General features: G+C 41.8%; 2 protein-coding genes across 2 annotated transcripts in view; one reads left to right on the top strand and one right to left on the bottom strand.

The window, feature by feature from the left end:
- The first annotated feature begins 16,025 nt into the window (after window positions 1-16,025).
- On the top strand, window positions 16,026-44,947 carry LOC143942173 (Fc receptor-like B). The gene is made up of 8 exons (XM_077463431.1): window positions 16,026-16,113; window positions 16,933-16,953; window positions 23,971-24,237; window positions 24,321-24,590; window positions 33,253-33,534; window positions 33,680-33,961; window positions 38,869-39,577; window positions 43,701-44,947. The coding sequence occupies exons 1-7, from the start codon at window positions 16,026-16,028 to the stop codon at window positions 39,252-39,254; spliced, it is 1,596 nt and encodes a 531-aa protein (XP_077319557.1). The 3' UTR covers window positions 39,255-39,577; window positions 43,701-44,947.
- A 14,681-nt stretch (window positions 44,948-59,628) lies between these two features.
- Window positions 59,629-72,089, bottom strand: part of LOC143942172 (Fc receptor-like B) — a 14,496-nt gene continuing 2,035 nt past the window's right edge. Inside the window, exons 3-4 of the mRNA XM_077463430.1 lie at window positions 62,633-62,923; window positions 59,629-59,786 (exon numbers count right to left, since the gene is read on the bottom strand). Of these exons, the coding sequence (XP_077319556.1) occupies window positions 59,695-59,786; window positions 62,633-62,923 (383 nt within the window). The 3' untranslated portion in view covers window positions 59,629-59,694. The remainder of the gene's footprint in view (window positions 59,787-62,632; window positions 62,924-72,089) is intronic.

The following is a 72,089-nucleotide window of genomic DNA, read 5'->3' as shown; positions in this document are numbered from 1 at the left end:
TACGATGAAACGTACGTCGGGTGGCAGATGTGCTGACGAATTTATAATTCTTTTTATAAATGATGGTATGTTTGATTTATTAGAGGGGTAGATCAACTTTTTTTTCACTGCTATTGCAATCAATTAATCACTCATAGGTGTTTATATTTCATTTTACTTACAGTATTTATGTATGTGCGTGGCTTTTTTCTTTTGCTATCTTATTGTGTTTACGTGTATCTTGTAAAACTGGGCTGCAGCAATCTTTAGTTGTACTAGTGTAGATTTAGGTTTAGCCTGGTATTTTTTTTTCTTTTTGGTCAAATGGATTTGTAAAATCGGTCAGCCAGTCTTGTGATTTATGCTCCTCTTGAGAAATTGACACACTTATCTCCCAGTTCAGCTTCAATGCTTCCCGTGTCATCTGTCCTCCTATTATTGGAATAAGTTAGAACATATTACTGGAAAATTGAACAACATCATTGCTTCTGTCCAATGAGAAGGAATTTTTAGTAGTTTTTAATAGTTAACAATTGCTCAAATAAAGTTTTTTTCTTATCTAAAAATCACATGACTTCTATCTCTGGTTCTCTCTTCAGATTACACGGTGCAGAATATTATACGCCTGGTGATCTCTGGATTTGTATTATCTGCTGCCGTATGTTTCATCTACTTCCACAACAAGTGGTAGAGAAGAAGATCATCTAGGAATCTGAGGACCTCAATGAAACATCTAAGTGAACATGGAAAAGAACTTCATCTTTTTATATTAAACTTATATTGACATAAAACTCAATCTGATTAATCTGAAAAAATAATGAGTGATTAAACTAATGTGCTTATAAAGTGAATACAGTGAGTGTTGGAAGCAGAAGTGGTCACTGAGATCACACATGGAGGAGAGAATAATAGGAAGGAAATAAAATGTTTTCTTAAAATAAAAATGCAGAAAAACTCAAAGCACAAATGTCACACTTTACTGATCACGTTGTTTATTATTAGTTCTGAAAACTAAAGAATATGTGAAGTGGGTTTTCTATGTATTGGTGCAGATTTACTAAAACTGGGGAGTACAAAATCTGGTGCAGTTGTCCATGGTAGCCAATCAGCTTCTAACTTCAGCTCGTTCAATTAAACTTTGTAAAAAAAAAAAAAAAACAGGAAGCTGCTCCAGATTTTGAACTTTCTAGTTTTAGTAAATCAACCCTAGTGTCTTGTTTTATTAATGGTCATGTAATGTAGAATTATTATATGTTAACATTGTATATTCTTATTTTTAGCCAGCAGATAACATTGTAGACTAATGTTCATGTTTCTCCAATCTTCTTACCTCTTTTTGTAAAAACCTTGTAGCCTTGTACCTACATTATATTATGTTATGCCTGTTACTGTATTATGCTTTTTTAAGTTTCTGGTTGGCTCATGCAAGGGTTAATGTAATTGTATGACATGTCTTCCCCTCTATGTGTGTGGTACCTCCCTTCTTCAGGGCCTATATATACAAGGGGAGCCGGCCTGGTGGTGCAGTTTGGTGTGGAAGACCAGAATCATACAGTGAGGATCTGTGTATTATGTAAACCGTTCTACCGGCAGCATCAAACTTTCATGTGACCTGCTTTTGGGCACCCATGTAAATGGATTTTATACATCAGAAGTTTCCTAATTTTAAAGTATGGGTAGCACCACTATAGAAACAGCACAGCCAAATCAAAGTACAGTCGAATGTAATGTAAAGTGAAATCATTTATGTAAAGGAATCATTCTGTAAAAATGTGCAACCTTAACTATATTCTCTAAATCAATCCAGTAAACTGGGTTCTTGTTTAAAGAAGAAGTTGCCTCATGTTTTTTACTTGAGGTGGGGAGAAGGGCATTAAAGTGATGTATAGTCATGCAGGGCTGTCTTTAAGTCGGGCAAAAGGGTCAGTTGCCCTGGGCCCAGTCATTGTTGTGGGGCCTGAATCAGCTGCCCCATACTTTCCAACTGCCCTGGTTTACATTCCCTTGCCCTGTGAAGTCTTAATCCCATGCTGTGTCTGGATATCTCAGTGTGAAGTGCTGTCACTTATGCTGCCCAGCTCTGCCTTATAGCAGTGTACAGATGACTCATGTGCAGACAATATCAGCATTCACATTTAAATAACAGGAATTAATATGTAAATTGAGAAGGCATTGATATGTAAATGCCTAACATCAATAATACTGACATATAATTAAACACACATAGGTTGGACTTGATAGACTTGTGTCTATTTTCAACCTCACCTACTAATTAACTATGTAACATTGGTGTTCACTATCAATGCCCCTATTACATTAGTGATAAGTGTAAATCCCCTTTACATTGGTGGCCTGTGTAAAAACTCCTTTTTATATCAGTAGTCTGTAAAAAATCCTAACTTGCATTTGGGAGATGTGAAGGGAAATACTATTAAGTATTTAATTATTCTCAAAAGGGTGCTTGTTTCTATTCCTTTTGGTACATCTACCCTAGTAATCTAAGTTTACAATTCTTATCAGTACATCTACCCCAAAGGATTGCCTATAGGTTTTATCCTAAATGTACAATTTTTATTGGTAAATCTACCCCAAAACAGCACCTGTTTATATTCTTATTGTGACATCATCACCAATAGATTGCCCCTTGTGTGTAACCTGAATTTACGATTCTTATTGGAACATTTAACCCAGAGAAGTGCCTAATGGTGTCACCTGAGTCTACTATTCAGAGACATAGGAATGGAATCCAAACCTTGCCATAATGACAACATAGGACTCCAAACAAGTGTCCTTACCATCATGTAATCCAGCTACACCAGTACACCTGGTTACAAGGCCAGCAGTACCCACCCTAAAATGTCATATGAGTTTTGTTTAGCATATCATATCAGATGAGGCAGAACTGAGATCTTATTGGCTATCACAGATTATTCCTCTTTCTACATTCTCACAAAATTGGTGTTAAGTCTGGTGAAATGTTCATAAATAACATTCATGAAGTGAGAAGACACTCATAACTTCTTCTACTCAGGATGACCGTCACAACTTTCAGGTCTCGGCTACCATGTCCGTCTTTCTCACCATTGTGTTTCTATGTAAGTAGAATTTATTTTTTATTTTTAATACTTAGTATTCTATTATTTTATTGTAAGTATCAAAGTATTGGTGTCTTTACTTTGAGATTGTGTACAACATAAAATAACTCATTACTATGAACCTGTTAGAGGCTCGATGTAAAGCACACTTATTATATTAGTTTTATCTGCTGTGGACAAAGTATGATGACCCCTCTTACTTCTTCTTCTTCTTCCACCGTATTCACCATCCAATGGGCACTGTATGAGCTGTCTAGTTCCATGAGAAATACTGTACATCATGTTACAGTTGTTAAATATTATCCATTCTCCCAGTAATGGTGGATTGCACATTATAGAAAGGAGCTACAGGAGGCATCTAAGTAGAGAATTTCTTGGCTTGTGCTGTTATTATCATTGATTGTAAGCTGTGTTCATGGTCTTGTCATGCAGGCTGGAAGGTTCACATTAATCTAAATAAGTCAGAATCAGGAATGTGATTTCAGAAGAGCTTTGTTTTAGTTGTAAGAGTCAATGATGAAGATAACTGGATGTCATCTGTAAGGAGGAAAATGTCCAAGGTCAGGGTAATGCTAGGGTTGGGTCCCGGGGTACATGTCCTGGTTCTACTGCTGAGTTCCCCTTGCCTCATGTCATTCAAATATTGTATTAAGTTATATCCTCTATCCAATTAGATCCCAGAATTGTATCTACCCGGGGTGGGTAGAGAGTCTGATCACTTCATGAGGGATTTAAATTAAGGTGTTTAGTTTAGTAAAGGGGAATCTGGTGGATACATAGTTTGGTTATGATGGCTGGCTGACTGAACCTGCAGAAGCAGGAATCAGGAACGGTCTGGTTACTGATTGAAATAAGTTAATAAAAGTGGTGGTGTTTGGGAGTGGCTTGAGGCGACATAAGGCATAAAAGAAATGTCTTGGTAAGGTGGTTATGATGGATGCATAGAAGAATCTGATGGGTAAATGAACTTGTCCAATCGTTGTGTAAGGGGGCGTATGGGGTGAATATAAGGACAATTGATGGCTTCACATTGGAGGAGTGGTAACGTTAAGTCTGGATGCTTAATCCAACCTCTCCAAACCATAGCTTGTCACATAAGGGAGAGCGTCAGTTCCGATCTTCTGGTGATCTAAGAAAATTGTGATTCTAAAATTTTTGCTATAAAGAAAATGTATAATTTCTAACTCTAAATGAAAAAGAAGAAAGATTATTGAAATGCATTAGATATTCTTTAATGACATGTAATGTACATAACATTTTCTAAAACGTGCATTTTGGCTTTTCAGCTTTGAACTTGGGGAAATCTGGTGAGTATAGGGCTGAATATATACTTTAAACACATGAATACTACAAAAAAGATTTTTTTTTATTTATTTTTTATTTTTTACAATTTTGGTCTAAACGTTGACTGAGAAAGAAGGGGTTTGGATCATTGATTATAATATTGTTAATAGCTTTGCATTAATGCAGTGGCAGAAGACTATTCAAAAAGTGCGGGTTAACTACATTTGCATACAACCGAGATTAAATTGTCATTACATTTACTTAAATGTATCACACAAATGCTTCCTGGAAAGACCCCTGGTGGTGTGATTTGAATTGAATTGAATTGATCACCACCAGCTACCAAGCACCTGAAGCTGATGTAACTGTATAATTTATTTTTTAAATGTCAGATCCCTTCAACACTGCCTATGCTGAGTGGCTATCCTGTTATGCTGACTGACTATCCTCTTCCTCCCCAATAATCCTACTGATAGCTTGGAAGAACATTTTTGGTTCTGGGCACCGCCACCAGTGGCTAAGGCCCAATTTTTCAGCCCCTGTTTAACAGGGGCATGTAATTATAATTTTTGATGCAATACTTTGCAGCAGGGCTCATTCCTGCTCTCCAACTAGAATTTGTGTGAGGTGTTGCAGTGTTGGGACACCAGTGCCTAAGGCCCATTTTTTCTGCCCCTGTTTAACAGGGGCGTGTAATTACAATTTTTGATGCAATACTTTGCAGCAGGGCTCATTCCTGTGCTCCATCTAGAGTGTATCTGTGAGGGGTTGCAGTGTTGTGGCACCAGCACCAGTGCCTAAGGCCCAATTTTTCTGTCCCTGTTCAACAGGTGCATGTAAGTACAATTCTTGATATAATATTTCACAGCAGGGCCTGTTCCAGCGCCCACCAAGAGTAACTGTGAGGACTTACATTGTTATGGCACCAGTATCACCACCACTACCAAAGGCCCAATTTTTCTACCACTGTTCAACAATGGCATGTAGTTACAATTCTTGATACATAGTTCACAGCAGGGCTCTCCAGTACCCACCAAGAGTCACTTTGGGGGCTTACAGTGTTGTGGCAACACCAACACCTTAGGCCCAAATTTCTGCAGAGCATATAGGGCAGGCCCCTACTTTCAAACATCCAACTTACAAACATCTCCTAAGGAAACAACAGGACGTGAGATGAAAAATGACAGACGGAAAAAAATGTTACAGGGGTGATAACCCTTCCCCATGTTTTCCAAAAAGCTTAAAAATAGATTTTTTGACTTGAGCTACACTTTAAAAATGTACCAGTTCAAAATTACTAACAGATTCTACTTAACAACAAACCTACACAGTCCCTGTCTTGTTTGCACCGCCTGTATACTGCTGTTCTGAGTATATAGGGCCTTGGGACGCCATGTCTTTCCTTTTTTTTATTTGAGTACGGGGTTCCCCTTAATATCCGTACAAGACCCAAAAGGGCTGGTAATGGGCAGGGGGGCTACCCATGTCATTTTTCTCAATGATTTTCATCCATATTGCTGGAACTAGACATTACATTAAAACCGCAAGCAGTTTTAAATTACTTTTTTTCTAAATGTCATTTTGTGCAGGGACTGTTCTAAACATTGAAAACACATACCACTTCACAGGCATACTATAGACACCCCCCAGGCATCATACGGCATCATACGGCGCAACGGACTCAAGGCTTTCTGATCTTTTATACACTGTAAGTGCAATTTTACTTTTTTTATCTCTAGTAATAAAGGGTTTTACACTATTTGGAGTTCTATCTTTCTTTTATGGCTTTAATGTCTCCACCCCGAGTCCTTTTGGATCTATAAGAAAGACCCCTGGGAGTATTTACTTTACAACCCTTATTTGGAGCGGTGATGCAGGGAGAACACTAAGGACCCCGCCAGGCTGGAAGACGTGCTCATATCTAAAGGCCTTCTGTGACCCTCTGTAGTGGGGGGGTCATGTCCTTCTGGTAAGCGGCAAATTTAATTGTGTTTCGGTGGTGGCTCAAGCACTATTGCAATGGACCCAGCAATGGATCTTCTTTGATTTTTTATGTTTTATTTGTGGAGGACTTTTGTTCACAGTTTTCTATAAAAAAGTAGCCTGCTGTGATTTATACACTTGGACTTATTGCTCATACACTGGGTGTGTGTTTTGTGTAGAGTTTTTTTAGTGCCTATGTTATTGTAGGCATATGTTATGTGACTCTACACCGCAAGGAATGAGTGATTTGCATTTATAATCTATATATGTATTTTGTTATTTATGACACAAGTGTACACTAATTTACGTGTAGAATATTAACTGTTCACGATTTTTCAATTGTTGCACAATTTGATGTTTATATAAGTTAGCGCGGCTTAGTATATTTTTCATCATATTTAAAGGAATATTTCACTTTCTTTTCACTTTAAGCATCATTAAAATCACTGCTCCCAAAAAAACGGATGTTTTTAAAACTTTTTTTCTCAGTGATACATGTCCCCTGGGGCAGGCCGGATCCCCAAACCCTTTTTAGGACAATAACTTGCATATTAACCTTTAAAATGAGCACTTTTGATTTCAAAAGTTCTAGTCCCATAGACTTTAACCACTTAACCACTTGCCGACCGCCGCACGACGATATACGTCGGCAGAATGGCACGGGCAGGCATATGGGCGTATATATAAGTCCCTGCCTGCCCGCGGGTGGGGGGCCCGATCGGGCCCCCCCCCCGGTGCCTGCGGCGGTCGGCATTCCGTCGAGAGCGATCCGGGATGAGGGGGCGGCCATTCATTCATGGCCACCCCCTCGCGATCGCTCTCGACGAATGGAAATCCCCGGTGACATCACTTCCTCTCCTGTAATGTAAACACAGGAGAGGAAGTGATGTATTCTCTCCTCCGTGTCGGTATTTTTCGTTCCGACACGGAGGAGAGCGGATCAGTAAGTTGCACCAACACTCTACACACACAGTAGAACATGCCAGGCACACTCACACCCCCCCCTTTACCCCCCGATCACCCCCCCAATTACCCCTGCCCCCCAGTCACAGTGACACCAATGTCATTTTTTTTTTTTTTTTGCATTGGTGTCATTTGTGACTGTAATAACTGTTAGGGCAGTTAGAGTTAGCCCCCTTTAGTTCTAATGTACCCCCCTAACCCCCCCAATAAAGGTTTAACCCCGTGATCACCCCCCGTCGCCAGTGTCACTAAGGCTGGGTTCACATTGCAGCGGTTTATGAGAACGAATGTGATTCGCACCGCACTGCAGTGCAAATCACATCCGATCTCTGTGCGATTCGAGTTCAGCCATTCGCCGCACCCGCCGCACCCGCCACACCCGCCGCACCCGCCGCAAATTCGCACGGGACCCTTTTTTTGGCCCGCAGCAGAATCGGATCGCATGGGTGTTCACACCATGTGATCCGAGTTTGCAGATCGCACTGCGATATGCGAACTGATCTGGGGGTGTCAGTAACATTTCACTGACACTCCCAGCAGTTCGCATAGGGCAGTGTGAACTGCCGCCGGGAGGCATGCGATGCGGGAACCCGCCGCGGATTCGCGGCGTTTCCGCATCGCTCCAGTGTGAACCCAGCCTAATAAGCGATCATTTTTCTGATCGCCGTATTAGTGTCACAGGTGACGCTAGTTAGGCAGGTAGGTATTTAGGTTCGCCGCAGCTTTTTATAGCGCCAGGGACCCCCATATACTACCGCATAAAGCCCCCTGATTGCCCCCTAGTTAACCCTTTCACCTGTGATCACCATATAACTGTTACAGGTGACGCTGGTTGGTTAGTTATTTTTTTATAGTTTCAGGGCACCCGCCATTTATTACCTAATAAAGGTTTAACCCCCTGATCACCCGGCGGGTGTCATTTGTGACTAATAACTGTTAGGGCAGTTAGGGTTAGCCCCCTTTAGTTCTAAGGTACCCCCCTAACCCCCCCAATAAAGGTTTAACCCCGTGATCACCCCCCGTCGCCAGTGTCACTAAGGCTGGGTTCACATTGCAGCGGTTTGAGAACGGATGTGATTCGCACCGCACTGCAGTGCAAATCACATCCGATCTCTGTGCGATTCGAGTTCAGCCATTCGCCGCACCCGCCGCACCCGCCGCAAATTCGCACGGGACCCTTTTTTTGGCCCGCAGCAGAATCGGATCGCATGGGTGTTCACACCATGCGATCCGAGTTTGCAGATCGCACTGCGATATGCGAACTGATCTGGGGGTGTCAGTAACATTTCACTGACACTCCCAGCAGTTCGCATAGGGCAGTGTGAACTGCCGCCGGGAGGCATGCGATGCGGGAACCCGCCGCGCATTCGTGGCGTTCCCGCATCGCTCCAGTGTGAACCCAGCCTAATAAGCGATCGTTTTTCTGATCGCTGTATTAGTGTCACAGGTGACGCTAGTTAGGCAGGTAGGTATTTAGGTTCGCCGCAGCTTTTTATAGCGCCAGGGACCCCCATATACTACCGCATAAAGCCCCCTGATTGCCCCCTAGTTAACCCTTTCACCAGTGATCACCATATAACTGTTACAGGTGACGCTGGTTGGTTAGTTATTTTTTTATAGTTTCAGGGCACCCGCCATTTATTACCTAGTCTCACTAGTGTACCCCTAAATTTAGGGGTGTCTACTTTCCAAAATGGGGTCATTTGGGGGGGGTTTGTGCCATCTTGGCATTTTATGGCCTTCAAAACTGTAACGCCCTTAGAAAGCCTGAAGGCGGTGCTTGGTTTTCGGGGCCCCGTACGCGGCTAGGCTCCCAAAAAGTCCCACATATGTGGTATCCCCGTACTCAGGAGAAGCAGCAGAATTTATTTTGGGGTGTCATTTCACATATGCCCATGGCATGCGTGAGCAATATATCATTTAGTGACAACTTTGTGAAAAAAAAAAAAAAAAGTTTGTAATTTTCCCGCAACTTGTGGCAAAATATAAAATATTCCATGGACTCAACATGCCTCTCAGCAAATAGCTTGGGGTGTCTACTTTCTAAAATGGGGTCATTTGTGGGGGTTTTGTGCCATCTTGGCATTTTATGGCCTTCAAAACTGTAATAGGTAGTGAGAAGTGAACTCAAAAATTTACGCCCTTAGAAAGCCTGAAGGCGGTGCTTGGTTTTCGGGGCCCCGTACGCGGCTAGGCTCCCAAAAAGTCCCACATATGTGGTATCCCCGTACTCAGGAGAAGCAGCAGAATTTATTTTGGGGTGTCATTTCACATATGCCCATGGCATGTGTGAGCAATATATAATTTAGTGACAACTTTGTGAAAAAAAAAAAAAAAAAAAAAAGTTTGTAATTTTCACGCAACTTGTGGCAAAATATAAAATATTCCATGAACTCAACATGCCTCTCAGCAAATAGCTTGGGGTGTCTACTTTCTAAAATGGGGTCATTTGTGGGGGTTTTGTGCCATCTTGGCATTTTATGGCCTTCAAAACTGTGATAGGTAGTGAGAAGTGAACTCAAAAATTTACGCCCTTAGAAAGCCTGAAGGCGGTGCTTGGTTTTCGGGGCCCCGTACGCGGCTAGGCTCCCAAAAAGTCCCACATATGTGGTATCCCCGTACTCAGGAGAAGCAGCAGAATTTATTTTGGGGTGTCATTTCACATACGCCCATAGCATGTGTGAGCAATATATCATTTAGTGACAACTTTGTGTAAAAAAAAAAAAAAAAATTTTTTTTGTCATTATTCAATCGCTTGAGGCAAAAAAATTAAATATTCAATGGGCTCAACATGCCTCTTATCAATTTCCTTAGGGGGTCTACTTTCCAAAATGGGGTCATTTGGGGGGGTTTTGTACTGCCCTGCCATTTTAGCACCTCAAGAAATGAGATAGGCAGTCGTAAACTAAAAGCTGCGTAAATTCCAGAAAACGTACCTTAGTTTGTAGATGTGACAACTTTTGCGCAAACCAATAAATATACAATTATTGACTTTTTTTTTACCAAAGACATGTGGCTGAATACATTTTGGCCTAAATGTATGACTAAAATTGAGTTTATTGGATTTTTCTAATAACAAAAAGTAGAAAATATCATTTTTTTTCAAAATTTGCGGTCTTTTTACGTTTATATCGCAAAAAATAAAAATCGCAGAGGCAATCAAATACCATCAAAAGAAAGCTCTATTTGTGGGAAGAAAAGGACGCAAATTTTGTTTGGGTACAACATTGCATGACCGCGCAATTACCAGTTAAAGCAGCGCAGTGCCAAAGTGTAAAAAGACCTCTGGTCATTTACCAGCAAAATGGTCCGGTCTGAAAGTGGTTAAGGACCGCCGTATTGCCAATGTACGTCATTGCAATGGCACGTACAGGCACAAGCACGTACATGTACTTGTCTTCCGATCGGACCCCCTCCCGCTGGATACGGCGGTCCGTTTCGCTTCAGGAGCGATCCGGGATGAGGGGATGGCCGTTGGTTTCTGGCCATCCCCTCTCGATCGCTCCTGGCGAATGAGAAGCTTCCTCCCACTGTGTATTGTATACACAGACAGGGAGGAAGTGATGTCATTCTCCTAGGGGCGGTCTTTTTGACCGGACTACGAGGAGAAGACTAAAAGTAAGTGCACCAAACACTACTCTAACACATAGGTACACATAGGTACACAAATCCCCACCCCCGATCACCCCCCCGATCCCCCCAGTCACAGTGTCACTGATTGCAGTGATCATTTATTTACTGATCACTGCATTCAGTGTCAGTTGTAAAAGTAAAAACTGTCAGGGCAGTTAGTGTTAGGTCCAGGGTAGCCCCCTACCACCCTCCAATAAAGATTTAACCCCCTGATTGCCCCTAGAGTTAACCCTTTCACCCCCTTTTGCCAGTGTCACTAAGCGATCATTTTTCTGATCGCTGCATTAGTGTCGCTAGTGTCGCTAGGTAGCTAGTTATTTTTTAGGTTCACCGCCAGGTTTTTATAGCGCTAGGTACCCCGATATACTACCCAATAATGGTTTTAACCCCCTGATTGCCCCTAGTTAACCCTTTCACCCCCTTTTGCCAATGTCACTAAGCGATCATTTTTCTGATCGCTGCATTAGTGTCGCTAGTGTCGCTAGTTATTTTTTTACGTTCACCGCCAGGTTTTTATAGTGCTAGGTACCCTGATATACTACCCAATAATGGTTTTAACCCCCTGATTGCCCCTAGTTAACCCTTTCACCCCCTTTTGCCAGTGTCACTAAGCGATCATTTTTCTGATCGCTGCATTAGTGTCGCTAGTGTCGCTAGGTAGCTAGTTATTTTTTTAGGTTCAATGCCAGGTTTTTATAGCGCTAGGTACCCCGATATACTACCCAATAATGGTTTTAACCCCCTGATTGCCCCTAGTTAACCCTTTCACCCCCTTTTGCCAGTATCACTAAGCGATAGTTTTTCTGATCGCTGCATTAGTGTCACTGATGTCGCTAGGTAGCTAGTTATTTTTTTAGGTTCACCGCCAGGTTTTTATAGCGCTAGGTACCCCGATATACTACCCAATAATGGTTTTAACCCCCTGATTGCCCCTAGTTAACCCTTTCACCCCCTTTTGCCAGTGTCACTAAGCGATCATTTTTCTGATTGCTGCATTAGTGTCACTAGTGTCGCTAGGTAGCTAGTTATTTTTTTAGGTTCACCGCCAGGTTTTTATAGCGCTAGGTACCCCCATATACTACCCAATAATGGTTTTAACCCCCTGATTGCCCCTAGTTAACCCTTTCACCAGCGATCACAGTATAAGTGTCACTGGTGACGCTGGTTAGCCAGTTAGTTATTAAGGTTCCCCGTCAGGTTTTTATATCGCGCCAGGGACCCCCATATACTACCTAATAAAAATTTGAACCCCCTGATTGCCCATAGTTAACCCCTTCACCAGTGATCACCGTATAAGTGTTACGGGTGACTCTGGTTAGTTTGCATTTTATAGCATCAGGGCACCCACCATTTATTACCCAATAAAGGTTTAACCCCCTGATCACCCGGCGGGTGATATCAATTAGGTTTTAGGCTCAGGGTCTGCGTCGCCCCAGGCAGCGCTAGGTTAGTGCCAGTACCGCTAACACCCATGTGCAAAGCATAAACCTCCCGTAGTGGTATAGAATCTGAACAGATCAGTATCTGATCTGATCAGATCTATACTAGCATCCCCAGCAGTTTAGGGTTCCAAAAAAACTTTGGGTGTCTACTTTACAAAATGGGGTCATTTGGGGGGGTTTTGTGCTATTTTGGCATTTTATGGCCTTCGAAACTGTGATAGGTAGTGAGGAGTGAAAATTTGCACCCTTAGAAACCCTGAAGGCAATGATTGGTTTTCGGGGTGCCGTACGCAGCTAGACTCCCAAAAAGTCCCACATATGTGGTATCCCCATACTCAGGAGAAGCAGCAGAATATATTTTGGGGTGCAATTCCACATATAACTATGGCATGTGTGAGCAATATATCATTTAGTGACAACTTTTTGTAAACTTTTTTTTTGTGTCATTATTCAATCACTTGGGACAAAAAAAAAAATATTCAATGGGCTCAACATGCCCCTCAGCAATTTCCTTGGGGTATCTACTTTCCAAAATGGGGTAATTTGGGGGGGGGGGGTTTGTGTTATTTTGGCATTTTATGGCCTTCGAAACTGTGATGGGTAGTGAGGAGTGAAATCAAAAATTTGCACCCTTAGAAATCCTGAAGGCAGTGATTGGATTTCGGGGTGCCGTACGCGGCTAGACTCCGAAAAAGTCCCACATATGTGGTATCTCCGTACTCAGGAGAAGCAGCAGAATTTATTTTGGGGTACAGTTCCACAAATAACTATGGCATGTGTGAGCAATATATCATTTAGTGACAACTTTTTGTAAACTTTTTTTTTTTTTTGTGTCATTATTCAATCACTTGGGACAAAAAAAAATATTCAATGGGCTCAACATGCCCCTCAGCAATTTTCTTGGGGTGTCTACTTTCCAAAATGGGGTCATTTGGGGGGGGGGTTGTACTGCCCTGCCATTTTAGCACCTCAAGAAATGAGATAGGCAGTCATAAATTAAAAGCTGTGTAAATTCCAGAAAATGTACTCTAGTTTGTAGACGCTATAACTTTTGCGCAAACCAATAAATATACGCTTATTTACTTTTTTTACTAAAGACATGTGGCTGAATAAATCTTGCCCTAAATGTATGACTAAAATTGAGTTTATTAGATTTTTCTTATAACAAAAAGTAGAAAATATATTTTTTTTTCTCAAAATTTTCGGTCTTTTTCCATTTATATCGCAAAAAATATAAATCGCAAAAGCAATCAAATACCATCAAAAGAAATCTCTATTTGTAGGAAGAAAAGGACACAAATTTCGTTTGGGTACAACATTGCATGACCGCGCAATTAAAAGTTAAAGCAGTGCAGTGCCAAATTGTAAAAAGACCTCTGGTCCTTAGGCTGAAAATTGGTCTGGGGCTGAAGTGGTTAATGGCACATTTTAAAAATGAATTTGAAGACATGTTCAGGTATGAATAGACCACACCGCAGGTTGAGCAGAAGACGCGATCCTTCAACAGGTGTGTGGGTTTCTAGAGTTCAACTTGACCTCTGGCCTGAAGGTGCCATCAACCTACATTGAAGCTGAGTCTAAGTTAAAGCGGAGCTCCACCCTAAAGTGGAGCTTCTGCTCATTGGAACCCTCCCCCCCTCCGGCGCCACAGTTGGCACCTTTCAGGGGGGGGGTGCAGGTACCTGTACAGTACAGGTATCTGCGCCCACTTCCGGCATAGATATCTGCAGAATACACGCCCCTTTCCGCAGAATCTACACCCCTTTCCGCTGTCTGCTGGGAAACACACGGATCCCAGAGACAGCGGGGAACCATCCTTATTGCACAGCGCGACTCGTGCATGCGCAGTAGGGAACCGGGAAATGAAGCCGCAAGGCTCCAATTCCTGATTCCCATACCCAAGATGGTGGCGGCCGGACCCGAGAGACGATCGAGAGATCAGCTTCGGGTGCCGACATCGCGGGCGCGCTGGGCGGGTAAGTGTCTTTATTTTAAAAGTCAGCAGCTGCAGTATTTGTAGCTGCTGGCTTTTAAAAAAAAAAAAAATGGCGGAACTCCCGCTGTAACATACAATGGCTTATCATACTTCCTGTGGCCCCTGGAGGGCAACTGCTAACAAAATTTCTGTGTACAGCTCTTAATAGCTGAAGCTAAAATTGTTCAGTGACTCCTCCCTTATCAGACACATCCAGATGCGGTTCCATTCAAAATGACTTGTATCAAAAAGCCTCTATCCATCCAAAGGGACTTAGGGTGAAGTAAAGAAATCTGCCATGATTGAGTCTCCCCAAGTCGCGGATTTCCTTAATTCAACCGAAGTCCCTTTGGATGGATAGAGGCCCTGGCTGGGTTTTGAGCCACAAGCCATATCGACCTTCTGTAATAGGAGGTCAACACAAGCTGGTAAGCAAGCATTGTGTAAGGTGAAGGCATTCTCTAAGGATCACGTACTCTTTCCTGTGACGGGCGGTGTATTTATTTCTGAAGAACAATTTTATCACATTTGGACTTCCTTTCTTTCATTTTTTTATTACAATTTTCTTGCTCTCTTTTTTTTGGTTTAGCGCAACTCTTTAATGGAAAATATCCAAAGTGAGCCTTAACCCTTTAACTGTCAATGAGAGCAATTGCTGAACTTATTCCTGCAATAAAATGAAACAATTTAGACTGACAAGATGTGATCAAATGGACCAAAAATGTAAAAAATGCCTAAACATCACCCTCCCCAAATATACCCTCTAAATACATTTTCAGTAAAATTCAGCTTTCACTTAAGCAGACAAATTAACATAATTGACAGTCTTTGCTTAGAAAATTTTAGGAAAATGTGTAACTTTGCTGAAAAACTATGTTTGCAAAAGTAACTCAACTCATCCCTACCAGCTGGGGTATTAAAAAATTTGATTGTATAAATATGAAGTTAGTAAATGTAGTCAGGCGGTTTGGCTTAGTTGACAGTGGAGCATTTTTTTATTTATCTTTGGGGTCCGGCGGTGGGGGCGGGCGGCAGAATTGACAACATTTTTTTTACATTTTAACATTTTTTCTATTGCCTGCAATGGTATTGTATTGCTGCCAATTTAAATGTCATTTCATGCGATTTTTTTTCTTTCGAAATGTAATTTCTATACACGGCACAGATGCGCCACTTTACAGGCAGACTAAGGGGACCCCGAAGACACTATATTTAAAGGATTTTTTCTTTGTTTTATTGTTGCACTTTAAGCATCATTAAAATAATTTCTCCTCATTAAAATTTGCATTGATACATGTCCCCCAGGGCAGTACCCAGGCCCCCATGCCCCTTTTTATGGCCAATTACATGCATATACTCTTTGAAAATGGGGACTTTTGATTTTTAAGTTCGGGTCTCATAGACTTTAATAGGGTTTGCTGTTCAGGTCAGAACTTTTTTCTGTTCGGGAGTTTTGGTGTGAACCGAACAAGGGGGTGTTCAGCCCAACTCTACCGGGTACAAGGCCAGCATTGTCCTCCCTAAAATGTATTATGAGTTTTTTTTTAGACTTTCATATAAAATAAACCAGAAATGACATCTGATGACTATAGTTATTCCACGTACTTCGTTCTCATGAAATTTGTTTTTAACTGGTAAAATGTCTATAAATAAAGCTCAGGAAGTTAGAAGATGGTCAAAACCTCTGATTCTCAGAAAGACCGTCACAACTTCCAAGTCCCAGCTACCATGTCTGTCTTCCTCGCCATCGTGTTCCTGTGTAAGTAGATGTTTTTGATTATTTACATTATCTGAGTATTGGTTGAGTGTCTTTTCTTTGAGATTATGTGGAATACACAAATCATCTCATTTCTTTGAACCTGTTAGAGTCTCTACATAAGATACACTTATTATATTTGCATCTGTTGACTAGTGCTGCTTTATAAGTATTGATTGTAAGCTCTGTTCGTGGTCTTGTCACACAGGCTGGAAGGGTCCCAATCATAGGGGTATGTGTCCTCATTCTTCTTCCTCATTCTTAGATCCCAGCCTTGTATCTTATACAGCTTTTGAGGGGTGGGGGTCTGATTCCCTCCATAGGGGTGCTGAATGAGGGTGCCTGGTTTGGGGACAAGGTGAATACATAAGCTATAAGTCGATGATAAAAAAAGAGCTTCATATAAGTGATGGTGGTGGGTTGGATGGTGGATGCATAAGGCATAAAAGACGAGTCTTGGTAAGAAGGTTACGATGGAAGAATGGAAGGATCTGAAGGGTAATATGCCCGATCACTGTTATAAGGGGGCTTATGGGGTGGGTATGAGGGCAGTTGATGCCTACACTATTGTGGAGTGGCTACATAAGGTCTGATTGCTTAATCCAACCTCACCAAACCATGCTTTAGTTTTTTAAATTGTATTTGTGAAGAAAGAGTGACAGTTCCAATCTTGTTTTGACTTGAGAAAATCGGGATCATAACAATATCCTTGTTAGAATTGTATACATTTTCACTGAAATTGGAAGAGAACAAAATGACAAAAACACATAATGACATGTACTGTACATAATATTTTCTAAATCGTGTATTTTTTATTTTCAGCTTTAAACATGGGAAAATCTGGTGAGTACAGAACTAAAACTGATACCATAAATATGACTAATAATATAAAAAAATATCCATGTGAGCCTAAAATTTTCTGAGAAATCTTTGTGAAGGGGTTTGGGTCATTGATTACCATTTTCTAGAAGTCTTTTCAAAATCAGCGCGGGTTAGCCAAAATTTGCACACAATTATAATTAAACTTTTGTTTGAATATATCACAGAAATGCTTGTTGGGAAGGTCTACAGTGCTGAGATTTTAATTTGGGTTTAACTTAAATTCAGCAAAATTTTTTAAAGTTCAAATTTGATAGAATTTCTAAAGTGCCCAGACCAGCATCAGCTCGATCGGCCTGTATGCAGCCACAGTCAGCTCAACCGGCCCAATCATTCTCTATGTGTGTAGAGAAACCGCCCCGCCGTCCTCTCCAGAGACTTGTTATGTGCTCAACCGGATGTGACGTCACCCCCTAACCCAGAGCAGGCTGAGATTCCAGTAGTGGTGGCCCATCCATACAGGGAACATGGGCCCAGCCCCTAATCTACATGCAGGGCACCGGACGCATGGATTCCAATCAGGGTTTTTTTTTTTGGAATTACATGATTAGAGCCTGAGGCTCTAATAGGCTTCAAAAAAGGATGGGCTTGGGGTGCAGAGCCCTGTGCCCCGAGCCCAACCAGTTGTGTGACATTTGAAAATTAATATTCATTATTGTCTTCCTGATTCACCTCCTGGCCAATCAGGTTACGGGCCTTGAGACCTGTCACCCAACTGGCTGAGAGGAGAAGTGATCCTAATGGCCGCCTATTAAGAGGAGGAGACACAGTGGAACTCACTGCCTGCCACTCAGAGATGGCGCTGCCTGCGACCTAGATTGGGTAACTGTGGGGCTGATGACTGATCGACTGGGGGGGTTGGATATGAATGCATGGTTTGTGCCCCCCAAAAAAAATATACTGCCAACTGCCACTGGTTCCCAACACGGCTAGGGAACTGACCATGCTGTGCTCTCCTGTTTAGTGTGTTTAGTTTGTTATAGGAAAGCAGAGGGACTGGTAGGGTCACCAGGGATTTCGCATACAGAAAGCAATACAAAGGGAGCAGGAGACTTCCTCATACAAGTACATGGTACAGCAGACACATATCAGGAATATGAAAGGTTAGGATAACCTTTTTTTTTAAAGTGGTTGTAAGTAGAGATGGCCTTGCGGTTCGCGTCAAATTTTGCTTGTTCGCGATTCGCCAAACCAGCGGACTTCTGGCGCTGTTCGCGGCGGCCATATTTGTTTACATTGTCCCATGACACATACATCATGGGGTACAGGACAGCCAATTGAGACATTTCAGCACATGGACAATTGGACATTCCCCCTACCTTGTAAATAGACCTGATCTGGCGGCCATTTTACATTCTGTCTTTTGTCAGTGTAGGCAGAGGTTGCTGTGTGGAGCAGGGACAGACTGTAGTGACACAAATCGCTAGCTATTAGGTCCACAAAAGTCCTTTTAAGGACTGGTATAGGTGTACAGTATATATGGTTCTGGTGCACTGCTGCTGACTGCTGTGCTGCTGATTGCTGAGTGCACTGCTGACCGATTCTGAAGCTGTCTTTTGTTAGTGTAGGGACAGGACGCTGTGTGGAGCAGGGACAGTCAGTTTAATCACTAGCTATTACTATTAGGTTCACAAAGGTCCTTTTAAGGACTGGTATAGGTGTACAGTATATAGGGTTGTACACGTATAATATACTTTCTTTCAAATATACAAAGTATATTATGGTGAACTGCTGACTGCTGTGCTGCTGAGTGCTGCCCGATTCTGCAGCTGTCTTTTATCAGTGCAGGGACCGAGGGACAGTTTGGTGTTCTGAGCAGGGACAGTCTGCAAATCACTAGCTACTAGGTCCACAAAGGTCCTTTTATAGGTGTACAGTATATAGGGTTGTACACGTATAATATACTTTCTTTCAAATATAGAAAGCATATTCTACTTGACTGCTGTGCTGCTGAGCTGATTGCTGCCCGATTCTGCAGCTGTCTTGTCTTAGCTACTAGGTCCACAAAGGTCCTTTCATAGGTTTACAGTATATAGCGTTGTACACGTATAATATACTTTCTTTCAAATATAGAAAGCATATTATAGTGCACTGCATGCGGTGCTGCTGACCGATTCTGCAGCTGTTGTTTCTCAGTGTAGGGAAGGACAGTTTGGTTTTTGGAGCAGGGACAGTCTGCAATTCACTAGCTACTAGCTAGCTACTATTAGGTCCACAAAGGTCCTTTTAAGGACTGGTATAGGTGTACTATTTGGTGTGCAGTATATAGTGGTGTAATACATGTATAAAATACTTGCACATATAGAAAGCATAGTATAGTGCATTTTCACTGTGCAGCATTGTGACTGCTGAGCAGTTCAGCAGCGATACTACAAAGAGTGACAAACGCAATTAAAAAAAGTATTATAACTGGTGTGATAGACCAGTGGCCCCCAAAACGACAGATTGAAGCGGGGTTTTATATACCTTCTTCCATATGCATACTGCACTTCTCTAGAGACTTTTTTTCACAGGGTAATTTAAAAAATGACAGGCCGAGGAAGAGGCAGGCCCTTCCGCAAGGGTGGTAGGGGTAGGGCAGGAGCAACAGTCTTGAGGCAAAGTGGCAAATTGCAGAAGGTGCGTGCAATTACGTCAAAGGACACACCAGACTTGGTTGAGTGGCTCACTCAGCCTTACTCTTCTGCACCCTCCTCATCCTCTCGGTCTGCACCCTCTTCTTCACTCTCTGCTGTGTGCACCCCCAAAGACACCAACACCACAACCACCATATACCTTCCACTTGAGTCACAGGAATTATTTTTCGATCCATCACAAGACATTGCAATGTCACAAGACATTGCCGATGCGCAGCCACTCTTGGCATTGGATCAGGAAGAGGAGGTACCCAGATCAGCCCAAGGAGGAGGTTGGTCCCTGGTGTTGCTGTCTACTCTGAGATCTCTAATTATGGCGGTGGGGAAGGTGACGTCGATGATGACGTGTCTAGTGATGTCACATGGGAGCCCACAAGAGAGGAAGAGGAGGGGAGTTCAGAGGGAGATATGGACCAGCAGATAGGGAGGAGAAGCAGGCAGAACTTAGATTGCATAGGAGGCACAAAGCAGACTGCTAATGTATCAGGAGCAAGGCATCAACCATGTATGGTCACATCTGGCACTCCCAGGATGCCAGCACATGGCTCCACAGTGTGGGCTTTTTTTAACGTGTCTGCTGCTGACAATAGTGTTGCCATCTGCAGCCTTTGCAGTCAACGCATAAGTCGGGGTAAGCCCAACACTCACCTAGGGATGACAGCCTTAAGAAGGCACATGAGCTGCCATCACCGAGCCCAGTGGGAGCAATGGAACCCACAAAGCCACACTCCAGGCTCTCACCATCCAGCCTCGTCTTCTACTTCTCCTCTCTCCTCACAATTGTCCTCCACTTCCCCCTCCATCATGCCATCATCATGTTTTTCTGCAAAAAGGCAGTCTTCCGTGGGCCAAATGTTCGAGCGTAAAAAAATGATGATGCCGGATAACCCTCTTGCCCAACGGTCGACGACTGGCTTGTCAGAACTGATAGCCCGCCAACTACTGCCATATAAACTGGTGGACTTGGAGGCATTTCGAAAATTTGTGGCTATTGGAACACCACAATGGAAGGTCCCAGGAAGGAAGTATTTCTCACAGAAGGGATTCCCAGAGCTATATGGCCATGTGCAGCAGCAAGTATCGGTGCCAAGATACATCTGACCACAGACATGTGGTCTAGCAAACACGGGCAGGGAAGGTATATAGCTTTTACTGCCCACTGGGTGAACCTTCTGACGGCCGTCAAGCATGTAACCTGTGGCACCCATGTAGATTTGGTTTTACCGCCACAGATTGCATGCAGGCCTGGCTCTTATTCTCCTCCTCCTACTCCATCCTCCTCCCTCTCCTACTCGGCTGACTCCTCCTTTCTGCTGCTAGCGTCTCTTCTGCTGCGCTGCCCAAGCTCCCCAGAACCTATTCGACATGCCAGGTGAGACGTTGCCATGCTGTGCTGCGTCTGTTGTGCCTGGAAGCCAAGAGTCACACTGGCCCTGCACTCCTTTCAGCTTTGCGTTCACAGGCAGATGAGTGGCTAACACCACTAAATTTTACAGTTGGTAAAGTGGTGTGTGACAACGGTGCCAATCTGCTTAGCGCATTGAAACAGGGCAAAATTACGCACATGCCATGCATGGCACACGTCTTAAACGTGGTCGTGCAGGTGATTCATTGTCAAATACCCTGGGGTCCAGGACATCTTGCGGCAGGCAAGGAAAATCTTGGCCCATTTCAGAAGATCTTACACGGCCATGGCTCGCCTTGCTGACATTCAGCGGCGACACAATCTGCCGGTCAGGCGTCTTATTTGCAATTGCCCGACATGATGGAACTCAACCTTCTATATGCTTGATAGGCTGCTCCAGCAGAAATGTGCAGTTAACGACTACCTGTACGAACTGTGCGGCAGAACAGGTTCTGGGGAGCTTTTTCTTTTTTCACTGCACCAGTGGCTGCTCATGCGCAATGCATGCAGACTTCTGTGGCCATTTGATGAGATCACCAAACTGGTCAGTAGCAGCCATGGCACCATCAGTGACATCATACCTTATGCTTTCTTTATGGAGCGTGCATTGCGTCGTGTCATTGATCAAGCCGTGGAGGAGCAGGGGCAGAAAGATGAGACAGTCGCAATGCTGGATGAATTCCCAGGAGGAGCTACTCTATCTGAGACAAGTCATCAACAGGAGTCTGAGGAGGAGTCAGAGGAGGATGGTGCTGGGGCGGATAAGGAGGAGCAAGAAGAGCATGCTTTAAACCTTTCTGGGATCCCTGTTGTTGTGCGTGGATGGGGATCATCATCAGTTGCTGGTATCAGTGCTGCTGTCAGTGCTCTCTATCTTGGTGCTGGTGTCAGTGCTCTCTCTCTATCTCGGTGCTGGTGTCAGTGCTCTCTCTCTATCTCGGTGCTGGTGTCAGTGCTCTCTATTTCGGTGCTGGTGTGATGTCAGTGCTCTCTATCTCGGTGCTGGTGTGATGTCAGTGCTCTCTATCTCGGTGCTGGTGTGGTGTCAGTGCTCTCTATCACGGTGCTGGTGTCAGTGCTCTCTATCCCGGTGCTGGTGTGGTGTCAGTGCCCTCTATCTCAGTGCTGGTGTGGTCTCAGTATTCTCTATCATGGTGCTGGTGTGGTGTCAGTGCTCTCTATCTCGGTGCTGATGTGGTCTCAGTGCTCTCTATTACGGTGCTGGTGTCAGTGCTCTCTATCACGGTGCTGGTGTGGTGTCAGTGCTCTCTATCTCGGTGCTGGTGTGGTCTCAGTGCTCTCTATCATGGTGCTGGTGTCAGTGCTCTCTATGATGGTGCTGGTGTGGTGTCAGTGCTCTCTATCTCGGTGCTAGTGTGGTGTCAGTGTTCTCTATCTTGGTGCTGGTGTGGTCTCAGCGCTCTCTATCATGGTGCTGGTGTCAGTGCTCTCTATCACAGTGCTGGTGTGGTGTCAGTGCTCTCTGTCTCGGTGCTGGTGTGGTGTCAGAGCTCTCTAGCACGGTGCTGGTGTCAGTGCTCTCTATCACGGTGCTGGTGTAGTGTCAGTGCTCTCTATCTCTGTGTTGGTGTGGTGTCAGTGCCCTCTATCTCTGTGCTGGTGTGGTCTCAGTGCTCTCTATCACGGTGCCAGTGTCAGTGCTCTCTATCACGGTGCTGGTGTGGTGTCAGTGCTCTCTATCTCAGTGCTGGTATCAGTGCTCTCTGTCATGGTGCTGGTGTGGTGTCAGTGCTCTCTATCTCAGTGCTGGTGTCAGTGCTCTCTATCATGGTGCTGGTGTCAGTGCTCTCTATCTCGGTGCAGGTGTCAGTGCTCTCTATCACGGTGCTGGTGTCAGTGCTCAATCTTTATCATGGTGCTGGTTTCAGACAATGAGGGAGATAGCAGTGGAGAAGCCAATCAGCAGGCAGTGCCAGCACCATGGTTGAGGATCAACACTGGACTGGCACCTCTGGACCACTGCAGTGGAGCCCTGCATAGGTGGGGGTAAGGGCCGAGCAGAGGGAGGGGTCAGGATCTCAAGCACAGGTTGGCACATTGGGACACTGGCTCATGATGGGGCTGACCTGACTCTGGCACTGATCATCCCCTGCACCTCCTTCATAGCCTGCCCTGACCTTGCATCTCCTCCATGGCCTTCATGCACTCCTGAATTGTCAAAATTTCACAGATAAAAAAAGAATGCTTGTCGTTGTCGATCCCAGATTCATTTAATACTCTTGTTATGTCAGTGCCGCCTGCCATTAAAGTCAATGGGGTCCGCTGCAAACTTTGCGGTTCGCAAACTTTTGGCCGCATTCGCGGTTCATGAAACGTCCCGTCAAAAGTTCGTCCATCACTAGTTGTAAAGGCTAAACTTTTTTTACCTTAAAGCATTCCTTGCATTAAGGTAATACAATGTTTAGGTGTCAGCTTTTTTTTTTTAAATGGCTCAGGCAGGGAAAGTTAACCCTCAAGGTTTTTTACCTTAATGCCTTCTATGCATGAACTTAAAAAACTTTCAGCGTGCAGCAGCCCCCCCCTCCCCTCTCCCATCAGACCTACAATACTCTATCCTGATCCAGCGATGTACATGAGAGCAGCTGGTCTCTTCTTCCTCATTGGCTGAGCCATTTGCTCTTGTTACTGTCAGTCATAGCCAATGAGCCAATGAGGGGTGGGGGTGGGGTAGAGCTGCGTTACGTGTGTGAATGGACACAGAACAATGGCTTGAGAATGGGCCTGCTTGGATGCCCCCATATGCCTTTAATATCACTTTAAGAGGAGAAGTTTTCATTGTTTAAAATAAAGATTTTCCATCGTGTGGGGAAATCTCTGTGCCCAGGACTATAAACATTCCCATTTCTATAGAGAATGTATTTTTCTTATACAAGATGTGTTCACCTCTCTGTGTTTTGCTGCACACTGTTTCTTGTATAGGAGGGGCCATCAAACCTGTGGTGACCTTCACACCCAACTGGGGGAATATACTAAGAGGTGACAGTGTGACCCTAACATGTGATGTGCCGTCTACTGTACCAGAGGAGCCCCGGACCTATCACTGGTACAAAGATAAGAGACCAATACCTGGAGTTCAACAGAGACTTCATATCATTGGATCTTCAGTAGGACGGGACAGTGGAGATTACCAGTGCCGGACCATCGGTGGTGATATCAGTGATCCCGTCTTCCTAAATGTTACATATAGTGAGTCGTCCATCTCATCTCCATCATTACAGATTGTTGGGTGTGAATAGAACAACCTAAAGTATCATTTTATTACATTTCAGATCATGTCATCCTGCAGAGACCTCCATCTGCCATCTATGAAGGAGACCCCCTGACTCTGAGATGTCATCATCGGAGATTTTATAATTCAACAAACACAAAATTCTACAAGGATGATCAGGAGATAAAACCATCAGAATCCGACTCCACATTCCATATTCCTAATATAACGAGGAGTCAGTCTGGACGGTACAAATGTACTAAACAAATACACCGCTATGATCGTAGATATGGAATAGAGCGCTCAGATGAATCCTTTATCTCTGTGAAAGGTAAATGAATGTCGTATATAAACTGTATTCTTAGAAATATTATTAGATCCAGAGGAAGGTGAACTCCCATAAATAATATGATCTGTGAAGTGATTCTGTTGCAGAAATAAAAAGAAGAAAATTGGTTGTAAAGACTAAAGATTTCCATTCTCGGCATTCAGGTAAAAGAACGTTCCCTTCTGTGCTTCCCCCCAACACTTACCTGTCACCTCTCTCTATCCAGCACTGACCCCACCAGCACCCCTCTCCCCTCTCTTCCTCCAATCACAGGACACAGAGGCAGACATTGGCTCCTGCTGCAGCCAATCCAATTCTGTGAGGAGGGAGTGGGGTGTGTGTCTATGGACAGTGGGGGTGTAATCACATGAACCCCTCCATAGTACAAAGCTTGTTATGGGGGTACTCAGAAGGGAGGAGGAGCTGAGAGCAGTGGCGGCCCGCCCATAGGGGGCGCCCGGGCGCCGCCCCCCCCCCCCTCTCCCTAGGTGTAAAAAAAAAAAAAGTTAAAAAAAAATAAAAAAAGTAAAAAAAAACACAAAAAAAAATAAAAACGGGCCCTTTAAGACATTTAAAAAAAAAAAAAAAAAATGTCATTTAACAATTTAACACAGTGTACTGTGGCGCCGGTCACAGTGCACTATGAGAAGCGCCACGTCGATGCAATCACAAGATTGCATCCATGGCGCTTCATTTGCGGGTTAAAAACCCGCCTTGCGGCGCACTGCAGAACGCCGACTAGCTTCCGCCCATAAAATCACTGTGATTCTACGGGTGGGAGCATTGTCATTCTTAGACAGGCAGTCACTTCCGGCTTTCGGCTGCTTCACGAAACCCGGAAGTGACGTAGGCAGCTCCGTTCCTCAGCCCGAGCGGAGCTGCCAGACAGTGAGAGGTGAGTCACCGCATAAAGGCTTTCTAGCTTCTACTTTATGGAGAATGTTCATGCATTTAGCTGAATGAATGCAAAAAGCTTTCACAGCCAGAAAGGTTTCCCCAGGCCAGGCGACTTTTGCCGTGGCCAATCAGAGAATGAGCTCTGAAGGGGGAACTCCACGCCAAATTTCTGAAAAAAAATTTGACATGGGTTCCCCCTCCGAGAGCATACCAGGCCCTTAGGTCTGGTATGGATTCCAAGGGGAACCCCCTACGCCGAAAAAACGGCATGGGGGTTCCCCCCCAGATCCACACCAGACCCTTATCCGAGCACGCTACCTGGCCGGCCAGGAAAGGGGGTGGGGACGAGCGGGCGCCCCCCCTCCTGAGCCGTACCAGGCCTCAACATGGGGGGGTGCCTTGGGGGAGGGGGGCGTGCGGCCCCCCCACCCCAAAGCACCTTGTCCCCATGTTGATGAGGACAAGGGCCTCTTCCCGACAACCCTGGCCGTTGGTTGTCGGGGTCTGCGGGCGGGGAGCTTATCAGAATCCGGGAGCCCCCTTTAATAAGGGGGCCCCGGATACCGGCCCCCCACCCTATGTGAATGAGTATGGGGTACAATGTACCCCTACCCATTCACCTGTGAAAAAAAGTACAAAAAAAAACACAACACAGGGTTAAAATATTTTATTGCACAGCTCCGGGGGTCTTCCGTCTTCGGGGGTCTTCTCGCCGGACTCCTCCGCTATCTTCTTGTAGCTCTTTTGCTAGCGGAGGAGTCCGGCTTTCTTCCTCGCCGCCGGCCTCTTCTTCGGACTTCGGGGGTCTTGTCCCCCTCTTCGGTTCTTCTGCCGGGCTACCGCGCCTTCTTATAGCTCTTTTACAGGCGGTGGCCCCGGTCTTCTGTCGCCGCCGCCGCCGCCCGTTCTTCTTCTTCTTCTTCTTCTTCTCCTTCTTCTCCAGGAGATGTTGCCTCGACGATCTCCCTGGCCAGAATGCCAGGGACGCGCTGCACTGCCACTTATATAGGGACAATGGGGCGGTGTCACATGGGTTGATGTCACATGGGTTGGTCACATGGGTTGATGTCACAGTCGCCATGTGACATCAACCCATGTGACCAACCCATGTGACATCAACCCATGTGACACCGCCCCATTGTCCCTATATAAGTGGCAGCGCACCGCGTCCCTGGCATTCCGGCCAGGGAGATCGTCGAGGCAACATCTCCTGGAGAAGAAGGAGAAGAAGAAGAAGAAGAAGAACGGGCAGCGGCGGCAGCGGCGGAGGCGGCGGAGGCGGCGGCGACGGCGACAGAAGACCGGGCCACCGCCTGTAAAAGAGCTATAAGAAGGCACGGTGGCCCGGCAGAAGAACCGAAGAGGGGGAGAAGACCCCCGAAGTCGGAAGAAGAGGCCGGCGGCGAGGAAGGAAGCCGGACACCTCCGCTAGCAAAAGAGCTACAAGAAGATAGCGGAGGAGTCCGGCGAGAAGACCCCCGAAGATGGAAGACCCCCGGAGCTGTGCAATAAAATATTTTAACCCTGTGTTGTGTTTTTTTTGTACTTTTTTTCACAGGTGAATGGGTAGGGGTACATTGTACCCCATACTCATTCACATAGGGTGGGGGGCCGGTATCCGGGGCCCCCTTATTAAAGGGGGCTCCCGGATTCCGATAAGCCCCCCGCCCGCAGACCCCGACAATCAACGGCCAGGGTTGTCGGGAAGAGGCCCTTGTCCTCATCAACATGGGGACAAGGTGCTTTGGGGTGGGGGGGCTACACGCCCCCCTCCCCCAAGGCACCCCCCCATGTTGAGGGCACGCAGCCTGGTACGGCTCAGGAGGGGGGGGGGGGCGCCCGCTCGTCCCCACCCCCTTTCCTGGCCGGCCGGGTAGCGTGCTCGGATAAGGGTCTGGTGTGGATCTGGGGGGGACCCTCACGCCGTTTTTTCGGCGTAGGGGGTTCCCCTTGGAATCCATACAAGACCTAAGGGCCTGGTATGCTCTCGGAGGGGGGAACTCACGCCAATTTTTTTCCCAGATTACATAAGGGGCGTGTTTTATGAGAAGTGGGAGGGGCCAAAATGATGGGCGGGGTCATGATGGGCGGGGTCTGGCGCCCCCCCATCCAAAAACTTCACCAGCCGCCACTGGCCGAGAGCACCAGCAGGGGACCCAAGAAGATGAGGAGAGAGATTATTACAGATCAGGTAAGTATAACATGTTTATTATTTCATAAAAAAATGAAGCTTTGGAATCACTTTAATTATCACCCCCCATTTCTTGAATCTTCACCCCTCCATGTGTTATCCCCCCCCCCCCAAAAAAAACAGCCCTAATCAACACGCTCAACCCAAATATTACCCAATCCAAATCCCCCCTCTCCTAGCACAAATCCTCTCCCCCAAATCCCCCCTGCTAGCACAAATCCTCTCATCCCAAATCCCCCCCTCCTAGCACAAATCCTCTCCCACAACCCCCCCAGCACAAATCCATTTCCCCACATCCCCCCGCACACATCTTTTCTCCCAAATCCCCCCTCCTAGCACTGATTCTCTCCCACAAACCCCCCCCCCCTTAGCACAAATCCTCTCCCCCAAATCCCCCTCTTAACACAAATCCTCTCCCCCAAATCCCCCCTCCTAGTGTAAACTCCCCCTCCCCAAATCCCCTACTAGTCCCCTACTAGTGTAAATCCTAATCCTCTCTCTTTCTTTTAATTTCCTTTGTCTTAGTCCTCATAATCATCGTCCTTCCTACTCCTCATTCATTATTAAGTCTGTTAATTTATTTATTTTGAAATCCAAAACGATGTCAGTGCTGATGTGATCATTACACGTCAGAAAATCTCCGCTGATAGATGGCGTTGTATTTATACACTAAAAGTGCACCTAGAAAGAGATACAATCCTAAGCTTTTTTTTATTTAAGTTTACATGAAAATATTAACGGTGCTTCTCTAACCCTCATGAGCCATTTATAGCTGTTTTTTTCTCAAACCTCACCGCCCCCCCCAAAAAAAATAAAAAATAATATTAAATAAAAAACAACCTTAAAGAGGAAGTAAACTCTCCCACTATGATGCTTCTTTTCATTTAGTCCATTATAATAAGTCATTATCAAATTGTAGTCACTGTAATCCAGCCCAAATCACATATTAATTACTGTTTAACCACTTTCAGACCGGACCATTTTGCTGGTCAAAGATCAGACCACTTTTTGCGATTCAGCACTGCGTCATTTTAACTGACAATTGCGCGGTCGTGCGAGGTGGCTCCCAAACAAAATTGACGTCCTTTTTTTCCTACAAATAGAGCTTTCTTTTGGTGGTATTTGATCACCCCTGCGGTTTTTATTTTTTGCGCTATAAACAAAAAATAGAGCGTCAATTTTGAAAAAAAACACATTATTTTTTACTTTTTGTTATAATAACGACCAAAAATATATTAAAAAAATGTTTTTTTTCCTCAGTTTAGGCCGATACGTATTCTTCTACGTATTTTTGGTAAAAATGGTGGCGATCAGAGATTTTTATTGTGACTGCGACATTATGGCGGACCCATTGGACGTTTTTGACACATTTTTGGGACCATTGTCATTTATACAGCAATCAGTGCTATACAAATGCAGTGATTCCTGTGTAAATGACACTGGCAGTGAAGGGGTTAACCAGTGGGTGGCAGTGTAGGGGTTAAGTGTTCCTAGGGGCGTGTTACTAACTGTTGGGGGCTGGGCTTTCTTTTAGTGAACACTGATCTCTGCTCCAATCACATGGAGCAGAGATCAGCATCACTTGTTGCTAGGCAGAACGGGGAGATGCTGTTAACAACGGCATCTCCCAGTTCAGCCGCCCCTTGAGGCGATCGCGGTTATGGCCGCGAGCGATCGAGTCCGCGGGACCCGCAACCGGACTCACGGGGGTCCCGACGGCAGGGCGGCATTTAAAATTGGACGTACCTGTACGCCAATATGCCTGCCCGTGCCATTCTGCCGACGTACATGGGCGTGCGCTGGTCGGGAAGTGATTAAAGAAACTTTAAAAAAACTTGTTTCCAGGGGTTAGGCAGCACCATCTTAAAGCGGGAGTCCACCGGGACTCCGCGTTTTTTTTTTTTTTTTTAAAGCCAGCAGCTACAAATACTGCAGCTGCTGACTTTTAAAATAGTGACACTTACCTGTCCAGCGCGCCCGCGATGTCGGCACCCGAAGCCGATCTCTAGGTCGTCTGTCGGGTCCTGCCGCCGCCATCTTGGGTATGGGAATCAGGAAATGGAGCCTTTCGGCTTCATTTCCCGGTTCCCTACTGCGCATGCGCGAATCGCGCTGTGCAATAAGGACGCTCCCCGCTGCCTCTGGGATCTGTGTGTTTCCCAGCAGGCAGCGGGGCACTTGCGGGAAGGGGCGGGCACTTGCGGAAAGGGGCGTAAGTTAAGCCCCTTTCCGCAGAGAGCTATCCCGGAAGTGGGTGCAGTTACCTGGATTATCCAGGTAACTGCACCCCCCTCCCCCCTGAAAGGTGCCGATTGTGGCACCGGAGGGGGGGGAGGGTTCCGATGAGCAGAAGGTCCACTTTAGGGTGGACCTCCGCTTTAAGTATTGTTTTCTGAGTCCACAGTGGAGTGTATTTCCGCCGTTACATTGAGCACTTCCTGTACTATTAACCAAGCCTCCTTCTCAATCCAACGTTTCTATGGCAACCCTGCTTTCCTGTTTATAGCTGACTTGTTTATTTCATAGTATTTACTTGTGCTGATTATCTAGTGTTTGCATGTGTGAGTCCTATCAGCTTCAGCTGATAAAACTGCAGTTATTTCTGTTCCATGCCCTGCTTTACACTGCATTTGATTTCACATGGTCACATGGTGTGTAGAAAGGAGCTCTGAGTGATTATGCAGCCTCCTGGGAGTTCAGTGTTGTGTGCCGTAGGAAGTCCTGATAACAGATAGATAAGCACATAAAAAAGTGTGCTGTGAATCAGGGGAAATCTAGGCATGCTCAGTGATGTCATTCTAAAGAACAAAAAGGATTACAACAATACTAAGCAAGTAAGGAGATAGCTACAAGCTGTGTTCATTAGGGTTTTTTTATGCTGATTTACATGGGACAAAGATGTGAGGGAGGGTTTACAACCACTTTAAAGGAGTTGAAAAAAGTGTAAAGTCATTCCTTGCATTAAGGTAAAAAATGTTTAGGTGTCAGCACCCCCCCTCAGCCCCCCCTTTACTTACCTGAGCCCTCATTAGATCCAGCGCTGTGCACGTAAATAAACAAGATAAACAAGTACAACTTGTGCAGGAGTATTTGTTTTGTGTGTGTATCACCTGAGACCAGTCCCTTCACCTGGTATATGGAAGGGTTTACAACCACTTTAATACTCTATACAGGGGGACTCCCTTGCAGCACTGGAGCTCTGAGCCCAGTTATTATTCCGTAGCTTGACCGATTGAAGTTTGTATGATTATGTTGGCTTCCTCCCGTGTCTCGGTTTACCACTCACCATCCAAATATACATACAGATAGAATAAATGACTTGTGACAAAGCTGCCCTTACTGGGTTCTCTAATGATGTGTATTATTGTGGTGGATACAACAGGTCAACTAATGCCGCGTACACACGTAGCCGACTATCCGGCGGACTTAGTCTGGCGGACTTCTCGCCGGACTGTCTGCCGGACTTTCCGAACGAGCTACTTGCCCACACACGACACTTTTTCAGTGGACTAATACGGCGTAGTAAGTCCGCCGGACTATCTTCCATACTTTTGAAATGAACGGACTCGCCCACACACACGCGGAGGAAAATCCGCTCATTTTGAGCACGTCTCCAGGTAGCCGGGGCTAGCGAAGGAGGCGTCGCTGGCCCCATCACCTGGTATGGACTTAAAGGGGAATCTCTACGCCAAAAAATCGGCGTGAGGGTCCCCCCTAGGTCCACATCAGACCCTTATCCAAACACGCTACCCGGCCGGCCAGGAAAGGGGGCGGGGACAAGCGAGCGCCCCCCTTATGAGCCGTACCAGGCCGCGTGCCCTCAACATGGGGATGCCTTGGGGAAGGGGGGCCACGTGGCCCCCCCCTTTAATAAGGGGCCCCCGGATAACGGCCCCCCACCCTATGTGAATGAGTATGGGGTACAATGTACCCCTACCCATTCACCTGTGAAAAAAGTAAAAAAAACACAACACACAAGGGTTAAAATAGTTTATTGCACAGCTCCGGGGGTCTTCTGTCCCTCTTCGGGGTTCTTCTCGCCGGACTCCTCCGCTATCTTCTGCTAGCTCTTTCACTAGCGGAGGAGCCCGGCTTTCTTCTTCGCCACCGCCCTCTTCTTCCGACTTCGGAGGTCTTGTCCCCCCCTTCAGGGGCCTTGTCCCCCTCTTCGGTTCTTCTTGCCGGGCCACCGTGCCTTCTTCTAGCTCTTTTACAGGCGGTGGCCCGGTCTTCTTTCGCCGCTGTCGCCGTCTTCTGTTCTTCTCTTCAGAAGTTGCATCGTCACTGCCTCCGCTCACAATGGCAGGGACGCGGCGCGGCGACTTATATAGGGACATCACCGGATGATGTCCCCACCCATTATGATGTCACAGTCCCAGAGGATGCTGGGACTGTGACATCATAATGGGCGGGAACACCATCCGGTGATGTCCCTATATAAGTCGCCGCGTGCCGCATCCCTGCCATTGTGAGCGGAGGCAGCGACGAGGCAACATCTGAAGAGAAGAAGAGAAGAACAGAAGACAGAGACAGCAGCGACAGCGGCGACAGAAGACCGGGCCACCGCCTGTAAAAAAGCTAGAAGAAGGCACGGTGGCCCGGCAAGATGAACCGAAGAGGGGGACAAGACCCCCGAAGAGGGGAACAAGACCCCCGAAGTCGGAAGAAGAGGGCTGCGGCGAAGAAGAAAGCCGGGCTCCTCCGCTAGCGGAAGAGCTAGCAGAAGGTAGCGGAGGAGTCCGGTAATAAGACCCCCGAAGACGGACAGAAGACCCCGGAGCTGTGTAATAAACAATTTTAACCCTTGTGTGTTGTGTTTTTTTAACTGTTTTTTACAGGTGAATGGGTAAGGGTACATTGTACCCCATACTCATTCACATAGGGTGGGGGGCCGCTATCCAGGGGCCCCCTTATTAAAGGGGGCTCCTGGATTCCGATAAGCCCCCTGCCTGCAGACCCCGAAACCAACGGCCAGGGTTGTCGGGAAGAGGCCCTTGTTCTCATCAACATGGGGACAAAGTGCTTTGGGGTGGGGGGCTCGCTTGTCCCCACCCCCTTTCTTGGCCGGCCGGGTAGCGTGCTTGGATAAGGGTCTGATGTGGACCTAGGGGGGACCCCCACGCCGATTTTTCGGCGTAGGGGTTCCCCTTTAAGTCCATACCAGGTGACAGGGCCAGCGAAACCTCCTTCGCTGGCCCGGGCTATCTGGAGACGCGCTCAAAATGTGCAGACTTTTCTCCAGGTGGGAAAAGTCTGTTCATTTCAAAAGTACGGCGGACTGGCACAAACACGGCTGGATTGTCCGCCAAAATGCGAGTCCGGCGGACAGATTGGAGTGCAAAAATACTTTCTTAGTCCACTGGACTTTTGGGTAAAAAAAGTCAGCCGGAGCATACACACGGGGGGATTATCCGCCGGACTTTTCCACCGGATTGTTTGATTGTGTGTACGAGGCATTAGTAAAACATGCATAGAAATTGTTTTACATCCATTGCACAGCATTGTGTGATTATCAACATTTAGAGAATAAATAATGTATTCCCATAATTTATCATTTCTTACAATTTCCTCTTCCAGAGCTCTTCTCTCCTCCTGAAATAGAAGTGACCCCGTCCAGGATAATAGAAGGAAATGAGATGACGGTGAGATGTGACACCAGACGGGATCCGCTCAGAGGCGGCACAGAGCTGCACTTTGCCTTCTACAGAGATGGACGGACTGTGCGGGGATACGATGTATCTGATACATACAGAGTGCCGTCATCTCAGCTGGAGGATTCTGGGAAATATACCTGTGAAGTGAGGACGGCGTCCGGCACTGTGAGGAAGATGAGTGATGGGCTCTATATACAGATATATGGTGAGGATGTAAACCTAAAAGAATGGCGTTGTTCCAATAATACTTTAGCCTTATATACACTATTAATTTCTTTATTCCCTGAAAGCCACATGATGAGGGAATAGAATCCATACTGACCAATCATTGTCATCCTTTCCTTTTCCAGAGCTCTTCTCTCCTCCAGAAATAAAAGTGACCCCGTCCAGGGTAATAGGAGGAGATGAGATGACGGTGAGATGTGCCACCAGACTGGGTTCGCTCAGAGGCGGCACAGAGCTGCACTTTGCCTTCTACAGAGATGGACGGACTGTGCGGGGATACGATGTATCTGATACATACAGAGTGCCGTCATCTCAGCTGGAGGATTCTGGGAATTATACCTGTGAAGTGAGGAAGAGATCTGGCTCTGTGAGGAAGAGAAGTGAGGGACTCTATATACAGATACACGGTGAGCTTGAAGAATTGAATTAGCCTCTCATCTGTACATGTTCTGTCTCTAATATCACTTTATCGAAAATAAATACCTCCTGAGTAGAGATGGCCTTATGGTTCGCCCGGCGGTTGGTTCGTGGCAAATTTTGCTCCTTCGTGATTCGCCAAACCGGTGGACTTCTGGAGCTGTTCACGGCAGTTTACATTGTGAAGAACTTTGACCCATGACACATCCATCATGGGGTACAGGACAGCCAATTGAGACATTTCAGCACATGGACAATTGGACATTCCCCCTACCTTATAAATAGACCTGATCTGGCGGCCATTTTACATTCTGTCTTTTGTCAGTAGAGGGAGAGGTTTCTGTGTGGAGCAGGGACAGACTGTAGTGACACAAATCGTTAGCTATTAAGTCCACAAAAAGAACTGGTATAGGTGTACAGTATATAGGGTTCTGGTGCACTGCTGCTGCTGACTGCTGAGTGCACTGCTGACCAATTCTTCAGCTGTCTTTTGTCAGTGTAGGGACAGGGCGCTGTGTGAAGCAGGGACAGTCAGTTTAATCACTAGCTATTACTATTAGGTCCACAAAGGTCCTTTTAAGGACTGGTATAGGTGTACAGTATCCGGATCCCGACCAGTGCACGCCAATGTACGTCGGCAGAATGGGCAGGCATATTGGCGTACAGGTATGTACAATCTCTACTGCCGCCCTGCCATTGTAAGCGCACCGCTGGCGGTGCGCTCGCATGCTGGTCGGGACCCCCGCGAGTCCGGTCGCGGGTCCCGCAAACTCAATTGCCGCGGGGATACCCGCAATCGTCTCACGGGGTGGCTGAAAGGAGAGATGCCATTGTAAACAGCATCTCCCCGTTCTGCTTAGCAACTAGTGACGCTGATCTCTGCTCCATATGATTGGAGCAGAGATCAGTGTTCACTAAATGAAAGCCCAGCCCCCAACAGTTAGTAACACACCCCTAGGAACACTTAACCCCTACACTGCCACCCACTGGTTAACCCCTTAACTGCCAGTGTCATTTACACAGTAATCACTGCATTTATATAGCACTGATTGCTGTGTAAAGGACAATGGTCCCAAAAATGTGTCAAAAATGTCCGATATGTCCGACATAATGTCGCAGTCATAATAAAAATCACTGATCTCTGCCATTACTAGTAAAAAAAAAATATTAATCAAAATGCCATAAACTATCCCCTATTTTTTAAACGCTATAACTTTTGCGCAAACCAATCAATAATCGTTTATTGCAATTTTTTTTTTACCAAAAATATGTAGAAGAATACGTATCGGCCTAAACTGAGGGAAAAAAATTTTTTTTTTATATATTTTTGGGGGATATTTATTATAACAAAAAGTAAAAAATTAAGTGTTTTTTTCAAAATTGTCGCTCTATTTTTGTTTATAGCGCAAAAAATAAAAACCGCAGGAGTGATCAAATACCACCAAAAGAAAGCTCTATTTGTGGGAAAAAAAAGATGTAAATTTTGCCCGATTCTGCAGCTGTCTTTTAACAGTGTAGGGACCGAGGGTCAGTTTGGTGTTCTAAACAGGGACAATCTGCAAATCACTAGCTACTAGCTAGCTACTATTAGGTCCACAAAGGTCCTTTTAAGGACTGGTATAGGTGTGCAGTATATAGTGGTGTATTACATGTATAAAGTACTTGCACATATAGAAAGCATAGTATAGTGCATTTCCACTGTGCAGCATTGTGACTGCTGAGCGGTTCAGCAGCGATACTACAAAGAGTGACAAAAGCAATAAAAAAAAGTATTATAACTGGTGTGATAGACCAGTGGCCCCCAAAAACGACAGATTGAAGCGGGGTGTTATATACCTTCTTCCACATACATACTGCACTTTTGTCACAGGGTCATTTAAAAAATGACAGGCAGAGCAAGAGGCAGGCCCTTCCGCAGGGGTGGTAGGGGTAGGGCAGGAGCAGCAGGCTTGAGCCAAAGTGGCAATTTGCAGAAGTTGCGTGTGATTACGTCAAAAGATGCACCAAACTTGGTTGAGTGGCTCACTCAGCCTTACTCTTCTGCAACCTCCTCATCCTCTCGATCTGCACCTTCTTCACTCTCTGCTGTGTGCACCCTCAAAGACACTACCACCAACACCACCACCACCATATACCCTCCGCTTGAGTCACAGTCACAGTCCTCTATCATGGTGCTGGTGTGGTGTCAGTGCCCTCTATCTCGGTGCTGGTGTGGTCTCAGTGCTCTCTATCTCAGTGCAGGTGTGGTCTCACTGCTCTCTATCTCGGTACTGGTGTGGTGTCAGTGCTCTCTATCACGGTGCAGGTGTGCTGTCAGTGCTCTCTATCACGGTGCTGGTGTCAGTGCTCTCTCTCTATCTCGGTGCTGGTGGCAGTGCTCTCTCTCTATCTCGGTGCTGGTGTGGTGTCAGTGCTCTCTATCTCAGTGCTGGTGTGGTCTCAGTGCTCTCTATCATGGTACTGGTGCTCAGTCTCTATCGCGGTGCTGGTGTCAGTGTTCTATCTCAGTGCTGGTGTCAGTGAGGGAGATAGCAGTAGAGAAGCCAATCAGCAGGCAGTGCCAGCACCATGGCTGAGGACCAGCACTGGACTGGCACCTCCGGACCACCGCAGTGGAGCCCTGAATAGGTGGGGGTAAGGGCCAGGCAGAGGGAGGGGCTCAAGCACAGGTTGGCACACTGGGATACTGGCAGATCATCTCCTGCACCCACTTCATAGCCTGACCTGACCTTGCCTCTCCTCCATGGCCTTCATGCGCTCCTGAATTGTCAAAATTTCACAGATAAAAAAAGAATGCTTGTCATTCCCTTAGTTATTCTTTCCCTTACTCGTTATTCCCTTCCCTTATTCTCTTTCACTTTGTCATTCTTCCCTCCATTATAAGCTTTCCATAAATCTTTATTCCCTTCCCTTATTCTCTTTCCTTTAGTCATTATTCCCTTTCGTTATTCTTTTTCCTTTAGTCACTCTTCCCTTATTCTCTTTCTCTTTGTCTTTTTTCCCTTCCATTATTCTCTTTCCCTTAGTCATTCTTCCCCCTTAGCCCTTGTACACACGGTTGGAGATTCTGACAACCAAATCCGTCGGATTTTGTCCGACGGATCTTGTCCGAAACTGTTGTATACACACGGTCGGATGAAGTTATCGGAAAATCCGATCGTTCAGAACGTGATGGCGTTATTTCATTATGACTGGACTACGTTCAGGCTAGTAGCCAATAGATCCGAGCATGCGTGGCAATTGGCCCGATCGGAATTCTCTACACATGATCGGAGTATGTCCGATCGGAGCATTTTGTCAGAAAAAATATACAGCAAGTTAGAAAATTTGGTCCGACGGATATTCAAATGGAAACAGTCCGATGCAGACCACACACAGTCGTAATATCCAACAAAACGCTCCGTCGGAATCTCCGATCGTGTGTACAAGGGCTTAGTCTTTATTCCCTTCCCTTATTCTCTTTCTCCTTGTGTTTTTTCCCTTCCCTTATTCTCCTTCCCTTAGTCTTTCTTTCCTTCCCTTATTCTCCTTTCCTCTCCATCTTTTAGCTATCTCTAGAGATCTGTGTCTACCTTCAGTCAGAGAACTGTTGGAGAGAGGGGATGTGGGGAAGTTTATAGAAATCAAATGATTCTACACAAGTCCGGGAACACAAAGATTCTCTCTCCTCTACTTCAACTGATGGAGCTTAAAGTTGAAACTCAGTTGAGAATATAAAGCAGACCCCGTGTTGCCTCCATTAGTACATTCTAGCATTGGCTCTAGGAATGAGGCCCGAGTTCACCATTGCCATGGGTGTGTGGCAAAGCCTTGGAATTTGCAAAGTTTGTGAATCACAAACCAAAAAAATGGCAGATTCCACCCCAAAAATAAGGAATAAAAGAACCAATTATTTAAAATAATAGATTACTCAGATCTCTGTCTATAAAAGAGTGGGCTCACAACGGCAGCCATATTATCTATTTATGTTGGAGCTGATAGAGAGAGATGATAATTCTGTGTGGGCAGAGATACTTTTTTCAAATTAAATATTATTATTTTATTTATTTTTGCCATTGGTACATGACCCCTATGGCAATGCCCAGCTTCCTATACCTTCTGTTTAAGAATAGCTTGCTAAAAGGCCTACAAATGGCCAGAATAATAAGATTTGCTTCCCATCCATAGAGTTTAATAGTGTTTGCTATCATTGGTGAAAGCACATCCAGCATTTGGTCGGGTCTTCTTGTATGAGCAGAAAACCCAAATACTCTCAGATCTGCCAATATCCAATGTGTGCTGATCCATGCTGAGTGACAGCCTCTGCTCTGGTCCTATGTGAAGGGGGTGTGTCCCTTCCCTCCAATCAGCTCTCAGAGATCTACAGCTCCACTCCCCTTTTTTTTATAGCTCTACAAGCTTTATAAATTCGGGACTTTGAACAGCTGTAGAGAAGAGAAGATTGCAGATAAACAGGTACAACTTATGTAGGAGGATTTTTTTCATCTCTGTGTATCACCTGAGATCATTTCCTTTACTGGGTATATGGAAGGGTTTACAACCACTTTAATACTTTATACAGGGGGACTTCCTTGCAGCACTGGAGCTCTGGGTCCAGTTATCATTCAGTAGATGGACCGATTGAAGTTTGTATGTTTGTGTTGGCTTCCTCCCGTGTCTCGGTTCACCACTCACCATCCAGATATACATACAGTTAGAATAAATGACTTGTGACAAAGCTTTCCTTACTGGGTTCTCTAATGACGTATATTATTGTGGTGAATACAACAGGTCAACTTCGCCAAACATGGATAGAAATAGTTTTACATCCATTGCACAGCATTGTGTGATTATCAACATTTAGAGTATAAATAATGTATTCCCATAATTTATCATTTCTAACAAATTTCTCTTCCAGAGCTCTTCTCTCCTCCGAAAATAAAAGTGCCCCCGGCCAGGGTAATAGAAGGAGATGAGATGACGGTGAGATGTGACACCAGACGGGATCCGCTCAGAGGCGGCACAGAGCTGCTCTTTGCCTTCTACAGAGATGGACGGACTGTGCGGGGATACGATGTATCTGATACATACAGAGTGCCGTCATCTCAGCTGGAGGATTCTGGGAATTATACCTGTGAAGTGAGGACGAGGTCTCAGACTGTGAGGAAGATGAGTGATGGGATCTATATCCAGATATATGGTGAGGATGTAAACCTAAAAGAATGGTTTTGTTCCAAGGATACTTTAGCCTTATTTACACTTTTCATTTCTTTATTCCCGGACAGTCACATGTTGAGGGCATAGAACTCATACTAACCAATCATTGTCATCCTTTCCTCTTCCAGAGCTCTTCTCTCCTGCAGAAATAAAAGTGACCCCGTCCAGGGTAATAGAAGGAGATGAGATGATGGTGAGATGTTACACCAGACTGGATCCACTCAGAGGCGGCACAGAGCTGCACTTTGCCTTCTACAAAGATGGATGGACTGTGCGGGGATACGATGTATCCGATACATACAGAGTGCCGTCATCTCAGCTGGAGGATTCTGGAAATTATACCTGTGAAGTGAGGACGGCGTCTCAGACTGTGAGGAAGATGAGTGATGGGCTCTATATCCAGATACACGGTGAGCTTGAAGAATTGAATTAGCCTCTGATCTGTACATGTTCTGTCTCTAATATCACTTTATCGAAAATAAATACCTCCTGAGACCCAGTCTGTATAGATATTTTGACAACTTGCTGACTTTAGAAGATCCACTGGCAGTTTTAGCCCACCAAGACAATGCTGAAGAGAGTCCATTGTAGTTTGTTCCAGACTTGGGCGGCACAGTGGTGTAGTGGTTAGCACTCTCACCTAGCAGTAAAAAGGGTCACTGGTTCAAATCCCATACCATGACACTACCTGCCTGGAGTTTGCATGTTCTCCCTGTGTCTGCGTAGGTTTCCTCCGGGGTAGGTTAATTGGCTTCTGTCCAAAAAAATTGGCCCTAGTATATGAATGGGGACCTTAGATTGTGGGCTCCTTGAGAGTAGGGACCAATGTGAGTGTGCAATGTACAGGCATAGGGGTAGACACTTGCTCAGGTTGAACTGGATGGACTGGTGTCTTTATTCAACCTTACTAACTATGAAACTGTCATATACAATGGATGTTTTTTTTTTTGGGGGGGGGGGGGGGGGTTCACTTGTGGAAATAAAATTTGAACTTTGAACCAATTATTTAAAATAATAGATTACTTAGTCCTCTGTCTATAAAAGAGTGAACTCACAACGGCAGCCATATTGTCTATTTATTTGGAGCTGTTAGAGAGAGCTGATAATTCTGTGTGGACAGAAATATTTTTTTCAAATTAAATATTATTATTTGATTTTATTTATTTTTGCCATTGGTACATGACCCTATGGCAGTGCCCAGCTTCCTATACCTTCTGTTTAAGAATAGCTTGCTACAAAGCTCTACAAATGGCCAGAATAATAAGATTTGCCTCCCATCCATAGACTTTAACAGTTTGCTTCCAAGTCTGTGAACTTCGAGCAAGATTCATGAACTGTTTGAGAACTGAACCCAAGCTGATTTGCTCATCGCTTATTAGTTCATACTGAAATAATCACAATACAAGGGGTAGGGTTTGGTAAAAGGGAAGTCATGACAATAAAGGCCTTCTTCTTCTCCATCATTCAGATGGACTTACAGCAGCATTGTGTCCAAATAGGGCCCTGATGTTGGGGACTTGTATCTTCTCTCTTCGTTAACCAACAGTTATATTTAACCACTGATCCCAGCCCAGTAATAGTTCAGGCTCATAATAATTGTTACCTCCATAAGGTGAAGACACTGGGCAGAGAAATGATTGCAAAAGTTCTACATAGTAAAAACACTGCCATAAAGGATTCAATACTGGCCAAGTGTCAATGGCCAGAGTCCCTAATTGGAACCCTAATTGGAACCCTAATTGGGGCACTAATTCCACATGGAACCCTAACTGAAGCTCTCCCAATTTAATTTCCCTTCATGTCATGGCAGAGTCAATAATGAGTCCTAAAAGAGAGGTCCATCATAATGTGAAGATACTGGGCAGAGAAATTATTGCAAAAGATTTTCATGGTAAAAAATTCAGTTAAATTTAAAGTTGAAATTCACCTTTTTAATGGTTTGCCAACAAATGGATTTGTAAGATAACGAAAGAAAAAAGCCATGCACATACATAAATACTGTAAATAAAATTAAATATAAACACCTATGAGTGATCAATTGATTGCAATAGTAGTGAAAAAAAGTTGATCTACCCCTCAAACATACCATAATTTATAAAAAGACTTATAAGTGTTAATAATGAAATTTGAAAAATCCCAGTGAAGTGATAAAAAAGTCCAATAAATGAAAAATAGTCCAATGAAAATGTAATAAATACCTACATTTCATAAGAATTCATGGAAAGATAAAAAATATTAGATTAATAGTAGCAATAAAAATTAAATGTAAAAAATATATATTAGTGATAATATTATTATTACCGTATATACTCGAGTATAGGCCGACCCGAATATAAGCCGAGGCCCCCAATTTACCCCCCAAAAAACTGGAAAAATTATTGACTCGTGTATAAGCCGAGGGTGAGACATGGCTGTCCATCCCTGTGTGTCCGTCCATCCCTGTGTGTGTGTCCGTCCATCCCTGTGTGTGTGTCCGTCCATCCATCCATCCCTGTGTGTGTGTCCGTCCATCCATCCCTGTGTGTGTATCCATCCATCCATCCCTGTGTGTGTCCATCCATCCATCCATCCATCCCTGTGTGTCCATCCATCCATCCATCCCTGTGTGTGTGTGTGTCCATCCATCCATCCATCCCTGTGTGTGTGTGTCCGTGCAGCCTTGTGTGTGTGTCCAGCCTACCTGTGTCCCGAGCCTGTGTCCCGAGCCTGTGTCCCGAGCCGCCGTCCCGAGCCGCCGTCCCGAGCCGCCGTCCCGAGCCGCCGTCCCGAGCCTCCTCCGTCCTTCCAGGATCGCCGCTCTTCTCGGCGGCCATTCTAAAATTCAAAAGCCGCGCCTCCGCCTTCGCCTGTGATAGGCAGAACACTGAATTTCCCAGCAGCCTGTGTTCCGCCTATCACGGACATCCTTTCATCCTCGTCGGTAGTACGAGGATGAGCGGATGTCCGTGATAGGCGGAACACTGACTGCTGGGAAATTCAGTGTTCCGCCTATCACAGGCGAAGGCGGAGGCGGAGGCGCGGCTTTTGAATTTTAGAATGTCCGCTGTCTGTCTGCTCGATACGCTGATCGAGCAGTCAGACAGCGGTGACTCGAGTATAAGCCGAGGGGGCACTTTCAGCCTCAAAAAAGAGGCTGAAAATCTCGGCTTATACTCGAGTATATACGGTATTATTATTATTATTATTATTATTATTATTATTATTATTATATAAAATTGGTGATAATATGAGTGTAAAAACAAAAAATTTAATAAAAAATACAAACTGTTCAATCTTCTGTGTGACCAAAACACACCAAGGATCATGACCACCACCACATAAAATATGCGCTTACCAAAAGGTAAGCAATTTCATGCCCATAGTCAATCTCCACAGCACCTCCTCAGACCATGATCACAGTATTATTGAATGAAACAGGCCGGGACCATCAACAGCAGCACATGAAGCAGAAAGGCAGTACTTGGGATTCCAGGGAAATGGAAAGAAGACTCACCATAGCATAATTCCGTATAACACATTTAATAAATTTAAAGAAATACACTTACATAGAAAGCAGTAAAAACGCCCATAAAAAATGCCGGCTGGCATGCAATCGCCCGTCCAACCTACGCTGTATCGAGATAACGTCAGCACGTCTGCCACCTGACGTACGTTTCGTCGTAAAAAGACTTATTCTTGGGGACTCTAATAAGTCTTTTTACGACGAAACGTACGTTGGGTGGTAGACGTGCTGACGTCATCACGATACAGCGTAGGTTGGATGGGTCTGAGGAGGTGCTGTGGAGATTTAATATGGGCATGAAATCGCTTGCCTTTTGGTAAGCGCATATTTTATGTGGTGGTGGTCACGATCCTTGGTGTGTTTTTCCATGCATTTTTATGAAATGTAGGTATTTATTAAGTTTTCACTGGACTATTCTATATTTATTGGACTTTTTTTTATCACTTCACTGAGATTTTTCGAATTTCATTATTAACACTTGTTATTTATAATTCTTTTTATAAATTATGGTATGTTTGATTTATTAGAGGGGTAGATCAACTTTTTTTTCACTGCTATTGTAATCAATTAATCACTCATAGGTGTTTATATTTCATTTTACTTACAGTATTTATGTATGTGCGTGGCTTTTTTCTTTTGCTATCTTATTGTGTTTAGGTGTATCTTGTAAAACTGGGCTGCAGCGATTTTTAGTTGTACTAGTGTAGATGTAGGTCTAGCGCTGCATTTTTTTTTCTTTTTGATCAATTGGATTTGTAAGATTGGTCAGCCAGTCTTGTGATTTATGCTTATCTGGAGCAAGTGACACACTTATCTCCCAGTTCAGCTTCATTGCTTCCCGTGTCACCTGTCCTCCTATTATTGGAATAAGTTAGAACATATTACTGGAGAATTAAACAACATTATTGCATCTGTCCAATGAGAAGGAAGCTAATCCAGATCCTTTATATACATTCAGAATTTTTAATAGTTCAAAATTGCCCAAATACATTTTTTTTCTTATCTAAAAATCACATGACTTCCATCTCTAGTTCTCTCTTCAGATTACACGGTGCAGAATATTATACGCCTGGTGATCTCTGGATTTGTATTATCTGCTGCCGTATGTTTCATCTACTTCCACAATAAGTGGTAGAGAAGAAGATCATCTAGGAATCTGAGGACCTCAATGAAACATCTAAGTGAACATGGAAAAGGTCTTGGCTGAATTCCAAGGAACTTCATCTTTTAAAAATAAACTTATATTGACAAAAAACTCAATCTGATTAATCTGAAAAAATAATGAGTGATTAAACTAATGTATTTGTAAAATGAATACAGTGTCAGTGAGTGTTGGAAGCAGAAGTGGTCACTGAGATCACACATGGAGGAGAGAATAACAGGAAGGAAATAAAATGTTTTCTTAAAAAAAAAAACGGAGAAAAGACTCAAAGAAAAGCACAAATGTCACACTTTATTGATCACGTTGTTTATTCTAAGTTCTGAAAACTAAAGAAGATATGAAGTGGGTTTTGTATATATTGGTGCAGATTTACTAAAACTGGGGAGTACAAAATCTGGTGCAGTTGTCCATGGTAGCCAATCAGATTCTAACTTCAGATTGTTCAATTAAACTTTGTAAAAAAAACAGGAAGCTGCTCCAGATTTTGAACTTTCTAGTTTTAGTAAATCAACCCTATTATCTTGTTTTATTAATTGTCAGTTAATATAGTATTATTATATGTTAACGTTTTATATTCTTATTTTTAGCCAGAAGATAACATTGTTGGCTAATTTTCATGTTTCTCCAATCTTCTTACCTCTTTTTATAAAAAGCTTGTAGCCTTGTACCTACATTATATTATGTTATGCCTGTTACTGTATTATGCTTTTTAAGTTTCTGGTTGGCGCATGCAAGGGTTAATGTATTTGTATGATATGTCTTCCCCTCTATGTGTGTGGTACCTCCCTTCTTCAGGGCCTATATATACAAGGGGAGCCGGCCTGGTGGTGCAGTTTGGTGTGGAAGACCAGAATCATACAGTGAGGATCTGTGTATTATGTAAACCGTTCTACTGGCAGCATCAAACTTTCATATGACCTGTTTTTGGGCACCCATGTAAATGTATTTTATATATCAGAAGTTTCCTAATTTTAAGGTATGGACAGCACCACTATAGAAACAGCACAGCCAAATCAAAGTACAGTCGAATGTAATGTAAAGTGAAATCATTTATGTAAAGGAATTATTCTGTAAAAATGTGCAACCTTAACTGTATTCTCTAAATCAATCCAGTAAACTGAGTTCTTGTTCAAAGAAGAAGTTGCCTCCTGTTGTTTACTTGAGGTGGGGAGAAGGACATTAAAGTGATGTATAGTCATGCAGGGCTGTCTTTAAGTCGGACAAAAGGGGCAGCTGCCCTGGGCAAAGACATTGTTGTGGGGCCTGAATCAGTTGCCCCATACTTTCCAACTGCCCTGGTTTACATTCCCTTGTCCTGTGAAGTCTTAATCCCGTGCTGTGTCTGGATATCTCAGTGTGAAGTGCTGTCACTTATGCTGCCCAGCTCTGCCCTATTGCAGTGTACAGATGACTCATGTGCAGACAATATCAGCATTCACATTTAAATAACAGGCATTAATATGTAAATTGAGAAGGCATTGATATGTAAATGCCTAACATCAATAATACTGACATATAATTAAACACACATAGGTTGGACTTGATGGACTTGTGTCTATTTTCAACCTCACCTACTAATTAACTATGTAACATTGGTGGTCACTATCAATGCCCCTATTACATTAGTGGTAAGTGTAAATCCCCTTTACATTGGTGGCCTATGTAAAAACTCCTTTTTATATTAGTAGTCCGTAAAAAATCCTAACTTGCATTTGGGAGATGTGTGAAGGGAAATACTATTAAGTATTTATTTAATCACATCAGTATATCTCCCCCAAAAGAGTGCTTGTTTCTATTCCTATTGGTACATCTACCCCAGTAATCTATGTTTACAATTCTTATCAGTACATCTACCCCAAAGGATTGCCTATAGGTTGTATTCTAAATGTACAATTTTTATTGGTAAATCGACCCCAAAACAGCAATTGTTTCTATTCTTATTGTTACATTATCACCAATAGATTGCCCCTTGTGTGTAACCTGAGTTTACTATTCTTATTGGAACATTTACCCCAAAGAAGAGCCTAATGGTGTCACCTGAGTCTACTATTCAGAGAGATAGGAATGGAATCCATACCTTGCCATAATGACAACATAGGACTCCAAACAAGTGTCCTTACCATCATGTAATCCAGTTACACCAGTAAACCTGGTTACAAGGCCAGCAGTACCCATCATAAAATGTCATATGAGTTTTGTTTAGCATATCATAAGGCAGAACTGAGATCTTATTGGCTATCACAGATTATTCCTCTTTCTACATTCTCACAAAATTGGTGTTAAGTCTGGTGAAATGTTCATAAATAACATTCATGAAGTGAGAAGACACTCATAACTTCTTCTACTCAGGATGACCGTCACAACTTTCAGGTCTCGGCTACCATGTCCGTCTTTCTCACCATTGTGTTTCTATGTAAGTAGAATTTTTATTTTATTTTTAATACTTAGTATTCTATTATTTTATTGTAAGTATCAAAGTATTGGTGTCTTTACTTTTAGATTGTGTGCAACATAAGATAACTCATTACTATGAACCTGTTAGAGGCTCGATGTAAAGCACACTTATTATAGTTTTATCTGCTGTGGACAAAGTATGATGACCCCTCTTCTTCTTCTTCTTCTTCTTCTATCGTATTTACCATCCAATGAGCACCGTATAAGCTGTTTAGTTCCATGAGAAATACTGTACATCATGTTACAGTTGTTAGTTAGGGACCTTAGATTGTAAGCTCCTTGAGGGAAGGGACTGATGTGAATGTACAATGTATATGTAAAGCGCTGTGTAAATTTATGGTGCTATATAAGTAACTGAAATAAAAAATAAAATAAAAATAATTAGTATCCATTCTCAGTAATGGTGGATTGCACATTATAGGAAGGAGCTACAGAAGGCATCTAAGCAGAGCATTTCTTGGCTTGTGCTGTTATTATCATTAATTGTAAGCTGTGTTCATGGTCTTGTCATGCAGGCTGGAAGGTTCACATTAATCTAGATAAGTCAGAATCAGGAATGTGATTTCCAGAAGAGTTTTGTTTTAGTTGTAAGAGTCAATGATGAAGATAGCTGGATGTCATCTATAAGGAGAAAAATGTAGAAGGTCAGGGTAATGCCAGGGTTGGGTCCCGGGGTACATGTCCTGGTTCTACTGCTGAGTGCCCCTTGCCTCATGTGATTCAAATACTGCCTTAAGTTATATCCTCTATTCATTTAGATACCAGAATTGTTTCTACCCGGGGTGGGTAGAGAGTGTGATCACTCCATGAGGGATTTAAATGAAGGTGTTTAGTTTAGTAAAGGGGGATCTGGTGGATACATAGTTCAGTTCTGATGGCTGGTTGACTGAACCTGCAGAAGCAGGAATCGGGAATGGTCTGGTTACTGATTGAAATAAGTTAATAAAAGTGGTGGTGTTGGGGAGTGGCTTGAGGCGACATAAGGCATAAAAGAAATGACTTGGTAAGGTGGTTATGATGGATGCATAGAAGGATCTGATGGGAAAATGAACTTGTCCAAACATTGTGTAAGGGGTCGTATGGGATGAATATAATTGCAATTGATGGCTACACTTTGGAGGAGTGGTAACGTTAAGTCTGGATGCTTAACCCAACCTCTCCAAACCATAGCTTGTCACATAAGGGAGAGCGTCATTTCCAATCTTCTGGTGATCTAAGAAAATTGTGATTCTAACATTTTTGCTATGAAGAAAATGTATAATTTCTAACTCAAAATAAAAAGAAGAACGATTATTGAAAGGAATTAGATATTCTTTAATGACATGTACTGTACATAACATTTTCTAAAACGTGCATTTTGGCTTTTCAGATTTGAACATGGGGAAATCTGGTGAGTTTAGTGCTGAATATATACTTTAAACACATTAATACTACAAAAAGATTTTTTTTTTTACAATTTTTTTTACAATTTTGGTCTAAAGGTTGACTGAGAAAGAAGGGGTTTGGATCATTGATTATAATATTGTAAATAGCTTTGCATTAATGCAGTGGCAGAAGACTATTCAAAAAGTGTGGGTTAGCTACATTTGCACACAACCGAGATTAAATTGTCATTACATTTACTTAACACAACAAGTGGTAGAGAAGAAGAAGAACTTCTAGGAATTTTAGGATCTCTATGAAACATCTAAGTGAACATGGAAAAGGTCTTGGCTGAATTCAAAGGAACTTAATATTTTTAAAATACATTTATATTTACAAAAAACTGGGTCTGATTAATCTGAAAAAAATATGAGTGATTAAACGAATTGGCTTAATACAGTAAGTAGTGGAAAAGGCAGAAGTGGTCACTGAGATCACACACTGAGGAGAGTATAACAGGAAGGAAATATAGTGTTTTTTGTTTTAATAAAAACTGGGAAAAGATCCAAAACACAAATGTCACACTTTACTTATTATGTTTTTATTCTAAGTTCTGAAAAAGAAAGAAGATATGTAGTCGGTTTTGTATATATTGGGGGTTATTTACTAAAACTGGAGAGTGCAAAATCTGGTGCAGTTGTGTGCATGGTAGCCAATTAGCTTTTAACTTTAGATTGTTCAGTTAAACTAGGTTGAAAAACTGGAAGTTGCTCCAGATTTTGGACTTTCTAGTTTTAGTAAATCAACCTCCTTGTTTTTTTGTTTTTTTTAATAATGGTCAGGTAAAATAGAATTATTATACATTAACATTTTATATTCTTATTTTTAGCTAGCAGATAATATGTGCCAAAATATGCTACAGTGTCATGGAAAAATTACATTTGACCCGTTTTTGATGGGAATATGGGTAGAATTATTATTTCTTATGGGATTTATGAGAAGACTATCATGTTAACACCTGACAATGAACATATGTAACACATTACTGATAATAAAATGCATGTAGTTATTTTTCTACATGGGGATGATGGGAAGAATATTCTAGTTAAACATACATAGGAATATATTAAACCCATTTCTGATAAGATTATGCATATAATTATTTTTCTACATGGGGATTATAGGAGGAATACCATAGTTAAACATACCTAGGAACATATCAAACCTATTTTTGATACGAATTTGCATATAATTTTTATTCTACATGGGGATTATGGGTGGAAAATTATAGTTAAGCATTCGTAGGAACATATTTAACCTATTTCTGATCCATTCTCTTATCAAGGACATGTTAAACATGTTTCTTGTCAAGTGTAACCATGATATTCCATCCATAATCCCCATGTAGGAAAAAATTATACCAATAATATTTTCAGACACAAGTTAAACATGTTCCTTGTTAAGTATAACCATGACATCCCCCCCCCCCCCATAATACATAACAATGTATAAAAATCATTATTCTTATCAGAAACAGTTTAAATATGTTTATTGAGATGTGTAACCATGATATTCCACCCATAATACCAATGTACACAAATAATTATCTGCATGTTTGTTTCAGAAATAGATTCAATATGTTAGTTGTTAAAGCAGAGTTCCACCGAAAAAAATAAATAAAATTCAGCAGCTACAAACACCGCAGCTGCTGACTTTTAAAATAAGGACACTTACCTGTCCAGAGCGCCCGCGATGTCGGCACCTGAAGCCGACCTGTCCCTCGGCTCCCGGGTGCAGGCACCGGCATCTTCAGTAAGGGTATCAGCAAGTGAAACCTTGTGGCTTCAGATCCTGAGTCATGCTGCACATCCTGACTGGTCCCTGCTGTCTTCTGGGACCTGTGTGTCTCCCAGAAGACCATGGGGGGACAGAGGAGGGGCCGGACATGGTGTAGATGGCCACAGATTCTTTGGTGATCTATCGCCCGAAGTGGGAGCAAAAACTTGCATTAGACAGGTATCTGCTCCCACCTGAAAGGTGCCAAATGTGACACTGGAGGGGAGGAGGAACCGGATAAGTGGAAGTTCCATTTTTAGGAAGAACTCCGCTTTAAGTGTATCCATGATATTTCATCAATAATCCCCATGTAGAACAATAATTATAGCCACATTCCTATCATAAACAGGTTAAATATTTTATGTAGGATGTGTGATGATAATATTAACCCCTAATCCCCCTAAATAATTATACCAATATTCTTATCAGACACAGGACAAATGTGGTCATTGACATGTGTAACCATGATATTTCGCCAATAATCCCAATGCAGAAAAACAATTATAAACATCAATCATCTTTTCAGAAACAGGATAAATATATTACTTGTTAAGTTTAAAGGATATCTAAAGGTTCATTTAAAAAACAAAAAAACAAACAAACATGTCATACTTACCTCCTCTATGCAGTTGGTTTTGCACAGAGTGGCCCTGATCCACCTCTTCTGGGGTCCCTCAGCAGCGCTCCTGGCTCCTCCTCTTCTCAAGTGCCCCGTTGGAGAGCCACTCTCCCTCAATGTACTCATGCGGGCATGCTCCTGTGTACTGATGCTGCATCCATTGACACAGACAGCAGGACTCACCCCCACCCCTGGCATTCGCATCATTAAATTTGCTCGGTCTAACTCTATGATAAAGGAAACGATTAGCTTACGGTTTCCCCAGTGCCGGATTTAAAAATGGAAAGCATTTGATCACACTGATTTTAGTGGGATCAAATACTTTTAATGGCAGAGGAGACATCTGGGGTCTCCATAAAGAGTATCTGTCATTGCGTTTTATTGTCACATGGCATGTTTACATTCCTTGTGACAGCAATTCTGTGTGACAGTGCCTATGTATGTTTAACTAAAATATTCCACCCATAATCCCCATGTAGGAAATAATTAGATGCATATTCTTATCAGAAATAGGTTAAATATGTTCTATGTATGTTTAACTGTAATATTTCACCCATAATCCCCATGTAGAAAAAATGATATGCATATTCTTATTAGAAATGGGTTTAGTATGTTCCTAGGTACGTTTAACTACAATATTCCACCCATAATCCACATGTAGAACAATAATTATATGCATATTCTTATCAGAAATGGGTTAAATATGTTCATATGTATGTTTAACGATAATATTCCACCCATTATCCCCATGTAGAAAAATAATTGCATGCATATTCTTATCAGATATGGGTTTAACATGTTCCTATGTATGCTTAACTACAATATTCCACCCATGAACCCCATGCAAAAAAATATTTGCATATTCATATCAGAAATGGGTTAAATATGTTTCTAGGTATTTTTAACTACAATATTCCACTCATAATCCCCATGTATAAAAATTATGATATGCAAATTCTTAAAAGAAAAAGGTTAAATATGTTCCAAGGTATGTTTAACTACAATATTCCACCTATAATCCCCTTGTAGAAAAATAATAATATGCATATTCTTATCAGAAATGGGTTAAATATGTTCATATGTCTGTTTAACGATAATATTCCACTCATAATACCCATGCAGAAAAATAAATACATGCATATTCTTATCAGATATGGGTTTAATATGTATGTTTAACTACAATATTCCATCCATAAACCCCATTGAAAAAAATGATATGCATATTCATATCAGAAATTGGATAAATATGTTCCTAGGTATGTTTAACTACAATATACCACCCATAATCCCCTTGTAGAAAAATAATTATATGTATATCCATATCAGAAATAGGTTTAAAATGTTCCAAGGTATGTTTAACTACAATTTTCCACCCATATTCCCCATGCATAAAAAAGTATATGCAAATTCATATCAGAAATGGGTTTAATATGTTCCTAGGTATGTTTAACTACAATATTCCACCCATAATCCCCATGTAGATAAAAATTGTATGCAAATTCTTAAAAGTAATAGGTTAAATATGTACCTATGGAAGTTTAACTACTATTTTACACCCATAATCCCCATGTAGAAAAATAATCATATGCATATTCTTATGAGAAATAGGTTAATTATGTTCCTAGGTAGGTTTAACTATAATATACCACCCATAATCCCCTTGTAGAAAAATAATTATGTGCATATTCATATAAGAAATTGGTTTAATATGTTCTAAGGTATGTTTAACTAAAATATTTCACCCATAATCCCCATGCAGAAATTTATTATATGCAAATTCTTATCAGAAATTGGTTAAATATGTTCTATGTATGTTTAACTGTAATATTCCACCAATAATCCCCATGTAGAAAATAATTATATCCATAGTCTTATCAGAAATGGGTTAAATCTGTTCCTAGGTATGTTTAACTAAAATATGCCACCCATAATCCCCATGTAGATAAGAAAATGTTTGCAGATTCTTACAATAAATAAGTTAAATATGTTCTATGTATGTTTAACTGTAATATTTCAGCCATAATCCCCATGTAGAAAAATAATTATAGGCAAATTCTTATGAGAAATAGATTAAATATGTTCGTAGGTATGTTTAAATACAATATTCCATCCCACCCATGAACCCCATGCAAAAAAAATATGCATATTCATATCAGAAATGGGTTAACTATGTTCCTAGGTATGTTTAACTCCAATATTCCACTCATAATCCCCATGTAGAAAAATAATTATATTCAAATTTTCAAAAGAAAAAGGTTAAATATGTCCCTAGGTATGTTTAACTACAATATTCCACCCATAATCCCCTTGTAGAAAAATAAATATATGCATATTCATATCAGAAATAGGTTTAATATGTTCCAAGGTATGTTTAACTACGACATTCCACCCATATTACCCAAGCAGAAAATAATTATATGCAAATTCATATCAGAAATGGGTTTAATATGCTCCTAGGTATGTTTAACTATAATATCCCACCCATAATCCCCATGTAGATAAAAAATTGTATGCAAATTCTTAAAAGTAATAGGTTAAATATGTTCCTATGTATGTTTAACGACTATTTTACACCCATAATCCCAATGTAGAAAATAATTATAAACATATTCTTATCAGAAATGTTTAACTAAAATGTTCTACAAGGGGATTATGGGTGGAATATTGTAGTTAAACATACCTTATATTATTATTAAACAAAATAATTCTATGCATATTCATATCAGAAATTAGTTTAATATGTTCCAAAGTATGTTTAACTAAAATATTTCACCCAAAATCCCTATGTAGAAATTAATTATATACATATTCTTATCAGAAATGAGTTAAATATGTTCCTAGGTATGTTTAACTACAATATACCACCCACAATCCCCATGTAGATAAGAAAGTGTTTGCAGATTATTAAAAGAAATAAGTTAAATATGTTCTATGTATGTTTACCTACAATATTCCACCCATAATCCCCATGTAGAAAAATAATTATATGCATATTCTTGTCAGATATGGTTTAGCATGTTCCTATGTATGTTTAACGACAATATTCCACCCATAATCCCCATGCAAATAAAAATATTTGCGTATTCAAATCAGAAATGGGTTAAATATGTTCCTAAGTATGTTTAACTAGAATATTCCACACATAATCCCCATGTATAAAAGTAATTACATGCAAATTCTTAAAAGAAAAAGGTTAAATATGTTCCTAGGTTTGTTTAACTACAATATTCCACCCATAATCCTCTTGTAGAAAAATAATGATATGCATATTCCTTTCAGAAATAGGTTTAATATATTCCTAGTTATGTTTAACTACAATGTTCCTCCCATAATCCCCATGTAGATAAAAAATTGTATGCAAATTCTTAAAAGAAATAGGTTAAATATGTTCCTATGTATGTTTAACTACAATATTCCACACATAATCCCCATGTAGAAAATAATTACATGTATAGACTTAAAAGAATTAGGTTAAATATGCTCTATGTATGTTTAACTTTAATATACCACCCATAATTCCCATGTAGAAAAATAATTGTATGCATATTCTTATTAGAAATGGGTTTAATATGTTCCTAGGTATGTTTAACTACAATATTCCACCGATAATCCCCATGTATAAAAATAATTATATGCATATTATTATCACAAATGGGTTAAATATGTTCCTATGTATGTTTAACGATAGCATTCTACCCATAATCCCCATGTATAAAAATAATTATATGCAAATTCTTAAAAGAAATAAGTTAAATATGTTCCAAAGTATGTTTGACTACAATATTCCACCCATATTCTCCATGTAGAAATTAATTATATGCAGAAATGTGTTAAATATGTTCCTAGGTACGTTTACCTATGCTATTCCACCTATAATTCCTATGCAGAAAAATAATTATATGCATATTCTTATGAGAAATAGGTTAAATATGTTCCTAGGTATGTTTAACTACAATATTCAACCCATAATCCCTATGTAGAAAAATAATTATATTGATATTCTTATCAGAAATGGGTTAAATATGTTCCTATATATGTTCAAATACAATATTCCACCCATAATCCCCATGTAGAAAAATAAATATATGCATATTCTTATCAGAAATGGGTTAAATATGTTCCTATGTGAGTTTATCTGTAATATTCCACTCATAATCCCATGCAGAAAATATTTATAAGCATATTCATATCATAAATTGGTTTAATATGTTCATATATATGTTTAACTACAATATTGTACCCATAATCCCCATGTAGAAAAATAGTTATATGCATATTCTTATCAGAAATGGGTTAAATATGTTCCTATGTAAGTTTATCTGTAATATTACACTCATAATCCCCATGTAGAAAAATTATTATATGCATATGCTTATCAGAAATGGGTAAAATATGTTCCTAGGTATGTTTAACTATAATATTCTACCCATAATCCCCCTGTAGAAAACTAATTATATGCATAGTCTTACCAGAAATGGGTTAAATATGTTCCTATGTATGTTTAACTATAATATTCTACCCATAATCCCCCTGTAGAAAACTAATTATATGCATAGTCTTACCAGAAATGGGTTAAATATGTTCCTATGTATGTTTAACTACAATATTGCACTCATAATCCCATGTAGAAAAATAATTATATGCAAATTCTCATCAGATATGTGTTTAATATGTTCCTATGTATGTTTAACTACAATATTCCACCCATAATCCCCATGCAAAAAAAATATATGCATATTCATACCAGAAATTGGTTAAATATGCTCCAAGGTATGTTTAACTACAATATTCCACCCATAATCCCCATGTAGAAAAATATGTATATGCATATTCTTATCAGAAAAGGGGTCTATATGATCCTAGGTATGTTTACTACAACATTCTACTCATAATGCCATGTACAAAAATAATTATATGCAAATTTTTTAAAAAAAGGTTAAATATGTCCCAATGTATGTTTAACTACAATATTCCACCCATAATCCCCATGTAGAAAAATTGTTATATACATATTCTCATCAGATATGTGTTTAATATGTTCCTATGTATGTTTAACTACAACATTCCACTCATAATCCCATGTAGAAAAATAATTATATGAAAATTCTTAAAAGAAAAGGGTTAAATATGTTCCATAAACATATGCATATTCTTATCAGAAATGGGTTAAATATGTTCCTATGTAAGTTTAACTGTAATATTCCACTCATAATCCCCATGTAGAAAAATAATTATATGCATATTCTTATCAGAAATGGGTTAAATATGTTCCTAGGTATGTTTAACTATAATATTCCACCCATATTATGCTCCTAGGTATGTATGACTACAATTTTCCACCCATAATTCCCATACGGGGTTTAGGGGCACCACCCTGTAATCCATACGCCAGTCCCCTGATCTACATGCAGGGCGCCGGACACATAGATTTCAACTAAGCTTCTTTTTTGGAAGCACGTGATTAGAGCCTGAGGCTTCAATTGGCTACAAAAAAGGGTGGGCTCATAGCACAGAGCACTGCACCCCATGCCCACCCAGTTGTGTGACAATAGAGAATTAATATTTGCTTTTGCCTTCCTGATTCTCCTCCTGGCCAAACAGGAAATGAGTCCTGAGACCCGATTGGTCAGGGAGTCTTAGGGCTCCCGGTCCATTAGGTCTACTTCCTGTTCGGCCGGGAGAAGAGGCAACGGCCCCGGAGCAAGGAGCGAGATCCCTGTTAGGGGAGGCTGGAGGATTGCAATCTTCCTGTCTGTCTCCTGCAGGGGGTGAATTGATGAAAATTGCTGCCATCCTGTCCGTCTCCCACTGGGGGGTGGTGTTGGTTTGCAGCCCCCCCTCCCCCAAATATTGAGCATCAGCCACCACTGAGTTACAGAACATCATTACAGCTCACTGATTGGTTGATAAAGATTACAGCAAATCCTTATGGCTCACTGATTGGTTGCTGAAGGTTACAGAGCATCATCTTTTCACTGCCTGCACACCATGGACTGGGGAAGTGAAGGGGACCCATCAATATACAGAAAACTATCTAAAGGGAAGTTTAAACTGACCATCAATGTAATGGGGAATTTGCACTGACTACCAATGTAATGGGGAATTTGCACTGACCACCAATGTAATGGGGAATTTGCACTAACCACCAATGTAATGGGGAATTTGCACTAACCACCAATGTAATGGGGAATTTGCACTAACCACCAATGTAATGGGGAATTTGCACTAACCACCAATGTAATGGGGAATTTGCACTAACCACCAATGTAATGGGGAATTTGCACTGACTACCAATGTGATGAAGAATTTACTGAGCAATGTAATGAGTGATTTTACACCAAAAACCAATAAACAGATCTTTCTACACTGGCCATCAATGTAATGGGGAATTTACAATCACCACCAATGTAATTGGAAATTTACATTGACCATCAATTTAAGGGGGGCTTCTACATGGGCCACCAATGTAAAGGAGGATTTGACACTGACCACAAATGCAAGTTAGGATTTTTTTTACCAACTAGCAATTCAGGCCACTGATGTAAAGGGCATTTACACTTACCACTAATGTAATAGGAGCATTTATAGTGACCACCAATGTACTGTAAGGAGGGATTTACACTGGCCACTAGTGTGAAAGGATTCTACACCAAGCTTTAATGTAATGAGAAGTGTGTCCTGAACACATGCAAAATCGCTTTTCTGACACCAGAAAAATGCACTGCTCTCTAGCAGATACACAGAAGTGCCATTATTGTTATTGACCCCCCTCACCCATCTGCGGACATGTGTGTTTTCAGAAGCACCAAAATTCATGGTGGTGTGGCACCATGTGGTTCGGTGTAAGTTTCGAAAAAGGGTCAGGAATTTTTTTCCACATTTCTAGCGCATAGAGCAGCCCAATGAAATGAATAGTAAGCCCTACACACATGGTACATCTTTATCCACCCCATCAGTATATCTTTGCAACCTAAATCCCCCTGCTAACCCCTGCACCCCAAACCTCCCCCATTCTCTCAACTCCAACCCCTCTACCTTAAAGCCTCCTCTTCTCATCTTTACATCCACCGTCTCTACCTCTGTACATCACCTCCTTGCTCACCTGTGCACCCAAACTGAACATTCCTTCTTTGCCTACCTCTGCACACCCTACACCAACCCCTCCTACACTTTGCTTACCTTTGCAGAACAAGCTGATGGTAAACTCAATGATGACCACAGTTGCAGGCAGTGGGCACTGGGCAGTATTCAGCAGAGGTGATGGTGGATGGGACCTCAGGGAGGGCATCATACATATGAGTACTGCCTCTATTTACACACCAATGCCTGATATTTACAAGTGAATGCTGACATTTTCTGCACATGAGTCATCTGTACACTGCAATAGGGCAGAGCTGGGTGGCATAAGACCCCTTTCACACCACACCGCCCATAGCGGCGCATTTCGGCCGCTAGCGGGGCACTTTTACCCCCGCTAGCGGCCAAGAAAGGGTTAAAACCGCCGATAATACACCGCAATAGCTGCGTTTTGCCGGCGATATTACAGCACTGCCCCATTGATTTCAATGGGAAGCAGCGGTGGAGGAGCGGTAAACACACCGCTCCTTCACCGCTCCAAAGAAGCTGCTGGCAGGACTTTTCCCTGATGTCCTGCCAGCGCACCGCTGTAGTGTGAAAGCCCTCGGGGCTTTCACACTACAGACAATGGTGCAGCTTTTTTAGGGCGGATTGCAGGCGCTATTTCTAACGCTATAGAGCCTGCAAAACACCCTCGGTGTGAAAGGGGTCTCAGTAACAGCACTTCACACTGAGATATCGGGACACAGCATGGCACTAATGCCCTTTACACACGATTGGACATTCCGACCACAAAATCCATGGATTTTTTCTGACGGATGTTGGCTCAAACTTGTCTTGCATACACACGGGCACACAAAGCTTGTCAAAAAATTCCAAACGTCAAGGACGCGGTGATGTACAACACGTATGACGAGCCAAGAAAAATTAAGTTCAATAGCCAGTGCAGCTCTTCTGCTTGATTCCGAGCATGCGTGGAACTTTGTGCGTCGGAATTGTGTACGCGCGATCGGAATTTACAACAATGGATTTTGCTGTCGGAAAATTTGAGATCCAGATCTCAAATTTTGTGTGACGGTAATTCAGATGGAAAATGTCTGATGGAGCCTACACGTGGTCTGAATTTTCGACAACAAGCTCTCATCGAACATTTTCCACCGGAAAATCCGACTGCTTGCATGGGGCATAAGACTTCATGAGACAAGGTCATGTAAACCAGAAGAGATGGCAAGTATGGGGCAGGTGCTTCGGGCCCACAACAATAACTGGACCCAGGGCAGCTGCCCCTTTTGCCTCGCCAGACAACTATGCATAAATATACATCACTTTAATCCCCTTCTCCCCACCTCAAGTAAACAACACAAGGCAACTTCTACTTTGAACAAAACTCAGTTTACTGGGTTGATTTGCAGAGTACAGTTGAGGTGGCACATTATTACAGAATAATTCTTTTACATAAATGATTTCACTTTACACTACATTTGTCTGTACATTGATTTGGCTGTGCTGTTTCCCTAGTGGTGCTGCCCATACCTTAAAATTAGGAAAGTCCTCATATATAAAATCCATTCACTCGGTTGCCTAAAAACGGGTCACGTTAAAGTGTGAGGCTGCCGGTAGAATGGTTTACATAATACACAGATCCTCACTGCATGATTCTTGTCTCCTACACCGGACTGCACCACAAGGCCGGCTCCCCCTGTATATATAGTGGCTGAAGAAGGGAGGTACCACACACACATACAGGGGAAGACATGTCATACAATTACATTAACCCCTGCATGCATCAGCCAGAAACCTAAAAAAAATAACACAGTAACAGGCATAACATAATATAATGTAGGTACAAGGCTACAAGCTTTTTACAAAAAGAGATAAGAAGATTGGAGAAACATGAAAATTAGCCTACAATGTTATCTGCTGGCTGAAAATAAGAATATAAAATGTTAACATAATAATAATTCTACTTTACCTGACCATTATTTAAAAATAAAGAAAATGGAGGTTATTTACTAAAACTAGAAAGTTAAAATCTGGAGCAACTTCCAGTTTTTCAACCTAGTTTAATTGAACAATCTAAAGTTAAAAGCGAATTGGCTACCGGCGTGCACAACTGCACCAGATTTTGCACTCTCCAGTTTTAGTAAATCAGCCCCAATATATACAAAACCCCACTAAATATTTTCTTTAGTTTTCAGAATTCAGAATAAAAACATAATAAGTAAAGTGTGACATTTGTGTTTTGGGACTTTTCTCCGTTTTTATAAAAATAAAACACTTTATTTCCTTCCTGTTATACTCTCCTCAATGTGTAATCTCAGTGACCACTCCTGCCTTGTCCACTGCTTACTGTATTCAGTGTATAAGCCAATTCGTTTAATCACTCATATTTTTTTGTGAATATAAATTTATTTTAAAAAAATGATGTTCCTTTGAATTCAGCCAAGACCTTTTCCATGTTCACTTAGATGTTTCATTGAGGTCCTAAAATTCCTAGAAGTTCTTCTTCTTCTCTCTACCACTTGTTGTGGAAGTAGATGAAACATACGGCAGCAGATAATACAAATCCAGAGATCACCAGGCGTATTATATTCTGCACCGTGTAATCTGAGGAGAGAAGTATGGAAATATTACGATTATTAGATAAGAAAAATGTTGAATTATTACAAATTCTGAATGTATATGAAGGATCTGGATTAGCTTCCTTCTTACTGGACAGATGCAACGATGTGGTTTAATTTTCCAGTAATATGTTCTAACTTATTCCAATAATAGGAGGACAGGTGACACGGGAAGCAATGAAACTGAACTGGGAGATAAGTGTGTCATTTGCTCAAGAAGAGCATAAATCACAAGACTGGCTGACCAAACTTACAAATCCATTTGCTGGCAAACCATTAAAGATATGTATTTCAACTTTATATTTAACTGTATATTTTTACTATGTAGAGCTTTTTCAATCATTTCTCTGCCCGATGTCTTGACCTTATGGAGGTAACAAAAGATCTTATTTTTTAATTAGAGCCTAAAAATAACTGGTCTGGGATCAAAGGTTAAAAATAATTTTTGGTTAATGAAGAGAGAAGATTCGAGTCCCCAACATCAGGGCCTTATTTGGACACCATCCTGCCATAGGTCCATCTGAATGATGGAGAAGAAGAAGGCCATTATTGTCATGACATCCCTTTACCAAACCCTTCCCCTTCTATTGTGATTATTTCAGTATGAACTAATTAGCTTGGGTTCAGTTCTCAAACAGTTCATAAATCTTGCTTGAAGTTCACAAACTTTAAAGCAAACACTATAACGGGAGGAAAATCTTGTTATGTAGGGCTTTGTAGCAAGCTATTCTTAAGCAGAAGGTATAGAAAGCTGGGCACTGCCATGGGGTCATGTACTAATGGCAAAAATAAATATAATAATAATAGTTAATTTAAAAAAGTATCTCTGCCTACACAGAATTGTCAGTTCTCTCTAAGCCCCTGTACACACGGTCGGAGAATCCGTCGGAATGTGTCCTATCGGACCGTGTCGTCTGATAATCCGACTTTGTGTGGTATCGGAATATCCGTCGGACCCAATTTTCCAACATGTTGGAAATATTTCCCGACCAACTGGGCCGATCGGACATACTCTGATTATGTGTAGAGAATTTTGATCGGACCAAGTGCCACGCATGCTTAGATCAAATTCCTACATCAAAGCTATTGGCTACTAGCCTGAATGTAGTCCCATCATAACGAAATTACATCATCACATTTTGAAAGATCAGATTTTTTGACAACTTAGTCTGACCGTGTGTATGCAACAGTTTTGGGCAAGATCCGATGGACAAAATCCGACGGATTTGGTTGTCGAAATCTCTGACCGTGTGTACAAGGGCTAAGAGTTCCAACATAAATAGGCAATATGGCTGCCATTGTGAGCCCACTCTTTTATAGACAGAGGACCGAGTAATCTATTCTTTTAAATAATAGTTATTCTTATTGTTCCTTATTTTTGGGGGGTGAACCTGCAAACGTTTTGACTTGTGATTCACAAACTTTACAAATCCCACAGATTTACTACAACCCCATGGCAATGGTGAACTGGGGCCTCATTCCTAGAGCCAATGCTAGAATGTACTAATGAAGGCAGCACGGGGTCTGCTTTATATTCTGTGATTTTCAGCTTTAGATTCACCCAATCAAAAGAAGAGAGAAGAGGGGAAGGGAAGAACGACTAAGAAAAAAAGAATAAGGGAAGGGAGGAATGACTAAGGAAAAGAGAATAAGGGAAGGGAAGAATGACTAAGGAAAAGAGAATAAGCGAAGGGAGGAATGACCAAGCCCTTGCACACACGGTCGGACATTCCGACAACAAAATCCGTCTGATTTTTTTCCGACGGATTTTGTCCGAAACGGGTGTTGCGTACACACGGTCGGACAAAGTTGTCAGAAAATCCGATCATTCTGGACGTGATGACGTTCGTTCGTTACGACGGGACTACGTTTAGGCTAGTAGCCAAAAGCTTTGGTTTTCGTAATTTGATCTGAGCATGCGTGCCACTTTGTCTGATCGGAATTCTCTACAAGCAATCGGACAAAGTCCGATCGGATCGTGTTGTTGGAAAATTTTATATCCAGCTCTCAAACTTTGTTGGTCGGGCATTCCAATGGAAAAAGTCAGATGGAGCTCACACACGGTCGGATTATCCGACAACACGGTCCGATCGGACATTTTCCGTTGGGATGTCCGATCGTGTGTACAAGGGCTTAGGGAAAGAGAAGAAGGGAAGGGAAGAATGACAAAGGGAAAGAGAAGAAGGGAAGGGAAGAATGACAAAGGGAAAGAGAAGAAGGGAAGGGAAGAATGACAAAGGGAAAGAGAAGAAGGGAAGAATGACTAAAGGAAAGAGAATAAGGGAAGGGGAGGAATACTTATGGGAATTGAATAAGGAAAAATGAATAAGTGAAGTAAATAAAGAAAAAAGAAATAGAACAAGCTATCACAATGTGTAAATGTTGAGTCTTGGTGCTGCTCATCTTACCCTGCCACCCTGGGTACTGACCCACAAGTACCATAATGTTAAGCACAGCCCTGTTTCAGCACTTAGCTAGGAACTCCCTTCTTACCTGTGTGTTGTATTAGTTTATATTTTACAAATTTTATATTTTATATTTCTAAGTGAAGGAACTTTTAGAGAATTGGGACACTTTTAGATCAAAATTTCTCTTCACATGCAAGAAAAACATTCCCTAAAACATCCATTGTACATGCCAGTCTGGAACAAGCTACAATGGACTCTCTTCAGCATTGTCTTGGTGGGCTAACACTGCCTGTGGATCGTCTCAAGTCAGAAAGTTGTCAAACTATCAATACAGACTGGGTGTCAGGCGGAATGATTTTGCACAAAGTGATATTTGAGACAGATCATGTACAGATCAGGTGGTTATTCAATTCTTCAAGCTCACCGGGTATTCGCATTATCTGGATATAGAGCCCATCACTCATCTTCCTCACAGTGTCGGACGCCGTCCTCACTTCACAGGTATAATTCCCAGAATCCTCCAGCTGAGATGACGGCACTCTGTATGTATCAGATACATCGTATCCCCGCACAGTCCGTCCATCTCCATAGAAGGCAAAGTGCAGCTCTGTTCCGCCTCTGAGCGGATCCCGTCCGGTGTCACATCTCACCGTCATCTCATCTCCTTCTATCACCCTGGATGGGGTCACTTTTATTTCTGGAGGAGAGAAGAGCTCTGGAAGAGGAAATTGTTAGAAATGATAAATTATGGGAATGCATTATTTATTCTCTAAATGTTGATAATCACACAATGCTGTGCAATGGATGTAAAACAATTTCTATCCACGTTTGGCTAAGTTGACCTGTTGTATCCACCACAATAATACACATCATTAGAGAACCCAGTAAGGACAGCTTTGTCACAAGTCATTTCTTCCATCTGTATGTATATCCTTATGGAACAAGAGGAGACCTCTTGGCCCCTTAATAACTTTATCTTGCAACTACTTGAATTTATCCTTACCCGCAACTTTTTCTTATTTGAAGAACAATATTATTTGCAGAGACAAGGTGTGGCCATGGGCACATCGTGTGCCCCCTCCTATGCGAATTTGTATTTAGGCGCGTGGGAAAGACAAGTCTTCTCATCTGAACTATTTCAGGCCCATCTGGAGTTTATTTTATGTTGGTTTAGATTCATTGACGATTTATTTATTATTTGGACAGGCTCTAATAACCAACTCCTTGAATTTGTCAAACTTATTAATCGAAACGACCTAAACTTACGATTCACAGTGTCTACAGACCCCTCCAGGATTTCTTTCCTGGATATTTACATCTCAAAAAATCCAGATGGTCTTTTGGAGACAAGCTTGTATAGAAAACAGACAGCTGGCAACATTTTGCTGCACGCGTCAAGTGCCCACCCAACACCTCTGTTGCGCAGCATCCCATTCGCACAATACTTGCGACTCCGGCGAAACTGCACACGTGAAGAAAATTACTACATACAAGCAGCAGCTCTTAGAGAGCGCTTGCTACTGAGGGGCTACTCTTCTACCAATTTACGTAAAGCCTTTAATAGGGCTAGAAGTTATAATAGAACATCTTTACTTTACCCTAAAAAGAAAAATACTAGAACGGAGACAGTCAAAGTTATCACACAATTTTCGGCCCACCAGGATACACTTAGAACTATACTCTCCAAACATTGGCACTTACATACAGAAAACCACATACTTACCCAATACGTGAAAGATACTCCTGAAATAGTCTTCCGTAAGGCTAGATCACTGAGGGATCGACTAACCAGTAGTCACTATCAGATTAAACCAATCTAGTCAAAAAGGTACCTTTCCCTGTGGTCATTGCCCTATGTGCCCATGGATATATTCGGGAACATCAGTGGTTCTCCCGAATGGAGAAAATTATAAACTACAATCTCGAGCTGACTGCGGCACTACTGGTATCATCTATCTAATGATGTGCCACTGTGGGGCGTATTATATTGGGAAAACCATACGGGAGTTCAGGCAGAGAGTAGGGGACCATATTTATTATACGACTAATGGCAAATTAACATCTATCGGACGACATATCGGATTATACCACCGATATGAAGTACAAACCCTCAAATTTGTGGCATTGGATGTGGTCCCATTGAGTATTAGGGGGGGCAACAGGGACAAATTACTCCTACAAAAGGAAGCTATATGGATAGAAAAACTGAACGCACTTGTCCCCCCTGGACTCAATGAGACCAACTCCTTTAAAGCCTTTTTATAGGTACTTCATAACCAATTCTGATATATATTTATATATGATATTCATAGTATTGGCCCCCTGGTCTCTGCCTTTATCCTGCGAAAAACATCTCCCTCCTTTTCTCTCTCCTTTTTTCCCTCTCCCCTTTGGCTCCCTTTATATATGATTTGGCCTTTCAAATAATTTTATATAATAAAAAAATAACAAAAAAGATATGATGGTACTGAATACATTGCCTTCTTCGCCGTCCCTGCCCAGCTAGTGACTTGCCCTGACACAATTGGGGTTTTGTCCCTATATTGTGTATGGGCACAATAATATATTATTGTTCTTTATTATTTGTTTATTACAAATATCTTTTCTTGTCTTTATATTAATTTTGTAATCCATTTGTACGAGCTATATGTGCATTTTTTAAAAACATATTGTTCTATGTATCTTATGTAAATGGAGGCGTTTTCCTGGCTCTCTTTGACACATATAGCCTAGTTCTCTAATTTATCTCTGGTTCCCCTTTGGTGTGTGGAGTTTCCTTCTTCTCCCAGCGGCTGGTGTGGCCCGGGGACAGGGGGAGTGCCCATTCACCTGCAATATGATGCGTTGGTTGGGTGCTTCATCCTCTGTCCTACTGACGCGATCGGGGGGCAGGCCTACTCCCCTCCCCTGACATTTCGCTTCAGTACGTGTGTGTGTGGTATTCCGCTAAATGCACATGCGCTGTCGGCCAGGCGGACCATGTGAGCCGAATGTCCATGATATGGGCGCGGCCATGTTTTTGGTGTCCGTTCGGCCGCGCCGCAGGCGCGGGGCGGACATCCTCTCATGCCTTGCCGGACCACTGACCCCGCTGACATCACACGCCGGCGACACGGTGAGTGGACCCACGGCAGGGTTGGGAGGTATAAAAAGGGCGTTTATAACGCCTATTCACAGCAGCGACGGGACCCGGGATGTGATCAACAGAAGACACAGGGATAAGCGACCAGCCCATCACATTAAAACCTCCGAGTTTTTAATTCATGGCCCTAACTTTGCTTGCTTTCACCTCTCTACCTTATGGATGTGCCATCTAGCATCTGGTGGGAAATACTTGAATCTACTGAACATTGGGCCAATTCGAGATGGACCGTTTGTCACCCCTGTCTCCTAGCTAATCCCTGGTTTACTACCTTCTATGGTTAGCTAGTCTTCTGGCTTCCCTCTCCCCCGGGATCCCCAAAATTTCTCTTCTTTGCTTTCCTAAGAGGAGGTAAAATTTTAACATTTATTTTGGTAACTACACTCTGTTCTCTTTCCACTCTTTCTGATCTAGCATTTATTCTTACTTCCTAATGGATCCTTTGTTTTGATTCACTGATCCTTCATAGTTCACCTCGATTCATTTATTCACATTTTGTACCTTCTTTCCCAACCACGGAACTCTTCTCAGCTATTGAGTGTATAGATATCACCTTTGGCTCTCCTCACAATCCCTGAATTTTATTCTAGCTCACTGGGGGTATATATTTTTCTTTGCTTCCTCCTTGCGGTGGTTTTTCTCACATCCTTCTATTAAATCTTCATTTATTTTCTTCAAATTTACTTTATTTTTATGATCATATTTATATCTTTATATACCCAGCAAACCCTTATAATATTTCAACTTGTCGCTGGCACTGTGATTTATTCCTCCCCCAGTCGCCGGGAGGAACTTTCTCCCTTTGCACCTTTGGACTTGACCGGGAGCAGAGAGTGGGCTTGAAAGGAGAGGTAGGAATATGCCTCTATGTCTAAATTGGAATGATGACATTTTTCTTTCTCTCATGTCTCAACAAACTGTATAGATTTATTTAAATTTAAATTTATTAATATCTGTGAGTTTTGTATTTATTGATATTAATGACATGTTCATATTTACTTGTATATCTGCAGACTTAGGTGTTATCCTGATGAAGCAATTAAGCGAAACTAGTTGAATAAACACCTCATGAGTCTCTACCAACTGTACTTTGAGACCTCGTATATATTTTTATATGCTTCTTATCTATTTGTTTTCTTTAAATAAATTGTTTTTTATGACTTATTGTCTTGATATTTATCTCTTATATAAAAATACCTCATGTGCCCCGTAATAGTCCCGATACTCACCCCTCTCTGTTGATGTCCCCCCTGGGAGATAGGAGACATCCACTGTTCCTTTAATCTGTATGTATATCTGGATGGTGAGTGGTAAACCGAGACACAGGAGGAAGCCAACACAATCATACAAACTTCAATCGGTCAATCTACCGAATGATAACTGGGCTCAGAGCTCCGGTGCTACAAGGGAGTCCCCCTGTATAAAGTATGAAAGTGGTTGTAAACCCTTCCATATACCCAGTGAAGGGACTGGTCTCAGGTGATACACAGAGATGAAACAAATCCTCCTTCACAAGTTGTACCTGTGTATCTGCATTCTTCTCTTCTCTACAGACGTTTTAAAGTGAATGAGGAAGGTGGTGATTAAAGGGGCTGTAAAGGTACATTTTTTGTTTTTTTAAGGCTGTGTTCACACCTATTTTAATTGGATGTGGTTTTCCTCACATCCAATTCGCATGACAGGAGATTGTGACCGGCAGACTATGAAGCCGGTTCACATATCTTCATTGTGGCTGCGGAGAAGGCTTGTGCAATTAGTTTCGTAACGAATCGAAATTCGGCCGAATTTTGCATCTTTCAGACATTCGGATGCATCCGAATAAAAAAATAACAAATAACAACGAATACGAAAGAAATATAACGAATGAATTTGAATGAATTCGACATGATTTGGTAATTCTTTAAAGATCTAATGAAACAAAAGATCAGCTCAAAGTAAATCTTATAGTCCAATCAGCTAATTAATTTTGTGCCGGAGGTTGGATTACTGGCAAAGTGCATTCCTGAGAACTGAGTTAGAAGGGTGTTGTATTGTATTTGAGCCGAGGAGAAGAGACGTTGTCATTGTGTGTGTTAAAAGATTCAATAAACAAACGACTTTCCAAACTACAAATCATTATCACGAATGTCTATACATACATAAATAGCCAATTTCAACGAATACGAACAAATGAATTCGACACGCTACAAATAATAACGAATTATCCGAAAACGTAACATAACGAATATAACACAACGAAATTATGTATTTTACGAATGACAACGAACCGAAACTAAACAAAATTTTCCGTTGTGCACAAGTCTACTGCGGAGCATCTTTGGCTCCCTTTCACGCCCAAATTCAGGCAAAAATTCGGCCATGATTCCTCCCTGAAACAGAGAATGGGGGGGGGGGGGGGGTTGAGAGAAATACAGCTATACATGGCTCATAAAGGTTAGAGAAGCACCTTTAATATTTTCATGTAAACTTTCATTTTTATTACAAAAAATAAAAAAAGCTTAGAAGGATTGTATCTCTTTCTAGGTGCACATTTAATGTATAAATACAACGCTATCTATCAGCTGAGATTTCTGATAAATAAAGCCGTGTAATGATCACATCAGCACTGATATAGTTTTGGATTTGGAAATAAATAAATTAACAAACTAAATAACTAATAAGGAGTAGGAAGGACGATGATTATGAGGATAGACTATAAGGAAATGAAAATAAATGTATTTTTTTACACACTGTATTGTCTTTTTATGGTGAGCACTAAAGAAAACAATATTTAAACAAATGTTTCTATGTAGTAAGGTTTTGTAGTGTGTTAAATTGGGCTAGATTTCCCATTAGGCTCTGTAGACATGTGCCTACAGGCGCCTTTCCTAGAGGGGCACTCAAATGTACATGGCTGAGGGTTGCTGGGGTGGGCTGAGCCCCATTAGATATCAATTGTGCCCCTCCACCAGGCCACCCCCCCATGAACATTAGACATGTGCAAAAGGAAAAAATTTGTTTAGTTTCGTTTTAATTTGTTAATTAATTAATTTTGTTTAGTTATATTCGTTAAATTCCTTAAATTCGTTTAGTTTTCTACTGAATTTGAAAAATCGGTCACATTCGAAAATATTTCAACCAAATTCGAAAATATTTCTACCGAATTCGAAATGATTTCAACAGGATTCAAAATTATTTCAACCGGATTCGAAAATATTTTGCGACCCGACTTTAGGGCCATGTATCTCGGGGTCACTTGGTGCTAGAAAATTTGAATATGTTGTAGTGCTAGTTCTATTGTGTTTGCATACCAAATTAGGTGTTTCTAGCTATAAGTGCTCCCGAGATACGTGGCCCCAAATTCGGGTCGCAAAATGTAATTCTCTGCTGCACAAAAGTGCTTGACATTTTGTGACCCGAATTTGGGGCCACGTATCTCTGGGTCACTTGGTGCTAGAAACCCCAAATTTGTATATAATGTAGTGCTAGTTCTATTGTGGTTGCATACCAAATTTGGTGTTTCTAGCTATAAGTGACCCCGAGAAATGTGGCCCAAAATTCGGGTCGCAAAATGTCATTCTCTGCTGCAGAAAAGTACTTTCATATTGCCCATATCTGGGGTCGCTTGGTGGCAGGTGACGTGGCAAGTGGACAATCCACAACTTGGCCACATGGCACTCGTGGCCGGTCACATGGCACTCGTGTTAAGTCTCGTGGCACTCGTGTCAGGCCACGTGGCACACAAGTCAGGTCGTGTGGCACTTGTGGCCAGTCACGTGGCACTTGTGTCAGGTCACGTGGCACTCGTGTCAGGCTATGTGTCACTCGTGGCAGGTCACGTGGCACTCCTGGCAGGTGGACAATACACAACTTGTGGCAGGTGACGTGGCAAGTGGACAAATATAATACACAACTTTTGGCAAGTGGACAATTACATACAGCATATGCACTTGCCTTGCGATCGACATCTGTGACTTCTTCAATCAGGCATGCTGACAACTTCATTGATACCATAAATATAAATTAAATAAGATTTGTGTATTTTTTTGCACTGGTACACTGCAAGTGTGAAAAGTTGATGTGACAGATGTATATAAATAACTAACCATCTTCCAAAATTTCTAATTCAAATCGAAAAGATTAGAACAGAATAGAAAAAAATAATTTACTAGAATAAAATAGAAACAATATACAACCATCTTCTGAAATTCAAATTTGAATAGAATAAATTTGAATTTCGAATAGTATGAATTCAAAATTTTAAATGAATTAATTTTAAATTTGGATAGAAAAGATTATAATAAAATAGAAAATAGACTAGAAAAACGATAGAACAGAACAGAATAGAATATATTATATTTTATTCTGTTCTGTTCTATTGTTTTTCTAGTCTATTCTTTTATATATATTTTATATATTATATATTTTATATATATTTTATATATAAAAATCTTTTCTATTAAAATCAAAATCAATCATTATAAACTAAATTCGAATTTCGGAAGATGGTTTTATATATATATATATATATATATATATATATATATATATATATATATTTCCGACATTTGAATTTCGTATAGAATGAATTCGAATTTGAATAGAAAAGATTAGAATAGAAACAGAGAATAGACTAGAACAATAGAATAGAATATAGATACTATCTATTTAATTTTTATTTTTTTTGCAGATTACCATTTGTTTTAATAAGATCTCCTGCAGACTATTAGCATCTATTTCATTTTTTGCAGATCTCCTGCAGACTATTAGTATCTATTTTGTTTTTCACCAGATCTCCTGCAGACTATTATCATCTATTTCATTTTTTTGCAGATCTCCTGCAGACTATTAGCATCTATTTCGTTTTTAGCAGATCTCATGTAGACTATTAACAGCCATTTCACTTCTTTTTTTGCAGATCTCCTGCAGACTGTTAGAATCAATTTCATTTTTTTTTGGCAGATTACTATTTATTTTCATCAGATCTCATGCAGTATATTAACATCTATTTCATTTTTTGCAGCTCTCCTGCAGACAATTAGCATCTATTTCATTTTTATTTTTATTTTTTGCATTAGAACAGCCATTTCCTTTAGATATAGATGCTAATAGTCTGCAGGAGATCTGCAAACAATGAAATATGTTTCCAAAAAAAATTAAAATGATTCTAACAGTCTGCAGGAGATCTGCAAAAAAAAAAGAAGTGCAATGGCTTTTAATAGTCTACAGGAGATCTGCTAAAAAAAATAGATGCTAATGGTCTGCAGGAGATCTGGTTAGAAAACAAAATAGATACTAATAGTCTGCAGGAGATCTGCAAAAAATGTAAATAGATGCTAATAGTCTGCAAGAGATCTTATGGAAACAAATAGTAATCTGCAAAAGAAATTAAAAATGAAATAGATAATATCTATATTATATTCTGTTCTATTGTTGTTCTAGTCTATTCTCTATTTCCATTCTAATCTTTTCTATTCAAATTCAAATTCATTCTATACAAATTTTGAATGTCGAAAAGAAAAATATATATTATAAAACCACCATCTTCCGAAAATTCAAAGTTAGTATATAATGATTTCGATTTTAATAGAAAAGATTTTAATAGAATATAAAAGAATAGACTAGAAAAACAATAGAACAGAACAGAATAAAATATAATATATTCTATTCTGTTCTGTTCCATCATTTTTCTAGTCTATTTTATATTTTATTATAATCTTTTCTATGCAAATTTAAAATTAATTAACTAAAAATTTTGAATTCATACTATTCGAAATTCAAATTTATTCTATTTGAAATTTGAATTTCAGAAGATGGTTGTATATCCTTTCTATTTTATTCTATTAAATTATGTTTTTTTCTAATCTTTTCTATTTGAATTAGAAATTTTGGAAGATGGTTAGTTACTTATATACATCTGTCACATCAACTTCTCATACTTGCAGTGTACAGTGCAAAACAACACACACATCTTATTTCATTTATATTACTTTTCTGCAGAAGAGAATGACATTTTGCGACCCGACTTTGGGGCCACGTATCTCGGGGCCACTTATAGCTAGCATTGGTATGCAAACACAGTAGAACTAGCACTACAATATATCCAAATTTGAGGTTTCTAGCTCCAAGTGACCCCAAGTTATGGGGCCCCAAAGCCGGGTTGCAAAATGTCAAGCACTTTTCTGAAGCAGAGAATGACATTTTGTGACCCGATTTTGGGGCCCCCCGTAACTCGGGGTCACTTTGTGCTAGAAACCCCAACCCCAACCCCATTGGATATGTTGTAGGGCTAGTTCCACTGTGTCTGCATATAAAATTTGGGGTTCCTAGCTATAAGTGGCCCCGAGATACATGGCCCCAAATTGGGTCGCAAAATGTCATTTTTCTAATTTGATTCAAATTTTGTTTGAATTCGTTAGCATTGCAATTCGGTAATTCGGATGCATCCGAATGTCTGAATAATGAAAATTCGTCCGAATTTCGATTCGGAACGAAACGAAATGCACATGTCTAATGAACATTATACCCTGGCTTTCACTGCAAGTCCGGACAGGAGAAGTACCATCGAAGAGAGATCTGGGAGGAGGTGCGGACTTTCTGTGCTCCCCCCACTCCTGTCAGTGGATCGCTCCTCCATACAGCGGATTACACAGATCTTCTTAGATCACACAGTACACGGCTTGATTCCCCGTCCCTACACACATTTCCGGAAGAGGAGAAGTCATTGGAGGAGGTAGGGTGCGGGGAATCAAGCCATGTA

This window comes from Lithobates pipiens, unplaced genomic scaffold, assembly GCF_037356315.1.
Source record: "Lithobates pipiens isolate NorthernLeopardFrog02 unplaced genomic scaffold, aLitPip1_a1.2 Scaffold_30, whole genome shotgun sequence".
In the NCBI taxonomy this organism is placed as follows: Eukaryota; Metazoa; Chordata; class Amphibia; order Anura; family Ranidae; genus Lithobates; species Lithobates pipiens.
The sequence above is the reverse complement of the archived record's forward strand: the minus strand, read 5'-3'. Positions and strand labels throughout refer to the sequence as shown.

Coding starts and splice junctions, on each gene's coding strand:
- LOC143942173 (XM_077463431.1), top strand. CDS start 16,026: ATGGTCAAAACCTCTGATTCTCAGAAAGACCGTCACAACTTCCAAGTC. Junction 24,238..24,320: donor CTTCCTAAATGTTACATATA/GTGAGTCGTCCA, acceptor ATTACATTTCAG/ATCATGTCATCCTGCAGAGA. Junction 33,962..38,868: donor ACTCTATATACAGATACACG/GTGAGCTTGAAG, acceptor TTTCTCTTCCAG/AGCTCTTCTCTCCTCCGAAA.